The following is a 71,025-nucleotide window of genomic DNA, read 5'->3' on the forward strand; positions in this document are numbered from 1 at the left end:
CAGGATGATGACGTGACCTTAACCTTCCAAGTTTGCTTGATGAACCATGTTGGTCAGATAAGTTAGATGAACTTTGTTGTGTGTTTTATCTAATGGTTTTCTGGATTGTGAACTGTTGGTCATGTTGCCTAGATTTGAACCATGTTGGCATGTAAGTTAGATGCCTGGATTGTAAATTATGTTGGTCATGTAAGTTAGATGCCTGGATTGTGAACCATGTTGGTCATATAAGTTAAATGCCTGCATTGTGAACCATGTTGAATGTTTCAAAATGTTTCTTGACTCCTAGATTTCTTGGAAATATTTGTTAAATAAATTTATTGACTTCTTAAGTGTGAATATTGCTTGACTGCTAGATTGCATGAATGTTTGCTGGCACTCAAGCAACTTTAAAAATACCTACAAAAATAATCAGCGGCACCAAAATTAAAGGCCTGAAAAAGTATTTGGAGGCATTTCTAAATGTACCGGCAAAAAATTTGAACGGCATCTCCAGGTAAGAGCCGGAAAAATGATTCCGTGGCATCTACTGAAAAGTGCCGGCAAAGTGCTAGCAAAACTGTTCAACAACATATTAATAAGTGCATGAAATAGTTATTACTAGCATTTCTGCAAGTGACAGTAATTAGAAATGATAGCATTTTGCTGAAAGTGCAAGTGCCGGCAAAGATGTATCTCGACGGAATCAATTCCAACACTTTTTTTTTCTGTCTCCAATTTTAGTAGAATACCTGACGTAGTGTTGGGCATGAATGAGGAGTTTATTTGGGCACGAAAAATTTCGCAATGTAGCAGGGGATGAGAGCTCTGTTAGAGATGCTCCAAGACATTGATCGACTATATATTATCTCAAGAAGTAGCACAATATTGCAAGAAGAGAGCTCATAGAGTGGATCAGCCAGAAAAGCATCGCGTGCGATCCATCCCAGTCATCTCGCCATCAAAAGAACGTGACACCTGCCACAGACCAAAGAGCTCGACGCGCCTCATGTCCTCCTGCGATCCTTCACCACAGCGAGCTCCGCCCTGGCCCTCTTCAGCTGGTCCTGCAGAGCGGCGACCTCCGCGTCCCGCGCCGCCAGCTTCTCCTCCAGCTCCAGCGCGTATGCTGAGGAGTACAGCGCGTAGTTCACGGCCTGCTCTCAGACAATGCGATCGATGGGACTCTATTAGATGCGCATACCAAAGGAATTTACTACATTTGTTGGCATACCTTGAGAAGCGCTACGTTGCACGACGCGACGACATCAGACGGCTTGCTGGCGGCAAAGACGCGCTCCAGCGGTGGCGCGACGGCGCCTCGCAGCAACCCCCGTGCGGCCTGCCAGTCGGTGCCGTCGACGCTGTGTCCGTCGGGGACGCGCGACGGCTTCCGGGAGAAGCCTGGGGGCGGCGAGCACGCGCCGGCGAGAGCCGAGATGCCATGGGCGGCAGGTCGCCCGCTTGGCAGCAGAGAAGAAGGCAGCCCCTCCTCGCCGAATGCTTCGTCCAGGCTCCTCTTCTTTCCGCACGACGGGGCGTCGATGCCCGGCTCGCTTTGCACCTTGCTTGCGGATGCCGCCGCCTTTTCCGCCCGAATGGATTGCATCATGCCGTAGACCAAGGGATCCATCCCTTCGGGACCGGCGGTAGCACGAACACAAGTAGGCGGCGTCGCTGGCACCGGCGACGCGGGAGATATCGTGGCGGCGACAAGGTTGCTCTCGCACAGATAGGTCCTGAGATCGACGGGGGCGGCGTCGTGGGCCTCCAGCAGCTTCGCCGCCATTTTTTCCTCCTCGCCGTTGAGCACCGGCTCCACGAGCGAGCTCTCGGACGGCTCGCCCCACTCCACGGGGCAAGTCCACGGCTCCGGCGACCAGAGGAAGAAGAATCCGTGCTTCCAATCCGTGTTACGGTGCGGCAAACCCGCGAAGCACAGGGACGCGTCTCTGGCTCGGAAAAAGTACCAGCCTTTGCGCTTGTTTTTCTGGGAGAACAGCGGGAGGCATCCGAAGAAGTAGCGGAACACGGCGAGGGACGGCGGCACGCCGGCGGAGCGGCAGAGCACGAGGAAGCCCGCCATGATGCGCCACCCGTTGGGCGTGAGCTGGGTCGGCGCGATGCCGAAGTGGGCGAGCGCGTCGCGGTAGAACGGGTGGAGCGGGACGCGCATCCCAGCCTCCAGCGCGTGCGCGTACACGCACACGGCGCCCGGCGGCGGGGACGAGCTCGCGCGCAGGTCGCCGGCGGGGCGAGCGGTGTACCGATCCTTGGGGACGCCGTATTGCTGGCACACCGCATCGACCTCGTCCTGCGTGCGCAGGAAGGAGACGACGCCCTCGGCGTCGGCGGGCGTCGGGAGGACGACGTCAGCGGCGTCGTTGTCGTCGTCGGGGGTGGCGGCGTGGTGGTTCTGGTCATCGTCGGACGAGTCGACAAGGTAGTCGGGGTCGTCGTCGTTGCCCGAAGAGGAGGAAGAGGAGCAAGGCATCGCGCGCGTCGGTTCTCGCGCGGCGGCCGCCACGCGAGGTGTCCCACTTTTTTTCCTCAAGGAAGCAGAGGATGAAGATGAAAACGAGAGTTAAGTGGCCGGTAGACAAGCGTAAACTCCTTCTGTTAGGTTCCCGAGGAGCATTGAGTATTGAGCAGTTGAATACTCCGGGTCTCCGGCGACGGGAGAGCACCAGATGCATCAGTACTGTAGAACACATGTGTACTCATTTTAATTTGAACCCATATCAGCCGGTCACATTTTAAATTTCAAGATCAGGTTTAAAATGCGTACCTCACGCATCTCCAGCGGCGCGAACGTATTTGGGACGTCCGAAATATCCGTTTGCGCGCGCGGCGGACGCTCGACAGACCGTTTTGTCCGCGAGTCCGTTTGTTTGCACCTAGAGGTGGCTCCAGCGGGCCGACGCATTTTCGCGTTTGCATCAATTTATGAAGTTTCCAAACAACAAAATAAGAAATTCAACGAAGTCATACTTATTACATTTAAATTTTTAAAAGTCTACATGAAAATAAGATAGTATTTCTCTAGGCATGATCTTCATGGCCAGCCAATGTCCACTGATGCTCAATCAGATCCGTTTGCAGCTGTTTGGAGACGTTCTCGTCAGTGACTTCTACATTCCTATGTAGATAGTCCTGCCAAGATGAAGCTCCAGGAAGTGGCGCAACCAGCTCACCTTGGAAATCCCATTGGTTCTCATTGTGGCCATCAGGACGCTCGTTCTAAACGATCATGTTGTGCATGATCACGCAGCATGTCATGACCTCATGCATGGTCTTCAGCGACCATGTTCTTGCCGGGTGACGGACAATTGCCCACCAAGCTTGGAGCACACCAAATCCGCGCTCCACATCTGACGCCCCGTAGAATGACCAAGAACATGTCCCTTGACATCCTGTATCGGCGCCGAAAATATTTTTCCGGGAAGATCGGATTGGTGAGGTGGAAGTAGTCCTTGTGGAGGCGGGTCTGCCCTTCCACTCTGTTGCGCGGCAGGTTTTTGGAGCGCCCCTTCACAGAGCCCCGGTGCTGCGGCCCCGGGTTAGAGGTGAACTCGTGGATCATGGAGGCCGCAGTAGTTGCCAATGCATGCGTCGACTCATCGGACTCCTCGTCGGAAGAGAAGTCGACGACCTCCGCGCGGAACTTGTCCAACATCTGCCACATGTTCATCTGCGTGGGTACAAACTGCGGATCAATGGCCGCGCACAATAGCGCCGAAAACACGAGTAGAAACCTACCGGCGCAATTGACCGAACAGGTCGTGGGCGGCGCGGAAGGGCGGCGCAACCGGGAGCGTTTCGCCCGAAAACAGCCGGCAGGTACGCGGCGGAGCCAAGCCCGAGTATGCTCCTGCTCTCCCGCGCGGCAAGAACGCAACCGGCAGCGGCTACTGTGGCGCTGCGGCCGGACGGCGGCGGATGGGGTTGGGGTGGTGGCGACGCACTTGGGCAGCAAAGAAGGGGAAAAAGACGCAAATCGAAGCGGTCGATTTCGCTATCCCTGACATGCGGGACCGGGTAAGAAATGGAGGACGCTCCAAGCGACCGCCGAGCGTCCGCGAAGACGCAAACCTGGCGTATATTTGGGCCAGGTTTGCGTCTCCGCGGAAGGCCCGGTCACTTTGCGTCGCCCCGCTGGAACAGACCCCAGACGCATTTTCGGTCACGCCGGACGAAAACGGTCACTCAGCGACCGTTTGCGTCGCGCCGCTGGAGATGCCCTCATTTACAATGAGTTTGACATATTTGAAAAAGAAGTTTGACTCCTAGGATTCTCGAAGGAAAAATGCAATATTATATAGCATCATGTTACGTTGAATCCTATGATGTTAAAAATAAGAGAATTATCCTACGAAGTTGAAAAAAAACAAGAATTCCATCCGAGAGTGTTTGAAAGTGATATAATAAAATTCAAGCTTTGGAAATCTTGTGCAATAAGTATTGGCCTAAAAAGATCTTTTAAGTTCTGTCGAATTCCGTCAAAAGAGCTCTAGGATCGTACATCGGCCACAATAGGAGGGTCATGTCCTCTTCAGTTCTATAATATTAGAGAGCCTGAATTTGTCTTTACCTTTCGAAACAAAGTATTTTTTTTTAGCAGCCGGGAAGAGCCATTAAGCAAGAGGCGAAAACGGTCCACTGTACATATATTGCATGTTTACGTTAAGGTGTAAACATGCGAGAAACCACCATAATTGAACACGCCCAAAAATCTAGTCTAGCTCGGCAGGAAAGTTCTGCACACGACGATAGCAAAGGCAAGATCCATTTGCATGATGTCTTCCCTAACAATGGACGCCACCTCGAGGTAGGTGAGGCGACGACCAGTGAAGATGCGTTGGTTCCTCTCTTTCCAAGCGTTTAAGAGAACGTACAAGAACCGACCACTTATACATCGCATGTTGTTGCGCGGCTTGCCAACAATGATGGCGTCCCACCAGTCTGAGGTGGAGGCGTAACTTTGTCCGTGCATGACGATTCCCTTGTTGTCTTCCCCCTCTAAGAGATGGCCGGCGTGATGGGGCAATCCTTGCAGAGATGGATGGTCGTTTCAAAAGCAAGTAGGCATATGATGTCTACGCACGCTTCTATTCCTGTAGACAGTGTTGGGCCTCCAAGAGCAGAGGTTTGTAGAACAGCAACAAGTTTCCCTTAAGCGAATCGCCCAAGGTTTATCGAACTCAGGGAGGTAGAGGTCAAAGATATCCCTCTCAAGCAACCCTGCAATTAAGATACAAAAGTCTCTTGTGTCCCCAACACACCTAATACACTTGTCAGATGTATATGTGCACTAGTTCGGCGAAGAGATAGTGAAATACAAGTAATATGGATGATTATAAGTACTAATTGCAATCTGAAATAAAAATGGCAGCAAGCGAACATGTAGCAGAACTTGTTGGAAACGGTGTTTCAATGCTTAGAAACAAGGCCTAGGGATCATATTTTCACTAGTGGACACTCTCAACAATGATCACATAATTGAATAAATAAATACTACTCTCAAACACTCTCTTGTTGGATAACAAACACCATTCATTGTGTAGGGCTGCAAAAGCACACCTCAAGCCGGAGTAAACAAGCTCCACAACGTCATAAAGGAATCACACACGATACGCACGCTGTCACCATCTCACCGTGGAGAGTGACTCCGGAGTTCATATTAAAGTAACCTCTAGAGTGCATAATAGACAAGAGTAACATCTACATATTCAACTAGATTACAAAGCTCATGATCACATAAAGATCACACCATGGGAGAGAGAGATGAAGCACATAGCTACCGGTAGAGCCCTCAGCCTCGGGGGAGAACTACTCCCTCCTCATCATAGGAGACAGCAACGGCGATTAAGATGGCGATGGAGTCGATGGAGATGGATTCCGGGGGCACTTCCCCGTCCCGGCGGCGTGCCGGAACAGAGACTTCTGTCCCCCAAACTTGGCTTAGCGATGGCGGCGGCTACGTAACTCTTCGTGGAATATGACTGATCGTCCTAGGGTTTTCGGAGACGAAGGAATATATAGGCGAAGGGGCAGCGTCGGGGGAGCCAGGGGGTGGCCTCCCCATATCTGGGCGCACCAGAAGGGTGGGCCGCCCCCCTATGGTGTGGAGGCCCTGGGCCTCCCCCGGGCTTGCCCTTCTGGCTCCGTGTGTCCCTCGGAAAAATAGAAGATTTGGATTTTGTTTCGCGCAATTCCGAGAATATTTCCTGTGTAGAATTTCTGAAACCCAAAAAAGCAGAAAACAGGAACTGGCACTTCGGCATCTTGTTAATAGGTTAGTCCCGGAAAATGCATAAAAATGATATAAAGTGTATATAAAACATGTAGCAATTGGTATAATATTAGCATGGAAATCAGAAATTATAGATACGTTTGAGACGTATCAGCATAGCGGGCATATGGGGTAATGGGGCCATCCTCTAGTAGGCAACATGTCAGTGATCAGGATCTTGCGATGAAGGCCAAGCCAGACGAAGAGCTTGCATTTGGGTTCCGCGTGTGCCATCCAAATCTTCTTAGCATCGAACTTGGCGAAACCGTCCAAGAACTGAACATGGTATGCAGAACCAGCAAAGTAAGAACCCTCCGCATTGAGAGTCCATGTGATGATGTCCGGCTACTCCAGGGTGAGATGCATGGCCGCTACACCAGCCTAGACTTGCAAATACTGCGCAAGCTGCATATGCGTGGAAAGCCCTGCGATGGAACAGATCCAGTTGTCATCATGCAGATCTTTGGCGACGGAGTGTGCTTTTCTTGTAGCCACCTTGAATAGATCCAGAGCCCATACAAGGACTGGCCCGTGGCCGGACCAAGAGTCGAACCAGAAGGAGGTAGATTCGCCGTTGCCGATTGTGATCTTCGTGGCGGCACGGAAAAGAGCCCACTCCGCATCGTCACAGGGAAGATTGGAGCCCACAAAGTACACCACGGGTAGGCCCATTGAAGCCACGGCCACCTCAGCCGAAGAGCGCGCCCGGAGCGATCCAGGTCAAGAATACCAAGCCCCCCCCCCCCCGAAAGTCGTTAGGTCTACAAACCGTCTTCCAGTTTACTATTGTGTGCCCGTTCGAGGCATGTTCAGCGTCATCACCACCCCACATGAAGTTTCATGCAATTCTGTTGATCTTATCACGTGCCCATTTGGACATCGGGATGGCAGTGGCATGGTATATGGCCTTGGCCATGAGCACCGATTTTGCGAGCGTGATCCTTCTGGGGCACGCTAGATTCCTGTAAATCCATCTAGGGAGCTTGCCGGTGATTTTATCAATGAGCGGCTGCAGGTCAACTTTGCGAAGACGGCGAAAGAGGAGAGTGTAAGGGTATTTCATCCTTATCCATTATTTTGGTAACGATGACACCGTGCTAAAGTATTTGGCCTAATGTGTTTATAAGGATAATCTCAGGTATTAGGCAATGAGGCGTAAATGGTGTATCAAAGGAACAAGAAGGCTAAAGGAGACCCCCCATTTCAACAACAATCAAAAAGGGGTTACAGGAGAAATCCGGTCACCAGCCCGGTCCAACCGGGCCAGCAACCGGCCGGTCCGGCGTGCCGGCCGATCAACCGGCCGGAAATCGGGCTCCAAAAGAGAAGCCGGCAGATCCGGCTTGCGCCGGTCAACCGGGCTCCTGACCGGCGGGTCCGGCGCTCCGTCCGTTCGACCGGTCGGCAACCGGGCAGCAACCGGCCACCAACCGGAGAAGCGCCAGGACGACGCAAAGGAGCCCCGGTCACTGATCCGGTCGGACCGGCTGATACGTCTCCAACGTATCGATAATTTCTTGTGTTCCATGCCACATTATTGATGTTATCTACATGTTTTATGCACACTTTATGTCATATTCGTGCATTTTCTGGAACTAACCTATTAACAAGATGCCGAAGTGCCGCTCTCGTTTTCTCGCTGTTTTTGGTTTCGTAAATCCTAGTAACGAAATATTCTCGAATCGGACGAAATCAACGCCAAAGATCTTAGAATCCCCGGAAGCATCCGGAACACACGAGAGGGACCGCGAGGGGGCACAGGCCCACCACACCATACCCTCGGCGCGGCCTAGGGGGCCCGCGCCCCCTAGGGTTTGGCCAGCCCTTCGACCCCCCGGCGCCGCCTCTTCGCCTATAAGAAGCCCCCGGATCGAAAACCCGATACCAATTGACGAAACCCACGTAAACCTGCCGCAGCCGCCGCCATCGCGAAGCCAAGATCCGGGGGACAGGATCTCCGTTCCGGCACCCTGCCGGAGCGGGGAAGTGCCCCGGAAGGCTTCTCCATCGACACCGCTGCCATCTCCACCGCCATCTCCATCACCGCCGCTCGCTCCCATGAGGAGGGAGTAGTTCTCCATCGAGGCTCGGGGCTGTACCGGTAGCTATGTGGTTCATCTCTCTCCTATGTGTTTCAATACAATAATCTCATGAGCTGCCCTACATGATTGAGATTCATATGATGATGCTTGTAATCTAGATGTCATTATGCTAAGTCAAGTGAGTTTTACTTATGTGATCTCCGGAGACTCCTCGTCCCACGTGTGTAAAGGTGACAGTGTGTGCACCGTGTGGGTCTCTTAGGCTAGATTTCACAGAATACTTACTCATTGAATGGTATAGTGAGGTGCTTATTTATATCTCTTTAAGATTGCAGCATGTTGTATCACAATTTATCCATGTGCTACTCTAGTGATTTGTTATTAAAGTAGTTTATTCCTCCCGCATGTGTGCAAAGGTGACAAGTGCGTGCACCGTGTTAGTACTTGGTTTATGCTATGATCATGATCTCTTGTAGATTATGGAGTTAACTATTGCTATGATAATATTGATGTGATCTATTCCTCCTACATATGCATGAAGGTGACAAGTGTGCATGCTATGCTAGTACTTGGTTTAGTAGCGTTGATCTATCTTACACTAAAGGTTACTAAAATATGAGCATTATTGTGGAGCTTGTTAACTCCGGCATTGAGGGTTCGTGTAATCCTACGCAATGTGTTCATCATCCAACAAAAGTGTTGAGTATGCATTTATCTATTCTCGTTATGTGATCAATGTTGAGAGTGTCCACTAGTGAAAGTCTAATCCCTAGGCCTTGTTCCTAAATATCGCTATCGCTGCTTGTTTACTCGTTCTACCTGCGTTACTATCGCTTGTTTACCGTCCTCGGGCAAAGCACTTTTCCGGTGCCGTTGCTACTACTTATTCATACCACCTGTATTTCACTATCTCTTCGCCGAACTAGTGCACCTATTAGGTGTGTTGGGGACACAAGAGACTTCTTGCTTTGTGGTTGCAGGGTTGCATGAGAGGGATATCTTTGACCTCTTCCTCCCCGAGTTCGATAAACCTTGGGTATCCACTTAAGGGAAACTTGCTCGCTGTTCTACAAACCTCTCGCTCTTGGAGGCCCAACACTGTCTACAGGAAAGGAGGGGGAACGTAGACATCAAGCACTTTTCTGGCGCCGTTGCCGGGGAGGAAAGGTAAAAAGGCTCTCATACTACGGTCTCAGGTAAAGTATTTTTCTGGCGCCGTCGTGTGTGTGCTCGAAGCTATTTCCTTTAGATCCTGCAATTGCATCTTTTTGTTTCTTGTTTACACTAGTTTGGCATAATGTACAAGAGTGAGCTTCTTATTCTATTTCCTGATTTAAAACATGGATTGTTTGATGCGAAAATTAAAAAACCTATGAAATCTTCTTTGCATGCTGGTAGTAATATTAGTATGAACGCTTTGAACACCATTGTTGACAATAATATAGAAAGTTCTAAGCTTGGGGAAGCTGGTTTTCATGATATTTTTAGTCCCCCAAGCATTGAGGAGAAAATTTTCTTTGATGATACTTTGCCTCCTATTTCTGATGATGATAATGATAATGGTCTTTTGGCGCCACCTACTATGGAGAGTAAATTTTGTTGTGATTATACTATGCCTCCTACACTTGATGAGAATAATAATGATAGCTACTTTGTTGAATTTGCTCCCACTACAACTAATAAAATTGATTATGCTTATGTGGAGAGTAATAATTTTATGCATGAGACTCATGATAAGAATGCTTTATGTGATAGTTATATTGTTGAGTTTGCTCATGATGCTACTGAAAGTTATTATGAGAGAGGAAAATATGGTTGTAGAAGTTTTCATGTTACTAAAACACCTCTCTATGTGCTGAAATTTTTGAAGCTATACTTGTTTTATCTTCCTATGCTTGTTACTTTGCTCCTCATGAACTTGTTTATTTACAAGATTCCTATGCATAGGAAGCATGTTAGACTTAAATGTGTTTTGAATTTGCCTCTTGATGCTCTCTTTTGCTTCACATACTATTTCTTGCGAGTGCATCATTAAAAACTGCTGAGCCCATCTTAATGGCTAAAAAGAAAGAACTTCTTGGGAGATAACCCATGTGTTATTTTGCTACAGTACTTTGTTTTATATTTGTGTCTTGGAAGTTGTTTACTACTGTAGCAACCTATCCTTATCTTAGTTTTATGTTTTGTTGTGCCAAGTAAAGTCTTTGATAGAAAAGTAAGTACTAGATTTGGATTACTCGCGCAGAAACAGATTTCTTTGCTGTCACGAATCTGGGTCTAATTCTCCGTAGGTAACTCAGAAAATTATGCCAATTTACGTGAGTGATCCTCAGATATGTACGCAACTTTCATTCAATTTGAGCATTTTCATTTGAGCAAGTCTGGTGGCCTAATAAAATCCATCTTTACGGACTGTTCTGTTTTTGACAGATTCTATCTTTTATTTCGCATTGCCTCTTTTGCTATGTTGGATGAATTTCTTTGATCCATTAATGTCCAAGTAGCTTTATGCAATGTCCAGAAGTGTTAAGAATGATTGTGTCACCGCTGAACATGTTAATTTTTATTGTCCACTAACCCTCTAATGAGTTGTTTCGAGTTTGGTGTGGAGGAAGTTTTCAAGGGTCAAGAGAGGAGGATGATATACTATGATCAAGAAGAGTGAAAGCTCTAAGCTTGGGGATGCACCCGGTGGTTCACCCCTGCATATATCAAGAAGACTCAAGCGTCTAAGCTTGGGGATGCCCAAGGCATCCCCTTCTTCATCGACAAATTATCAGGTTCCTCCCCCGAAACTATATTTTTATTCGGCCACATCTTATGTGCTTTTTCTTGGAGCGTCCGTGTGCTTTTGTTTTTGTTTTTGTTTGAATAAATTGGATTACATCATGCTTGTGTGGGAGAGAGACACGCTCCGTTGGTTCATATGAACACATGTGTTCTTAGCTCATAATATTCATGGCGAAGTTTCCTCTTCGTTAAATTGTTATATGGTTGGAATTGGAAAATGATACATGTAGTAATTGCTATAAATGTTTTGGGTAATGTGATACTTGGCAATTGTTGTGCTCATGTTTAAGCTCTTGCATCATATACTTTGCACCTATTAGTGAAGAAATACATAGAGCATGCTAAAATTTGGTTTGCATATTTGGTCTCTCTAAGGTCTAGATAATTTCTAGTATTGAGTTTTGAACAACAAGGAAGACGGTGTAGAGTCTTATAATGTTTACAATATGTCTTTTATGTGAGTTTTGCTGCACTCGGTTCATCCTTGTGTTTGTTTCAAATAACCTTGCTAGCCTAAACCTTGTATCGAGAGGGAATACTTCTCATGCATCCAAAATACTTGAGCCAACCACTATGCCATTTGTGTCCACCATACCTACCTACTACATGGTATTTTCCCGCCATTCCAAAGTAAATTGCTTGAGTGCTACCTTTAAAATTCCATCATTCACCTTTGCAATATATAGCTCATGGGACAAATAGCTTAAAAACTATTGTGGTATTGAATATGTAATTATGCACTTTATCTCTTATTAAGTTGCTTGTTGTGCGATAACCATGTTTACCGGGGAACGCCATCAACTCATTGTTGAATTTCATGTGAGTTGCTATGCATGTTCGTCTTGTCTGAAGTAAGGGCGATCTACACTGAGTTGAATGGTTTGAGCATGCATATTGTGAGAGGAGAACATTGGGCCGCTAACTAAAGCCATGATTCCTGGTGGAAGTTTCAGTTTTGGACAAATATCCTCAAATCTCTAATGAGAAAAGAATTAATTGTTGACAAATGCTTAAAGCATTAAAAGAGGAGTCCATTATCTGTTGTCTATGTTGTCCCGGTATGGATGTCTAAGTTGAGAATAATCAAAAGCGAGAAATCCAAATGCGAGCTTTCTCCTTAGACCTTTGTACAGGCGGCATAGAGGTACCCCTTTGTGAAACTTGGTTAAAGCATATGTATTTCGGTGATAATCCAGGTAGTCCAAGCTAATTAGGACAAGGTGCGAGCACTATTAGTACACTATGCATGAGGCTTGCAACTTATAAGATATAATTTACATGATGCATATGCTTTATTACTACCGTTGACAAAATTGTTTCATGTTTTCAAAATCAAAGCTCTAGCACAAATATAGCAATCGATGCTTTTCCTCTATGAGGACCATTCTTTTACTTTCAATGTTGAGTCAGTTCACCTATTTCTATCCACCTCAAGAAGCAAACACTTGTGTGAACTGTGCATTGATTCCTACATACTTGCTTATTGCACTTATTATATTACTCTATGTTGACAATATCCATGAGATATATATGTTACAAGTTGAAAGCAACCGCTGAAACTTAATCTTCTTTTGTGTTGCTTCAATACCTTTACTTTGAATTATTGCTTTATGAGTTAACTCTTATGCAAGACTTATTGATGCTTGTCTTGAAGTGCTATTCATGAAAAGTCTTTGCTTTATGATTCACTTGTTTACTCATGTCATACACATTGTTTTGATCGCTGCATTCTCTACATATGCTTTACAAATAGTATGATCAAGTTTATGATGGCATGTCACTCCGTAAATTATCTTTGTTATCGTTTTACCTCGCTCGGGACGAGCAGTAACTAAGCTTGGGGATGCTGATACGTCTCCAACGTATCGATAATTTCTTGTGTTCCATGCCACATTATTGATGTTATCTACATGTTTTATGCACACTTTATGTCATATTCGTGCATTTTCTCGGAACTAACCTATTAACAAGATGCCGAAGTGCCGGTTCTCGTTTTCTGCTGTTTTTGGTTTCAGAAATCCTAGTAACGAAATATTCTCGGAATCGGACGAAATCAACGCCAAAGATCTTAGAATCCCCGGAAGCATCCAGAACACACGAGAGGGACCGGAGGGGGGGCACAGGCCCACCACACCATACCCTGGCGCGGCCTAGGGGGCCCGCGCCCCCTAGGGTTTGGCCAGCCCTTCGACCCCCGGCGCCGCCTCTTCGCCTATAAGAAGCCCCCGGATCAGAAAACCCGATACCAATTGACGAAACCCACGGAAACCTGCCGAGCCGCCGCCATCGCGAAGCCAAGATCCGGGGGACAGGATCTCCGTTCCGGCACCCTGCCGGAGCGGGGAAGTGCCCCGGAAGGCTTCTCCATCGACACCGCTGCCATCTCCACCGCCATCTCCATCACCGCTGCTGCTCCCATGAGGAGGGAGTAGTTCTCCATCGAGGCTCGGGGCTGTACCGGTAGCTATGTGGTTCATCTCTCTCCTATGTGTTTCAATACAATAATCTCATGAGCTGCCCTACATGATTGAGATTCATATGATGATGCTTGTAATCTAGATGTCATTATGCTAAGTCAAGTGAGTTTTACTTATGTGATCTCCGGAGACTCCTCGTCCCACGTGTGTAAAGGTGACAGTGTGTGCACCGTGTGGGTCTCTTAGGCTAGATTTCACTGAATACTTACTCATTGAATGGTATAGTGAGGTGCTTATTTATATCTCTTTAAGATTGCAGCATGTTGTATCACAATTTATCCATGTGCTACTCTAGTGATTTGTTATTAAAGTAGTTTATTCCTCCTCGCATGTGTGCAAAGGTGACAAGTGCGTGCACCGTGTTAGTACTTGGTTTATGCTATGATCATGATCTCTTGTAGATTATGGAGTTAACTATTGCTATGATAATATTGATGTGATCTATTCCTCCTACATATGCATGAAGGTGACGAGTGTGCATGCTATGCTAGTACTTGGTTTAGTAGCGTTGATCTATCTTACACTAAAGGTTACTAAAATATGAGCATTATTGTGGAGCTTGTTAACTCCGGCATTGAGGGTTCGTGTAATCCTACGCAATGTGTTCATCATCCAACAAAAGTGTAGAGTATGCATTTATCTATTCCGTTATGTGATCAATGTTGAGAGTGTCCACTAGTGAAAGTCTAATCCCTAGGCCTTGTTCCTAAATATCGCTATCGCTGCTTGTTTACTCGTTCTACTCGCGTTACTACTGCTTGTTTACTTGTCCCGGGCAAAGCACTTTTCTCGGTGCCGTTGCTACTACTTATTCATACCACCCGTATTTCACTATCTCTTCGCCGAACTAGTGCACCTATTAGGTGTGTTGGGGACACAAGAGACTTCTTGCTTTGTGGTTGCAGGGTTGCATGAGAGGGATATCTTTGACCTCTTCCTCCCTGAGTTCGATAAACCTTGGGTATCCACTTAAGGGAAACTTGCTGCTGTTCTACAAACCTCTGCTCTTGGAGGCCCAACACTGTCTACAGGAAAGGAGGGGGAACGTAGACATCACCGGCCTCACGACCGGGCTGTCCGGTCTGTGGCCCGGTCTGACCGGCCTCACGACCGGGCTGTCCGGTCTGTGGCCCGGTCAACCGGGTTTGTCGAGGAAAAATGCTGAGGTGGCAAGTGGCAACGGCCAGATTTTGAAGAACACTATAAATACCCCTTCTTCTACCTTGGAAGGGTTAGCAACATACTACAAGCTGTTCTTGAGCTCTCTCTCTCTTACTCCATTGCTAGAAACACCAAAAGCCTCAGATCTCCCTCCTCCTCCACCCAAACTCAAATCCCTCCGGGGAATCATTAGAGGAGGACCCGATCTACCGTTCTACCAAGCCAAATCTCATTCCCCCTTGTATTCATTGAGAAGCTTGCTTCCTAGGGTTCCTTGGAAACCCTAGGTGGGCAAGAGGAGTCCGGAAGCATCCGGGCCGTGGATTTGCTCCGGGCAAGATTGTGAAGGTTTGGAGGCTACCTCAAAGTCTACCACAAGTGAGTGAGCTATTCCTTCGTGGGATAGGCTCCGGAGAATAGGGTGAGCCTTCGTGGCGCGGGGAATCCTTCGTGGGACCTCCACTCCTCCAAATGTGACGTACCTTGTTGCAAAGCAAGGGAACACGGGAATACATCCTCGTCTCCGCGTGCTATCGGTTATCTCTAACCGAACTCCTTACTTGTGATTTAATCGCTCGTGAGAGCCTTCGTGCTCGAGTTAGTTGTATCCTCATATAGGTTGCTTCACCTAGTTTGCATTAGGCTCACCTTTATATTCCGCAAAGCCTAATATTGCAAAGAAAGAATTAAAATCTGTAGAAACCTATTCACCCCCCCTCTATGTTTACCATCTCTATACTTTCAATTGGTATCAGAGTCTGGACTCTTATTAAGGGCTTCACCGCCTTAAGAGTGAGATGGATAAACTTTTCGAGGGTCTAGATGACGACTCTAACCTTTCGGTTAAAGAGATGAAATCTAGACTCTTGGCATATGATGCCGAGAAGAAGAAAAAGGAGGATGAGTTACAAAAACAAATGACGAAATGACTCGCCATGCTTAAGAACTTAACCGCCGGTGGAACTTCTAGTGGGGCTTCGGTCTCTAAGGAAACCTACCATGAAGCTAACCATGACTATCCCAAAAACACTTCACCCATGCCTCATATAAACCATAGTGGGACCGTTCCCCATTTTGATGGAACTCACTTTCCACATTGGAAATCTGCTATGGAATCTCATATTCGCAGTCTGCAAGTGTGGAGCTATGGGAGCTCATTGTTCATGGACATCGGGAGCCACAAGATCCTACTCGGTTGACCTCCACCGAGTTCTACAACCGTCAACTCAATGCCTCCGCACGTGACAAGATTAGAAGTGGCATCAACCGCAAGCTCCTTGATCAAGTCGATGACATTATCTCCGCTAAAGAGTTGTGGGATCGGATCGTAGTACTCCAAGAGGGAACCAATTTGATCCAATCAGCTCTTTATGAGACCGCAAAGCAAGAGGCCCACCAGTTCATGATTCGAGATGGAGAATCCGTATCCGATGCCTATGCTAGGCTTGGTGCTCTTAGAGTAAGAGTCAAGGGACTTGGTGCTGAGAAGTACAATGACGGCTTCGAGATGAATGAAGCCTTCATAAAATCCAAGGTCATTTCTATGATTGCCGTCAAACAAGAAGACACCAACCTTGCTCTCAACTTGCAAATCATGACCAAGAGTGCCGATCTCAACTCCGATGATCTAGTCTCCTATGTGGCCGCCAATGAAAGCATGGCCAAAGCCGGAAAGAGGCTCAAGGCAATGAACCGTGTTGATGAAGCCTCACACAACCATGAAGCGTCACACAACCTTGCTCTCAAGGCTAGAGCTGACCATGGAGGAGAAGAAGAATATGAAATTGAAGAAGATGAGGAGATGACTTCAACTAGTGACATCGTCATCGACTTTGCCTTCTTTGCCAAGAAGTACAAGGGAAAGTTGCCTATGCTCCTCAATGACAAGAAGAAGAAGAGAACTTGCTACAATTGTGATGAAGATAGCCACTTTGCAAATGAGTGCCCTTATGAGAAAAGGGTAGACAAGCCAAGATTCATCAAAGGGGTCAAGCCAAGATTGAAGCCAAACCCAATCAACGATCGATTCAAGAAGAACAAGGGAAGAGCTTTTGTTGGAGCCGAGTACTTGTCCGATGATGAAGAAGAAGATGAGGAGAAGGAGGCCGGGGTGGCCGGTTTGGCTTTCTCCAAGCCCGGGTCACTCTTCACATATGACTACTCCAAGGACTACTCCACGGAGAATGATGTTGGTTCCTCCTTCATGGAAAGAATCACTCAAGATGATGACTCCGATGACTCTTCCTCCTCTACAATCGTTGGCTCTTGTCTTATGGCAAGGGAAACCAAGGTAATGGAACCTCCACCTTCCCTATCTAGTGTTCTTGATGATGAAAATGAAAATCAAGATGAAATAATTGTGCTTAAGGAACTTTACAATGTTAGATGCACCCTTCGTGGTGAAGCTCTTGTCAAGTTTGATTTCTTGATGGACTCTCTCAAAGAAAAGGATGAGTCCATTGAGGAATTAGAATATCAATTGGATGAAAAGGAACGGAGATTCAATCTCCTAAGACAAGAGCTAAAAACCGAAAGGTGCATATCTCAAGGCCTTAAGCAACAAATTGAAACCTATGAACTTGATAAAGTTAAGGACCTAGAAACTATTGATAGGGCTCAATCTTTGACTCAAGTGCTCCATACCTCAAAGGAGGAACTTGAAGTTGCTCATGCTTCTCTCACTAGGGATCTTGACCACCTTGAAAGAGCTAACAAGCTTGTAAAGGATGAGCTCAAGAAACTTGGAGAGAACCATGACCTACTCCAAGAAACCTACATGAAAGCACTTGAATCAATGAAGGATCCCATTGGTGTTAAAAAGCATGCTAGTTCCCCTACATCTTTTACTAGTGAGCATGCTAAGCTTGTTGAGGAACATGTTCGTTTACAAGAGGAACTCTCTTTGCATGTTGAGACCAATGCATATCTTGAATCCTTGGTGACTAAATATGGTCTCGACTATCATCCTAATGAATCCTCTTGTGAGCATGCATCTATTCTTGAGGAAAATGTTAGGTTAACAAAGGAACTTGCAAAGTTCACCACCGCCAAGAACAAGATGGGATTGGATGACCTCTTGAGTAAGCAAAGGTCAAACCATCAAAAGTTTGGACTTGGATACGTTCCCAAGTCTCACAAGAAGAAGAACTACAACAAGGAGAAACCCGCTCAAGATAAGAACAAGAAGGTCACTAATAATGGCAAAGCCTCAAGGGGCAAAGCCACTAGTGGTGACCGCACGGGGCCAAACGATCACTATGCATTATTTGTTGATTATTATGGTGATGTTTATGCTAACTATGTTGGCCCTCCTAATGGCTATGCTTATAGAGGGTACTCAATTTGGGTACCAAAAGATATTGTTGCCATTGCAAAGGAACCCATTAATCGATGGGTTCCTAAATCCTCTACTTGATTTTGTAGGGGTATTCCTCCGGTGGTCCCAAATGGGTGTTTGATAGTGGATGCACCAATCATATGACCGGAGGGAAAGGTGTGCTTGATCAATTCATTGAAGATATGTTGACGTCAGAAACCCCCTGGCGGGCAGAGACGGGCAACACCGTAGAGCCGGGAACAACTAGGGCTGCGGCTGGCCCCAGTCCCTCAGAGCGACGGCCCGCAAAGCCTCCTGGTCGCACGCGCCGATGTTTATCACAAGGGCGTGCCACCCGACCTATACCTGGTCGAGAAGGTGTGGATGATGCCTCGCTTAGTTTCCTGCAGGGCACACACGTAAACGTTAAATACGAGCCTCGATCGGCTCTCGGAGTTATCTCGTGAATCGGCTCAAAGAGCCGATCCACCCATGATTCGGACGAGGTGTCCGAATATATGGTGGTCCTGCTTGATCAAGGTAAAGCTAATGAGATCTACGACGATTTAGGGTTTTCACCGCATAATCGGATCGTCCTACTCACAGGTTGGGCCTCGCGGCCACGCACGGTGATCGTAAGCCGATCCTAAACAAGGCCTAAAAACCAACACGAGGTTGATCCCCGGAACATCCTTGCTAGGGCCAACGAACGACACCCTACGTGCCGCCGGATCCTCCACCCTTTGTAAGGCCTAACTATTGCCAGATATTAAACTAATCCTTGTAGAACAAGGAGCAATCGTAACGGATCAGATCTACTAAACTATGATCAAGCGGGGTGCCGCCCCTACACCTAAGATAGGTGTAAGGGCGGCTAGACATGCAAGGGTTGCACTACAAAAGCATGTAATACGAAGAACAATGCTAACCCTGACATATCTAAGATAACTACGTTGCTCGCCATCAAAAAGGCTTCAGTACGAGCAACGCATGAACAACGTGGGCAGGCTTGTGCTGCCTAGATCGCAAGATGCGATCTAGGCAGCATGATGCTTACCGGTAGAAACCCTCGAGACGAAGGAGTTGGCGATGCGCCGAGATTTGTTTGTGGTTGAACGTTGGTTGTTGTTTATTCCATAAACCCTAGATACATATTTATAGTCCAGCGGACTTTCTAATGTGGGGCGTGCACCAAACCGTGCACGAGTAAGATTCTAACTTCTAAACTAAGATGTGATCTAATATGTTACAGATACACGGGCCATTAAGCCCAACTTGGTATAAAAGGCCGATTCACGTATTTCTTCCATGTATATTCTTCAAGTCTATCTTGATCGCGGCCCACCTCTGACTTGGTCAAATTCTGGTGATAACACATGCCCCCCTGGTTTTGGAAATGACATTTCCAAAATCATTATGCTCTTCTTTCGTCGGGTCATGTCGTGGCAGAACCGCTGCAGCATCCGTCATCATGATGCCCTGCCTTCTCAACTTCTCCGCGTGACCTGGCAGTTTTTTTTTTTAGGCACCACTTCCTCGGAAACTGCTGTGGCATTGAATTTCCACTATATCCCCTTTTATTTAACCGCTACGCACGCTTATTCCTGCATCTTCTTCGCATTAGCACCCCAAAAGCCCTCCCGTGCCACCATGTCCTCTTCCTCCTCTCGCTTCATCGGATCTTTCCGCCCGGTCCTCTTCGTCTCGCGAGCCGACGCCGGAGCCGAACCCGGCGGAGGTCCACGCAGCCAACACCCGTCGCGCCATTGCGGCCGGGGAGGAGTCTAGCCATGACTTCTCCCTTTGGTCAGAGGACGACAAGTCCTTGACCGACGGGGAAAGCGACCTCCACTTCCTCGCCGATGAGACAACGTAGGAGGAGAGCGACGACGATCGCTTTTCCTGCGACTTCTCCTCTCCCGAGGAGGAGGAGGAGGAAGAAGAGGAGGAGGAGGAGGACGACACCTCCTCCGACGAGCCCCCGGCCAAGCGGTTCCGCCCTTGGCCGGGAAACCTCAGCGACTTCGACAGTGACGATGACGATGCTGACGAAGAAGACGAGGACAACGAGGGCCCGGTCGGCGGCCATTGGAGCGACGACGAGCCTGCCGGGAGTAGCGCCGACGGCGGTGACGACGGCGACGGCGAGGGCAGCGACGGCCCGTAGATAGGACATCTAGCATAGGACCAGTAGTAGTAGATGGGGCCATGTATCCCCTAGTGCTTCCTTTTGGGAGAAATCAGCTCCTTATGTAAGAAATCTATCAATGAAGAACTTTCCCCAATTTGATTTTGCCGATTCCTTTTAGCTTATCTTAGCCGATTTCCTCTCATACTGATATTGCCGATTCGTCCCCTTTGCCAATGCGTAACGAGCCGATAGCAACGCACCGGTCCCTCGACATTTACCCTTCCATTCTTCAACTGATGATTCTCTTTCCGGTAGATACTGTGGGATTTCCAAGAGAGCCCTTAAATTTCTTCCACCGGTTTCAGCGATCCCTCTTAGCGAGCGCTCATTATTTTGTGAAGAAGGTTGCAACGAAGATCAGCCGATGGTACTTCAATCGGTTCCTCAATAGAGCATCTACCAGGCCTGTTGCCCCCCGAGTCTCAGCCAAGGCAAAACAGAGACGAGGATACGCAAATTAGCTGTATGGACCTGGGCTTGATCATGTCCGAGGGAGCTTCTTATGCAGAGCCAGCCGATTTGAACATAAATCGGCTTCTCAAAGCAGAGAGCCTTCAAGGTGAGCTGCCCCCCGAGCTTCTTCAGTTCTTGCCGGCTAGATCGGCTCCTTTCCTTTGGTGGATCTAATGCAATCCATCCTTGACCTGATCTGCACGTCCAGGCTGCTCTTTGGCCTTGTCCTTGAAGAGAGGATCCGAGCCCTTAAACTACTCCCTTGAGGAGTTCTTTCATTAAAAACCCTCTTCGTGCTCCATTGACCCTCTGATCGTAACAGTTATCCCTCTTGAGTCGATGGCCATGCATCGGCTTTCATATCCTTAAGTCGATGTCTGCTGCATCGGCTGTGCTCGAAAACTTTCGAATTTTCAGATTTTTTTTTCTTTTTTACGGCCGACTTGTGCATCGGCCCCCATACTCCAATACCCATCACCAAAGGATGAGACGCTTCCGTTGCATATCCTCGTGTTTTATCCACTTGGGTGCCCCCCGAGCCGATTCTGTCAAGAGAATTGATGGTATCGGCTCTGTCGGATAACATGTTGAACCCAGGCAAAATGTATGGTGAGGATAACTTTTTGGCCGATTGCTCGGAATCGGCCCGCACGTTGCTTGCTCCGGTGAAGGTTTTGTAATGCCCCTTCATAAATTTTTGGGGCCGATCACAAGGATCAGCCTCGCCACGTTTGCTCATTGACGTGCTCTTGCTACTCGTTCAGTGCCGGTAGATAAAACCAGCCCAATCTCTCGACTTTATCATGTTGGTGCGCTTGCTGTCGTCCACCTTGAGTGCATCGTGAAATCGTGGAGCACTAAGCTTTGTCGGAAGAACGAGCACCATGCTTGTGCCAGCCGATGTTTCATCATCGGCTTCCCTTTGCTTGGGGCGCCACTCCATTTTCCGTGGACGACCCTCTTCATCCAGGGTTCGCCGAACCTTCGCAGCCGGATCAGGCCTTGCCTTCCTCAATGTATGCAAGTATAACCTCTCGGCTTCTTCCAGGCCGCGCAATCGTTGAACCCCGCGTTTCGGGAACGGCTGAGTCCATCGGGGCACCACCTTGGCCGGTGATACCCGTCTTCTTCTTCTCCCTCGTCTTCCGAATCTTCGAGATTTTTCAACCGAGGGGACTCAGCTCGTTTGCTCTGTGGCGGGAGAGGTCCTAAGCGCTCGAACACGGACACGTTGGCTGCCTCCTTCTTCTTCCGGTTGCATTCTCGGGCAATTGCCGATTGTTGGCAATCGGCTCATTCCTCGAATCCCAGCAGTGCTCGAAGAAGGGACAATCCCGCGTGCTCGTCCTCGTCGTCTTGCTCTCTTGCCTTTTCCTTGGCACAACGCTCGTGCTCCTCCTCATCGCGATTATGCCGACGATGTCTTCCGGCTTCTCTAGCCGGACGATCTCTTTCATCATCATCGCCGGACCGTCGGCGTTGGTCGTACCGACTCACATACTTGTTGAGGAGGTGATCGAGAGAGAGGTCGCCGATATCTTATGTTCTTCACTTCTCCCTCTCGTGACGTAGCGCTTTCCGTCTTGGCGGAGCCGATCGCGTGGAGCGGCTTCCTCTCGTATCTTTGCTATGAGAGCAGCTGCCCTCATCTCCATCCTTGCCAGCCGTGGTGTCCAAGATCTACCATGTTGATATTGCACGAGAAACCCGGCTGGCACCCTCCATGGCAAGCATACTCCACCATGTTTACGGCGGGGAAGGGGTGTGTGTCGACCTTCATGGCGTATTGGTTGAAAATCAACCGTCCGTTTTCTATCGCCATTTGGATTCGCCGCCGCCACACCCTGCGGCCGTTGGTGGTGTGGGAGAACGTGTTATGCCATTTGCAGTATGGCTTCCCGTTCAGCTCTTGCACCGTGGGGAATTTGTGGCCTTCGGGTACCTTTATATGCTTCTCCGTGAGCAAGAGATCAAAAATCTGCTCCGTCTTGGTCACGTCGAAGTCGAACCCTTTTGGAGGGCCTTGTGGCTTCACCCATTTGCAGGTCACGGGGCCCGTCGCTCGAGTCCATTCAGCCACTCGCTATCTCCCGACCTCCCGCAAGCACCTTCATCCTCGTCTCGCCTCAACCAGGGTCACCGCACGCTTGAATTTATCCCGGTAAACATCCGGGTGGCGCTGTTCATATGCCGACAGCTTCGCACCATGTGCGCCAACGACGGGTAGTCTGCTTGGGAGGCCACGACCTTGATTGATCATGAGAGACCCACCACCGCCAACTCGATCGCTTCTTTTTCACTTATATGAGCCGAAAAGCATCGGTTCCTAATGGTCCCGAAGCGCTGGACGTATTCTCGCCACCGTCTCCCCGCGCTTCCGTCGTACTTGCGCTAGATCGGCAATGCCAACATCGGAAGCCTCCGAGTGATACTCGCTCATGGAACCGCTCTTCCAATCGCTTCCAAGTCTCGGATGGAGTTCGGTGGTAGCGATGTGTACCACCCGAAAGCCGATCCCGTGAGGGACCGTGCGAAGAACCTCACGCGCAACTCGTCTGACGCTGAGATCGTGCCCAGCTGTGCCAAATACCGGCTCACATGCTCGATGGAGCTGGAACCATCTGATCCACTAAACTTCGTGAAGTCCGGGAGCCGATATTTGGGTGGTAGCGGGATCAGTTCGTAGTTGTTGGGGTACGGCTTGGTGTAGCCGAACGTCTTCCTTTTCGGCATCATGCCGAACCGATCTTTCGGAATTGCACAAATCTGATCCGCCGTGATGGCTGAAGGTGTTGAACCCCGAAGATTCGCCGGGGTGGCATGCTTAACCAGCCATGCTTGCTTTTCCGGTTCTAAGCCAACCGCAGGAGCCGGGCTTTGGAGGTTTGTCGGGGTGGCGTACTTAGCCAGCCACGATTGCTTCTCGTGATCGGCTCTCGACGTTCCTCCCGCCGTTCCAGAGGCTCCCGATATTGCAGCCTGGTTCGAGAGTGTCCAGTGCGTTGCGGTCCGGTACGTATGCGCACGCGTATCCGTGCGGGATCTCCTTGGGTGCCTCGGTAGGAATTGGTAGTCACTAGGATCACCACCAATCTTGTAGACGACGTATGCCGATGAGTTCGGCAGTTCCGGTGCTGCCCATGCGAACGGCCGGGGCCGGAGCGGTATCTCTCCCTTGAAAGTCCCCGCAGCTGGTCCCGATGGAGAATACCGGTGGCTCATGATTTCCTGGACGACGCGCGAGCGACACGCTCCAAAGTGTTCACCAGGCTCTCGGAGTGGCGGTGCAGCCGAATGAGCCACCACGTAGTTGATCTCCCCGCCGCAGCCGACCCGGTGCGTTCTTCTGACGGGGCGGACAGATCCACTCCATCGAGTGCGCCTTCAGGTGTGAAACCCTTCCACCTGACGCCATGGGAGCGGGTTCGGTGGAAAGAGCCGATGAGTTCGGCTTCGAGGACTGCCTTGATTTCGTCATGCTTTTTCTTGAGCTCATCAGGCAGATCCTCGTACTTGACCGGAGTGTCTTCCGCCATCTCGGATGTAGATGGCGATGTGGTGGACGTCGAAGGTTGTCCCACCGGGCGTGCCAGAATGTGTCAGGAAGTCTTCGAGCTATCCTAAAAAGGAGAAGGACTAGCGATTCAGAAGTAATTTTTTCATAGGTCCGCTCGTGGGCCGTGTCTGGGTGAAACAATAAACATCTAACTCTTTTTTGCATTGCTTTGCTAGTGTGCAAGTGCTAATGGGTTGGATTTGGCCAAAATTCTAGGCAAGGCCATGGCCCGCTTAGGCCCCAACGTACCTACGCTAGTCTATAGACAAGTAAGATATCAACTACAATTGTTCTACTATATATTTGCTATAAAAGGAACACTACTACTAGTTTGTTGTCATTTTGGTTATAGCATATAATTTTGCACCCTATGTGTTACAAACTTGTAACATTATATTCCTCCCGAGCTATGTGTTACAACCTAGTAACACAATTTCGATCTTTGAAAATTATGTGTTACTACCTTGTAACACCTTCAATCATGTGTTACAACTTTGTAACACTCTTCGCTTATCCCATAATTTGTGTTACAAATTTATGATGGACACAATTGGTGTGTTACTGGGATTTTATGGAGTAACACAATTTTTCTTGTGTTACTGGTATGTGTTACCTAACCTCTGTCTTGTTGTAGTGGTACGTCTACGTTTGGAGGAGTGTGGTTGCTACGAAAGCCAAACCAACAGCCACGAAGGCTTCACTCAGATCTCCTGTGAGCAACGCCACGAAGGCCTAGCCCACTTCCACTAAGGGATTTCCTCGAGGCGGAAACCGGGCCTTTACAAGGTTCTTGGGGTGCACATCCACAACCGAATTGGAGGCTCCCAAATCTGTTACAACATAACAATCAACAACAATAGATCAACACAAATCAACTAGGGATCCAAAGAGGAACACTAGCAAGAGGGCCCTCAAACAAATGAGGGGGAAATGTAAATTGCTTCGGTGAGGATGTATATCGGTGTCTTCTCCTTCGAATATCCAAAGATCAAGAGCTTTGGTTGGGGGGGAGGAAGGAGATCTTGCAAATCTTGTGTTCTTGAGGTGGCTCTAATGGTGGTGAAGCTTGGAAGATTTTTGTGCAATGATTGAGCAAGGAGCAAGGTAGAAGAAGGGGGGTTATAAATACCCCCCTCCAAATTCCAGCCGTTGGAGCTTTCGGGGGGGGGGGGATAATCCGGCCTAAGGTAGGGCCGGATAATCCGGCCCAAGCAAAAATCCGGCCTCTGGGAAAATCTGGCCAAATATCCGGCTAAATGTCCGGCCCCTGTCCAGAGCCACATTGCCTCAGGTCCTTAGTCGATTTGGGGGGGGGGGGGGCGGATATTTCCATCCGGCCCGGATTATCCGGCCCAAATCCGGGCAAAAGTCCGGGCAAATATCCGGCCCATGTCCAGGGGGGTACTGAGCCACAACACCTCAAGTCCTTAGCCAAAAATTGGGGGCCCGGATATTTTGAAAATATCCGGCCCGGAATGTCCGGCCTGGTGATCCTGTTACAGCTTCTTTTTGACACGACTCACCACATCCATCACACATACATACATGTATCAATATAATCCCTATACCACTTAACCAAACATTAGTGTATCACATACATTGATATTAAACACACAAAACATATTATGAGAGATGTTCTTTCACCCTCTAGGTGTCATACGATCCTTTCAAATGCGCACGTGAGGCTGCCGCCTAGCAAAGCTAAGGTCATGCTCTACATCAAGCAAGAGAGTATCATCGCCAATGCTCCGCCAGCTCTGTAGGCCTCGTTGGTGAGCTTACTAAGTTCAGAGGCAGGGCCTCCGATTTTGTCACCCGTAATGCCTTCCGACGATATGCAGGTCCACACGCCGCCCCGTTTCGCCGCCTCTGGCTTGTTTCATCCCGTGGCTTCCCCCGATATTCACCTAAACCGCACGACTGGCAAGGATTCTGGTCCAGCTCCCTTACGCAAGACTCGAGCGGTGCCGGTGGATAACATGTCAGTGTCCCGCAACCTGAATGAAGAATTGACACTACCCAGCTAGAAGATGGACGAACCGGTACGCTCCTTCTATATCTTGCACTCATGTGTTTTGTGCACCGATATAATCTAGCATCTGGTGATCTATAGGCCTTCTGGGAGAAGCGCCCCGACGCTGAAATTCACGCGGTGATCTACTGTGGCGGCTTTATCGGCGGGTAAGAGACAGAGGATCCCTCCATGAAGACGCAACATCCGTTGATAGAGACGCATCTGTTGTGGACGCATGCAGACATCGAGGGAGCCTCGTTGTTCTATAGCCAAACAATCGGCCGTGTTAACGCCTTCTGCAGCGCGTGGATGTAGTCATGTTCTATAGCATACCTGGGGCATTGACAACATCATCGGAGCAGCAGGTGACGTTTTCCGCTCGGAAGGGCGAAATTCGTATTTTGTGCTGGCGACCTCCTCCAGTTTCCTCTTCTTACGGGACAACTCCGGCGTGCCCCATTCCGGCTCGGCTTTCACCTTCTCGGCTGGAGCCACAGCCTCGTCCACGATTGGATCGGACCCTAGCACACATCACGGCAGTAAACTACTCCGTATCTTTATATTTATGTTTTATATTTTTTTTTTTTTTGAGAAACACAGTACAAACGCAGACGCTCATATACACGCGCATACACTCACCCCTATGAACGCACACACGCACACCCTACCCCTATGAGCACCTCCGGAAGACCGAGCCGGCGGATTGGATCTTGAAATTGACGAAGTCACCACAGGCGCCTCGCTGTCGACGGGAACGTCGCCTCCCACCGAATGAATATTCCGCCTTTATGAGACACACGGATGTCAAACCCGGGTTTGAACTCGCAGTGGCTGGGAGCAACCACCCTCCTAACCACCCAACCTCAGGTTGGTTCTCTTTATGTTTTATATTTATGTCAACCATGGTTTAAACTATGAAATAGTTTGTGGAAAACCATATTCTAAATTATGTCTTTATGTAAACCACGTTCCCAATTATGTATTAATTTATGAAATACTTCTTTTTATTGAAATAAAAATGCAGAAACAATATTTTAATATTTAGGGGCGGTGTTTGAGGAACGTGGCTGGAGAGCGACGTTCCCAAACACGGCACGAATCCAAACGCGGTACAACCCTAAACACGTGCTCTAAATACTCAATTCGGTACCGTTTGGGGACAGCCGCGATTCTTAACTTGGAACATGTTACCCAACACCATAAGAGGAATGGAGAGATGACAAATACATGCTTAGTACTCAGCAAGAAACAGGGAAACGATAACTAGCTACAACCAGCCGATTTACGGGAAAAGGATGCAATGAAACAAAAGCGGTCACACAAAGATCAACAAAAGCGGCTCTCAGTTCCAAGCTAATCGGTGAGCTGGCTAATTAGAGGCTTGCTTCAGTACAATCCCCTTCCTAAACTCAACAAAACCCAACCCGTATTATTTAGGCTCATATCCAAGCCTAAATCCAAAACTCAGTATTCCCACGTATAGGTATACAGTCGCCGCAAGACGGTTCGGCGGGCACCGCAAGACAGTCCGGTGCCGTAAGAATGTCCGGCGTGAACACCACAAGACAGTCTGGCGCCACAAGACAGTCCAAGGCAAGCACCGCAAGACAGTCTGGTTAATATTGTTCCCAACGCGATGGACAGTCCGGCGAATTGCACCGGACTGTCCAGGGCGGACTATCCGGTCGTTCGTCGCGCCGTCACGCCGCCGTCTAGTCTGCACGCCGCCCCAACCATACCAGTACGGACCTACGAGACATTGCCGAGACTCGTGTCATCCAGCTTCGCCTCACGGTACCTCGTGGCTGCCCATCATCACCTTGTTGCTCCTCCCGCCCGACGGCCACGACTGCCACCGCGCTGACAAATCGCCACCAATAATCCACGTATATACATAATTATAGACATACGTATATAGTATATAATTTAGTTGGATCATACGGGTTTTGTACAAGACTACGTATACCCGTTTAATATTAAACGAAGGGGTATCAAACGATCTCAGCCGTCCTTGTATTTAAGTTTGCTTTGAGTTTAGGGGAGGAGGTTGTACCGGAGCAAACGCCAGCTAATTAAGCCGAATGATCAGTCGGGCGGCGTCGAGGCGCGACGAGCTAATCCAGCGGCAACGGCAGGAGCAGCTTGGCGGCGTCTAGACGTGGGTTCAGCCGGAGCGCGACGTTCTTCATGACCTCCGCGCCGCGCTCGTACGCCGCCAGCGCTTGCTCGGCGACCAGCCGCGTGTACTCCTTGGACCCCAGAAACTGCTGCACCGCCGCCGTCTTGGCACTCTCCACCGCCGTCTCTGCCGCCTGCTTCGCCGCGGCCAGCTCGACCTTGGCCTTCTCCCTCTCCGCCTCCATCACCTGCTTCATCTCCTCGAGCTGCTCCCGCAGAGCGGCAGCGTCGCGTTCCGTCGCCGTCTGATTCTCGTCCAGCTCCAGCGCGTAGCCCAGGGGCTTCGCGACCTGCACGCGCCGGCCGTCGCCACCACCACACGCACAAACGATGTGAGCAGACGGTTAACGCCTTCTGCAGCGCGTGGATGTAGTCATGTTCTATAGCATACCTGGGGCATTGACAACATCGTCGGAGCAGCAGGTGACGTGTTCCGCTCGGAAGGGCGAAGTTCGTATTTTGTGCTGGCGACCTCCTCCAGTTTCCTCTTCTTACGGGACAACGCCGGCGTGCCCCATTCCGGCTCGGCTTTCACCTTCTCGGCTGGAGCCACAGCCTCGTCCAGGATTAGATCGGACACTAGCACACATCACGGCAGTAAACTACTCCGTATCTTCTAACTGGACGAAGGGGAATCGGACGGGAGTGCTGAAAGGGAGCGCGATTTATTTACCTTCTGAACCAGTAGAAGGAGGAGGGAGCTGGAGTGGCGGTGGCGGTGACGCGCCGGCGAGGTTGGAGGAGAAGGCCGCCGCAAGATTGTTCTCCGAGAGGAAAGTGCGGAGATCAACCGCGGCGCTGTGTTTGTGGATCAGCTTTGCCACCGATTTTTTATCATTGCTTGATAGCGCCGGGCCTGACGTGGAGATATTGGATGGCGGCTCGCCCCAGCGCACGGGGCATGCCCATGGCTCCGGCGAGGTCAGGAAGAAGAAGCCCCTTTTCCACTCCTTGTCGGATTTGGGACTGGTCAGGCCAGTAAAGAGCGCTCCGGCGCCTTTCCTGCACTTGAAGCCGTACCAGCCGTTCCTGCTGGACAGAGAGAAAAAATGCCTGAACACGGCGAGCGACGGCGGCACGCCGGCGGAGTGGCAGAGCACGAAGAAGCCCACCAGGACGCGCCAACCGTTGGGAGTGAGCTGGCTGGGCGCGAGGCGGAAGTGGGATAGCGCGTCGGAGAAGAAGGCGTGAAGCGGGAAGCGCAGACCGGCCTCGAGCGCGTGCGCGTACACGCAGGTGGCCCCCCGACGCGGCGGCGTGCACGCGCGCCGGTCGACGGCGGGTTGCGCGGTGAACTCCGGAGGGACGCCATGCTTCTTGCAGAGGGCTTCGACCTCGGCCTGTGTGCACAGGGACGAGGTGAAGCGCTCGGAGGCGGACCTTGAGAGGGTGGCGGCGGCGTCGTCGCTGTCGGTGTCGCTGAGGATCAGGACGGGCGACGTGGGGCAAATCTCCATGTTGCTGCCTGCGCTCTCGGTGCTCTCTTTGCGGTGCGCGGTTGTCTCTTCCGTCTTGACAATAGAAACAGAGCAGTCGAAGTCGAAGAGGCTGGGGATCTACTCCGTAATTAAAGACTACCATGGAATTTTTTAAATTATTAGAAATTAGAAGGCCACTTTAATTTATTGTTCTCACTTTTTCAATAGATTTTCACTGTTTTCTCTCTTCTCTCGTGAAAAAGCTCTTGGTGCCTCTGGTTGTGCGAGTTATACAATGGGCAATGCAATGTTTTGGGATGTGCGCACACATTTGATTTCCTCTCCTTCCATTGGAGTATGGATATTCAAGAATCCCTCAATTATTTTAGCACTCCCATTGTCGTAGAATTTGCCCTATCGTCTGAGTAAAAAATTTACTCCCTCCAATATATAATAATTCGATCTAGAATGAGTGTCGTGGTTCTAAACACTTATTACAAACCGAAGAGTAAATTATGACTCCTTTAAAAGTTCTCAAAAATAACATATTTTTTGCCGCTGCGTTGGACGGGAAACCCCCTCTCAAAACCCTCCCATGCCGCTCCCCTCCCGGGCGGCGGCAGACGCCCCCATCCGCGCGACCCTAGCGCCCCCTCATCCCCCGCTCCTCAGGCTGCCGCTATTACCGTCTCCGGTGGCGATGGCGGCGCCCCTCTCGTCGAAGGACGAAGGGGTGGAGAGGGCTCCGCGGCGGCGCCTCATGGGAGGCGGTGGGGCGCTTGCTGAGGACGCCGGGCGGCACGGCTATGGTGGCCGTGGCCTGATGCACTTCGTCGGTCGTCAAGGAGGAGTGGGTAGAGCGTGGCGGCCTTCGCCCCGGCGGTGGCGGTGATCTAGGCCTGATTTGGGCCCTCTTGGCCCCAATCAACGCAAGATCCATGGCTTCGGCCAAGCCATCGTCGGTGCTCTGTGCCACCTTATTGTTCTGTGGTGATCCGGCAGGAGTGACTGGCGGCGTGGGGGTTGCTGGTCTAACTTTTATGGTGGCGGTGCTCGGGTTTCTCTCATGCGAAGATGAAGACCTGCCGGCGGCCTGTCTGTCATCATCTGGCTAGAGTGATGAGTTACGGAAAGCTCCACCGACGAATGGGACAGTGCATCTTTTGCCTGGAGTTTGCTGAATCGAGTGGTATTCGATCACGCGCACCTATGCTTTTATTCCGACCGTTTGGTTCTGCAGGGAGCGGCGTGAAGCTCTGTTATGTGTTGACATCAAGTGACATTTTAGTCCATGGCGAAGTCAAAAGAAGGGAATATCATGAAGGTCGGATTGGACGACTAGCAAAGGGAGGTTCAAGTCTTCGCGATGTTGCGGGACTTGCTTGGTGTTCTGGGCTCCGTAGAAGTGGTATGAAAGTGGGGGCGACAGCAAAGGTGAAGTTCAGAGTCCTATCTTTCAGGGTGAAAATCCAAGGTCTGGTTTTAACTGGTTGTGTCTGGCAATGATCTTATTGGAGGCATTGTTTTGAGAGTGGGGAATATCTTCAGGGTGAAAACCCAAGATCTTTAATCAGACAACAACGGCGCTGGTGCACCGTTCCCTTCTTGCCTTCTTGGAGGCGTCGCTTTTGGAGAATATGTATTTCATGTGTTGTCTTGGTGGTGGATGTATTGTTGTTGCTAGACCTGAGATGATGTAGCGGGACTTTTGTTTCTCAGTATTCTTTTCCATTTTTTGATGTGTGCATCCGTAGGTGTTGCATTGTTGCAGAGATTGTGTGTAATTGGTATTTTTTGATATTAATATATTTCCTTTATCAAAAAAAAGGATGTAGAATTCTAAACGCAATAAGCTATTGGTGTGGTATGGCTAGAGTGGGAGAATGGATCCAAAAAGAGGACATTTCGTTTGAGATATGTGACATCGACCTATGAATATCACGAGCATTTCAGAGATGGTGGAGAAGATTGATGTGTTGTTGATGCTGCCACTTCATCTACAAGGATGAACATATTAAGGTTGGAAGACTACACTACACATGAGGGTGAGGCCTTAATGATGGCTTGTGAGAGCTCACCCTTGATGAAGTCATAGAAGTTGACCAATTCAACTTCAAGTACTATAATCGATTGAGAAGCACTTGCATCACAAATCCAAAGACATGCCCAACAAAAACTCAAATCATAGATACAATATCCGTACCTGGTTTTGGATTTTCTAAACGGCGGGCGGGGCCTACGAGTTCAAGGGGCTGAGCACGGTATGCCAATAGAGGATCGTGTGAGTAATATTATCATAGCTCATATCTTGCAATACCTAGTCATTTGACCATTTACAACCATCTTTGTTAATCAATTGTTTGGTGTCACATGTATACACTATGCTCAACGACGGCACAACAAGATGACCAAGGTCAAAGGTAAGCCATTTGCATTCACCCCTCTTGGGCATTGCTCAAGAGCAATCAAGAGTGGCTCAATATATATTACGAGGCTCCACCAAAGAGACAATAGGGGTGTGCATCCCCATTTCCAGAATTTAGATGATGGAGTAGAGGGCGATGGTGGATATGATAATCAAGGGAGAGCCAGGGGCTCTACTCCAAACTCAAGCAAGGGAAGGCCTGAAGGGAGGAAGAAAGAGAAAGAAAAGATCAAGAAAGAAACATGTGTGGGTTCCATGAGGGAGAATCTTATAGCGATATTCAATAAGAGGGACTCGTTGCCTCGAGTTATTCAAACAAGGTTGAGAATAGAGGAGGAGAATAAGTACAAGAAATTAGTGAGGTGGCACAAGGTCAAGAAAGGAGGCAAAGTTGGAGACAAAGAGTATTATGAGGCACGCAAGGCTGGATTTGAGGAGAGCATGCCTAATCTTGAGAAGTTTTAATCGGCATGGACAGAGAAACCAATTAATAAGTGAAACGACGATGACACAAATATCATGTTCATAGTTCCAAGTAGGATGGACTAGAAGATATGGGCTAGATCACTTGTGCGGACCATGCGCGAACACACTAGGTGGACCGTGGCCGACCCAAAATTTTAGAACTTTTTGTACTATCTGGAAAAGAAGAGTGGCCTTTCCGAGTCTGGTCGTCCTCGTCGGACCGCCACTGGACTCGTTCCTTGCCGGCCTCTGCCTCCCGGTCACCTCTCCTAGCGCCCTCAAGGGCTCGGCGCATCGGCTCCTCCCCTGCCCCTCTAGCCCCCACTGGCCCACCGGACCACCCCCACCCATGATGCCCCGCTGGCCTCACGTTGTGGCTTTGGTGATCTAGCGGACGGCTCCCGGGCTCCGCTAGTCAATTCTCGGCAGCGCAGCCCCTCGTTGCTTCTGCCCGGCCGCTGGCCGCATCCTAGTCGCTACCCTCTGTCTGCCCAGTGCCAAAGTCTCGATCGGCGGTCGTTGCCCATTGCCCTCTGTTTGCTTGCGGAGGAAGCCCGAAACACATGTTTCTCTGTTTGCTCAATTTTGTGTGCTTAGGATTACTGGATCAGAATCAATTGAAACTTTTGTACTACCTCTGTCTATAAATAGATGCCAAAAGTTTGTCTAAATTTGAATGTATCTAGTCACGATTTAGTGTATAGATACATCCAAATTTAGATAAATCTTTGGCATCTATTTATGGACGGAGGGAGTAGTTGTGTGTCGATTGTATTTCCTTGTGGTGGAACCAGCCCACCCAGATTCAAGTCCTAGATTTGACATTGGTGTTACAAAACCGCGCAAACAAAAGTAGATCAAACGAAGAACAAGAACACCGATTTTTACGTGGAAAACCTAAACGGGAAAAAACCACGGAACGCACGGCGGCGTATCACTATAATTGGAGGAGTATTATAATACACGAGAGGACAAGCCCTCTACGTGCTATTGATACGGTGTAACTTTCTCTCATCTATTCTATGACTACCTGAGACTATATATAGGGGCAGACAACTCTCTTTCTTGGGGAACACGAAATAGAGTTGTAGATGTGCTACGTCTAGCACGGTTGGCACGCCGTAGTTCGTTAGGACTCCTTCCATAGTACAACAGGTAAACAGATTTCGGATCACAATACAACAAACTCCACCTTGAGCCGAAATCCCTTGCAAGAGTAATAGATAGCATTCAACTCCTCAACTACAGTCATCACAAGTAAACCTTGTGCCTTGAAACGTCCATAGGACTAATAAACTTCTCATGAAGTCAAATTGAGCAAATCAATCTTGGGTCGTCCAGAAAACAACAAAGCAGACATACGAACCTGGGTATCCTGTAAAACCCCAGCAAAAGTCTGAGTCTGTGCCACTGTCCTCAAATAAAAATAAAACTGCTCAATCATCAAATGACATAAGTCATCATATCTCCTGTGGTGCTTGAACGAGCACATAGCTCATAGTGCAACATCTTCGTGCACATAACATTGTGAAGAACTCATCTCATGGAATCTGAAACGTGCTACAAACTAAAAAGTCCAAACCTAGGCAAACACACTCATGCAAGAGCATCTGGTACGAAAGGCATAACGTACACCAAAAAACTGCTAACTCATAATGGTTAATGAAAAACCATGACATGGTCAAAAAATGTCTCTGTAGAACAACTGTCGGATGATAGAGCCTCAAACATGCAATGGAGCTTTAACTCTGCACTAGACCCCTCTTGAAAGAGCATAGACAACTGAATTGCACTGAAAACTTAACAATAATAAATATTGTAGCATCTAGCAGAAAACAAATCTCCTTCTTGCATCTCAAACAATCCTCATCACAAACTTAAATAACAAAGCAAAACCTTCACATACATAACAGCAAAAACTCTGCGAGCAAAGAGTATAATGCTGGCTACCAACAGGCATAAAAATTACCTCCTCCGTAATTTTTTTCTGATATCTGAATTGTGTTCTTATAATTGCAGCAACATAACATCTAAAATTTGCATCCATAAAATCTTCATGCAGACTACAATTCACCAAACTCCACCTTGAATTGGAAACTATCAAAAAACGATGATCGTACCAGCGGCAAATCATCAATCATAGGTGGCGCGGGAATTCTTTCTTTTCTCCTTGTCAATCCAAACAAAACTATCCAGTGCATCCTTATAATTGGCTTTCGCCAATAACGCTCGCATCTCGACTTACCATAGGGTAAACCTTGTGTCATAATACAACAGCTGAACATCGTACTTCATGATATCCATGAGTCGACAAAACTGTGATCACAAAGTAGTACAAGCCACAGAAAAATTCTATGTAGAACTAAAACTGCAGAGCAAAACATAAACGGATAGCACCTGGTACTGCCTGGTGGACGGAGCAAACAGAGGCAAAGAAAATCTAAACTAGACTTCACGTGCAGTAGCAAGAGTGCAGCAGATTGGTTTTGATACCTTGCCTTGGGACTGATCGATCTACTCCCTCCGTGCAGAAATATAAGACGTTCTGGGATTGTTCCGACCAGGTGAAAAAGCTGTGAAAAGACATCGCTACCCCTGTCTAATGGTTCCCGATCCCATCGTCTTCATCCTCGATCTCGATCCCATCGTCGTCCGCCTCCGCACCCAATGCCCCAGCCAGCACCTCCGGCCCCTGCAGGACCCATCTGCGCGCGCGCCTCAAGCCATGTGCGCCGTCGGAATCCAAATCCACCCGCGTGCGTCGCCGGAATCCAATCCACCGGCGTGCGCCGCCGGAATCCATCTGCATGTGTAGCCCAGCAGAATTCTCACGCGTTGCCGGCAGCTGCACCTTCCGGAGGCCGGCCACAGCCCCAAGCAGTAGCACCATGCCGGCCCCCTGCCAGTAGATCGTCGGCGTCCACGCACGCCCATCACCCACCAAGCAGAGCACCACGAAGGAGGTGACACCGACACCAGCTTGGGGAGCCCACCGTGTTCCCCTTTTCCTTGTGAAGCCTTTCCAGGAAATTGCCAGGCTCGGATTCACCAGGTTTAACTTGGTCACTCTGTCAGCTACTCAGTTTAGCTGCATAAGAGGTGAAGTAATTTATCATGGTCCAGTCAACAAAATCAAACTGAGAAATTAAACAACTCAAGTACTCAACAATGAGAGGTCATATTGAGTTTAAAAGAACATACTCAACAATTAAGACTATGAGGGAAGACTAATTATTACGAATACTCCAAAAATTGACTGAATGTTGACAGAAATATTCAAAAATTGATTGAATGTTGTTTACTAAGTTAATCCTAGTCACAAGCAACCACTGCAAGCAAGGAGTAATTCAATTGTTGTTGCTGCAAGCAAGCAGTACAAGCACTGCAAGCAAGTTGCTGCAAGTAATTCAATTGCACATACACATGACATAAAAGCACCCCAATCTTAATTCAGTTTACAGGAGTATGAGAATATTGACAGCATAACTTCCAATATTTACATGAGTATAAGAATATTATTCCAGTGGCTTCTAAACTTGCAATATTTTCATGGAGAATATTTTAAATGGATGTGAACTTGGTCAAAAACCTTCACTGTCCAGGAAAGTTGTACGGTGAAGACAAGTATGTAAGCTCATGACTATCTAGCACAAGCAGACGATTTGAAGTTTATACTACTGGACACTACAAAATAGAAGTAACTGTACAATGAACGCCACAAGAATTAGCTCAGCAAACACTGTTCACAGTCTGGCTGAGGTTCAGACAAGCAAATGACGATCTAGTAGTATCCAATCCATTAGTAAGAGTTGGAACTCCAAGATCAAGTAACTTGGAGACCCATTCAAGCTTCTTCTTGTCATGTTATGTGGCCCAGGGGACTATTTTAGTTGGCTAATGCCTCTCTAATTTAAGCAGCACATGGACATCATTACTAATTAAAAGAGGAAGAAGAGAAACCAGGTGATGGTGCATCAGGAGTACTTAACATTTCCGTAAGTACTCACAACCAGTTCATCAGGACCATGCAAAGATATTCCAGATGTGAGCTCTCAATTCCTTAATTCATCAGGAACATAACTCATGCGGAGATGCATCGGAGTTTAAGTCAGTATACCTGCTTTCCGGGCTGATTAACCATGCTTGCATCTGAACCTGCTCATGGGGATCACGCCACTGTTGATGTGGCCGGTTAGGATGTTGATGAACTGCTTCTGGTTGTTAGGCACCATGATCTGCAACATCACAGGATTAATCGATCTCAGCATTCACATGTCAAGCAAGTAGCATTGCATTAACAAAGACAGGGGCTTTCACAAAACTAGGGATAGATGACCCACAATTTGAGATAGATGCTATGTTGGGGATATGCATAATTCCTCAAACCTTAATCTATCACTGAGTAGCAAAATACTAGGAAGATAGGCCGAGATGTAGCAACAAGCAGCAGTTCACGTGAAGAGCATAGGCTTAGAAATACAGGAAAGGCCGACAGGTTAACTGAAATGAAAATGGGAAGGAAATACAGGCCGACCTGTAGTGCTCCGAGACCTGGTTCGACCCATCCACTCCTCCGGCTGCTCAAGAAAGAATGCATCTGAATCAAAACAAATATTTGGTTTAATCAATGATGCAACACACTTGAAAAAATATACAGTACTCCAAATGACTAGGAGTCAACATTAAACAGTTAACTGTGTAGTATGTGATGCGTGACAGACAAAATGCATGTATCACCTACGAACTTCTTAAACAAGCATTGCTATCAGCTTTAACGCCTAACCTTACAAATACTCGTGGGAGTAAAATGGAACAAAATATCAACAAAGAATATTTTTGCGGGATGTCCACACATAATGTTCGCTAACTTCTACACCATGTTTGCGAACATTAGGGACCATGCTCATTCAGAATCAGAGACGTGATCTTTGGTATAGTCTTTTTTTTTTGACCTGGACTACGGCGGGCTTACGCCAGCCTGAACAACTTTATACCAATAAAAGGAGCATACAGGGTTTCTTTACAACACTTGAGAGGGAGCAGAGGAGCAGAAAGTAGTAGAGAGGGGGCTCAGGGAGGGTCATAACCATTACACCAGAAATTAAGGAAGGAGGTGGAGGAGGGGGTGGTACATCTATAAGCCCATAGTCTAATATCCTCAATACATCTGCGGGAAACTAAAGGCAACGTCTGAATTCCGATCCATTAGTCTATTACCTCTTCATCTACCATTCATGTGTAATGTTGCAATAACTGACACCTCACATCACTAACTAGCATAGTTGTGTCCTACCACGGTTTTATCATATCTGCAGTTAATTTGGATGAATGTTCCTCATCCATGAATACAAGCAATTTCTCTTTGTGATTTCCTTTTCCCAAGAGAGATTATGAACATGCTGATGAGCATCGGTTACTAAATCATCAACTTCTCTTTGATCTCAACTCTGTTAATTGCACAACTCACTATAGCTTGGCTTCGAGAAGGGAAAGAGGAAAATCGGCATTCAGAGTTTCCCCCCTTGAACACACTCTAGCACATTAGTTTCTACTGTGATATTCAGTAAAATCACTAGGGAGCAAATTCAATATTGGTTTCAATTTTCGGAACAGCCAAAAGGTGCCAAAATAAACTGACGTCCTGCAATTACTGACGGTGCCAAAAGAAGGAACAGATACAGAGGCCCTACTGCTGCAATCATGGAATCCAAGAAGAGCTGCATGTAGGTTTCTCTGTGAAGAGAACGCACCGTGTAGAAAGTCAGATAGCCCAATCGCCGTCACCATCCAAGCGACAGAAGAATGGAATTGAGGAGACGGACGGGCCGGCGCGTGAGACGTGGTATCGGAGGAGGTTGTGGAGGTCCTCGCGGAGCTTGACCTGGCAGTGGGCGGAAGGGGGATCCCGCGAACGGAGGCTCTAGCAACCTCCCTCTCCGCTGTCACCCACCTCTTGCCCTCCGCCGCCATCTCTCCCGGCTTGGTTCTGGGGGAGAAGGGAGATGAAGAGTGTGTTAGAAACTGGGGATCTGCAAGGTTCTACAGGGGACAGTGGTTCGGCGACTCACGCGGGCGAGGCAGACGTCGGAGACGAGAGCGAGGAGCTGCAGCTGCAACAGCGCCGCCTCCACCGCCTTCATCACGCAGGGACGGAGCTACTCCCGCGGCTGGCTATGGCACCCGCCGGATCTGTCCCCGCCTCCTCACCTCGACTCCAGCTGCGGGGCTGGCAAGAGGGGACAGACGCGGGTCAACACGATTTGCACGGCGGTCACGCGCTCCGCCTCCACCCTCGAGCAGCAAGAAAAATGTCACCTTGGCGACACAGGGACGAGAGGAGCGAGGAGGGAGACGGGAAGCGAGCAACGCGTGGAGGGACCACCGACGCGGGGGTAAAACGGGAAACCCGGGATTTTCTGTAGCGTAACGAAATTTGAACTAGGATTCCAAAACGTCTTATATTAAAAAACGGAGGGAGTAGAATACTTCGGATCCAGTAAATACGCCTTGTCTGGGAACTTGATCTGTTGGCTGATGTAGTACCTTGATTGAAGTCATTGAACGATGAAGTAGACTGCTGCTTCGCTGATTCACAGCGTGCCGATGCTTCGGCTCATCGGACTGAAACGGCTCAATTGAGATGGACTTGCTCACAACCGGAACGGCAATGCGATGCTCGCAATCTCGCTGACGAGGTCGCGACGCAATGCGAGGAATCCAACACCAACGAGAATCGCGAGAGGCAGCGCACGGAACGCCACGGATCAGTCTCGATCATGTAGATCCAATCTCATGAACCGGAAGCTTTTTGACGCCGCCACGCTACAGCAGTTGATCCAAACTACGCGGCGTTGCCCGGGGGAGCGCAGCGAAAAGTCTCCTGCACAGCGGATCAATCTTGAAATCTTGTGCTCTGATACCACTTATTAAAAAATCGCGCAAATAAAAGTAGATCAAACGAAGAACAAGAACACAGACTTTTACGTGGAAAACCCAAACGGAAAAAACCACGGAATATCACTATAATTGGAGGAGTATTACAATACACGAGAGGATAAGCCCTCTGCGATGGTGTAACTTTCTCTCATCTATTCTATGACTACCTGGGACTATATATAGGGGCAAGAAAAAGAGTTGTAGATGTGCTACGTCTAGCACGGTTGGCACGCCGTAGTCCGTTAGGACTCCTTCCATAGTACAACAGGTAAACAGATTTCGGATCACAACACAACAATTGGTATTTGCATTTACCTGAATTTATTTTAGGATTTAACCGGCGCTATGCTTTCAGTGGTAGGTGACGTGCCTGTCAACAGCGAGGTGCTAGTGGTGACTTCGTCAACCTCAAGATATGCCGGTTCAGTCCCTCGGATGTGCTCATAGGGGTAGGATGTGCGTGCGTTCATAGGGGTGTTTGTACGTGCGTGTTTGTGAGCGTCTGCGTTGTAATGTGTTCTAAAAAAAGAATCAATTGATTGTGTCTTGCCTATTTTTCTTGCACATTTGATATTGTTAGACTTAAGACTGTCTTAGCAAGAACTATTTATCAGATGTTAGACTACTCATAGTGGAAGTAACATACGTAGTAGGTAGTAACATCACATACTTCAAGATATTTTAGTGACATGACGTGACAATAAATGATGAAAGAGTGGGTGCACGCAAATTCGATGTAGACGTACCGCCCTACCCGTAACTTCTTACCGGACCGCGAGCCGCTTGCCTTGTGGTCGTTCTTCGTCTTTCGGTACGACCAACCCTTCTCAATAGCGTTAGTTTGGGTGGATATGCCTGGCAATGACGTGGTCAAGAAAATAGTTATCGCCAGCATACCTTAATAAGGCTCAAACGCTAGCTCACCTTTAATGACTGCTATTGAAACCGTTACGATCCTGCGCACACGTGCGAAAGTCAGGGCACGCCATTAACACGGCGTTGCAACGCGCCATCCGCCATCCGTAAGTTATGCCACGCTGAAAATAAAGCATACATGTCACTGTCATGCGGACTCGTGCGAAAAGTGTGCGGACGCCCACACTATCCTTGTAGCGTCCACTCAAACATCGCTGAATATTTTTGAACCGCAGTTGCTTCTGCACGAACTAATCGAACACTATACGTGACCAGCTGAGCTGGTACATACGAGTATTTTTCAACCGCGCCGTGGCAAATAAACACGAACCGTCCGTCTGGGTTCGCCCCGTTGGAGACGAAGCAACGAGAAGGCAAGCAAAAAAAATGTGGACTGCGACGCAATGAGAATGGTACGCCTTCCAGTCTGTGCGTAAACAGTAGAGAGCTGATGTGCCAGTGCAGAGGAGCCAGGAAGCAAACTACTTCACGAGGGGTAGCGCAGCTCTGCGACCTCAAGTGCGTGTCAGTCTTGAGAGTTGAGAGGTGCCTTCGAGACGAAGCTCGCAGAGGCTGATAGCCTGATACCCACTGTTTTTATTTCTTCTTTGAACGGCCTGATATCAGTTGTCGACGCCAACGCCAAGTACTACAAAGAAGACTGGACGTTGTCACGTCATTCGGTCGATGTGACGTGATGTGCGTCAGGCCACGAAACCTGCCGGACAGTTTACTGACTTTCCTTTGGACTGCACGTCTCCAGTGCAAAATCAGTACCACTATGTTTGGATATGTATAATTGATTGAAATTGAATTAGACTAGAATTCGAAATTCAAGATGCAAATGAATTCCAAAATCAGTACCATCATGTTTTGATGGTAGAAACCATGGAAAGGAATTTGATGTGTATTTTTGGCCAACCTAATCGAGCTAGGGGTCACGAACTGGCTCGTGAGGGAGCTCGTGGCCGCCGGTGGAGTGCGGGAAGCGACAGCCACCTCCCGCCGCAGCCCACACCGCCGCCGTTCCGCCCTCCAGCCCAGTCACATCTAGGGTTAGGGCAGGCTAACAGGGGGGACGACGACAAGGGCTGCGAGGAGCTTACCATAGCATGGCAGGAGGGCGGGGATGGGAAGAGGAGGTGGGGGGTGGGGTGAGGAAGACAAGGGTGGGAAGGGGCTTACCGTAGCCACCGTCGGGTACCACCAAGAAGAAGGGAGGAGGACTCGTGAGCGATGTGCTCGCTCTCTCGCGGTGAACCGGTACACAGACACGTTTCCGCGCATTTCCGAGCCTTCCACCTCGGAAACTCGGAGAGAACCTCACCATCCACTGAAAAATATTTCGCCTTTTATTAGATACCAAAGTGTCAAATCTGGGATTCAGCCCTCCTAAGCGTTCAACCACAGGTTGGTTCTCACTGTAGGAAATTACTATACATATAAATTGTATAAACTAAATAAGTCAGCCATAATTTTGATTGTAAATAACTATTGTAAATGGATACCGCATATACATATTGTGCAAGTTAATTTGGATCAAATTAGCTTTAGCCATCTAGATATGAAGAAGAGAAGTTAGAGAACAATAGCTTGCCTAACTTATCATCTAGTTGGACCCTCCCCGCGCGGCGGCGCCGCGCCGCGCCTGGGAGGCCGCCATCGGCCCTCTCCCCGTCCCCTCCTCAAGTCCCCTCTCCCGCCGCCCTATGCGCTGCTGGGCAAAGCCCCGGTGGTGTGGCGGCGGCGGCCTTTACCTCAGTCGGCGACGGAGGAATCTGCTGCGGCCTCCACCGGTTCCTTCCACTTCTTCGACGGTGACGGCGGGGCAGCGACTGCCAGGGGCGGCGCGCTGTGGTGGCGGTTCGGCCGGTTCGACGGCGGGTCTCCGATCTAGGCCCAGATGGGCCTAGGCGGGCTCGTGTGTCCGCCCTCGATCCTCCCTGCGGTTGTGGCATTTTCCTGGGCTTCTCCCGCGTCTTGAGGTGGCCTCGGATAGTAGCTCCGGGTATGGCGGTGGTGCTCGTCTTCTTCGTCGGAGGCGGGCGGCTAGATTGGGGCTGTTCGTGGGGATCTTTTGACCTCATGTCCAGTCCCAACAACGAGTTGGGGAGCGCAGCTGCCGGTGAAAACCGTGCTCTAACTTTGATCATGGCAGACGATGGCGACGTCACGCGCCGTTACCTTCTTGAAGGCATCGTCGTCACAGTCTACGGCTTCTTCTCGTGCTGCTCCGGGGGAAATCTTAGATCCAGCCCGGATCGGACGATGACGGCGCTCCCTGCGTCATTCAACCTCTTGGTGCATCGTTTTTGGAGCAGCGGCTAGATGGAGGTGGACCTTGGTGGAGTGGTGTTCATCTATCACGTTGTCGTTGATGATTCTCGGTGGCGTGAAGCTGCGGGGTATCGAAGACGGCGAGGACTGTTGGACGCGTGCAGGATGGTGGAGTTGTCTAGCGTCATGGTGACATCGACGCCAGGCTTGGCATGGTCAATGCGTTGATCTCACTTGGAGATGGGTTCGAGATAGATGGTGGTTGCGAACTCTGCGACGTGTGCAATGGCACATCCCCTGGGTTTTGCTTTTTGGATGATGTGCATTGGTGTAATGTCAGGGAGTATGGTCTTGTTCATGGTCACCCTCTTCATCGTAGGTATAGCGACTTGTCGCTAGGAAGAAGGCTTCAAGTTGATCTTTGTATTCTTTTGTAAAGCATTGCGAATAATTTAATAAGGCAGAAAATTGTGTGCATCCTTTAGATGCAGAGGCTGAGACTATGATCGTTTATCTAAAAAAAAAAACTTGCCTGACTTGATCTGTTTCCACTTAAGCATGAGTTATGTCCCGTCTCAGTTTATAGCCCGCCCACGTCTCTAATCTAACCAATATAATGTAATGTATATGGTAAAAAATAACATTAGAATGTAGAACATATAAACTTTCTAATAATATATATTTATAATACACATCTTGTATTACGTTAGTCAAATTTATGGTATAGAGATATATAGGACCTATAAATAAATCAGGACAAAGGTTTTAAATTAATTATGTATCTGAAGGAGCTGAGATAAATGAAAGAAGTAGAATATAATCCATGATACATTTCTGCCGTGGCAAAGATTAACTAAAAAATCTGTGGTTAAGAAGAAAATAAAGAAATCACAGCTTTATATTTATAAAATTGCTCCCTCCGTCTCAACTTATGTTGCGCATCATTTCAGATGAAAGTTAAATTTCATAAAATTTAACTAATTATATAATATATATATTAATTTCTATAATATAAAATTAATTTTATTAGAACTACGGTAAAATCTATTTTTTATATTATGTAACTTTTATATCATAGATAATAATATATTTCCTAGAATCGATTAAAATTTACAAAATTTAACTTTAACTAAAAAAATATGCGCAACATATTTTAGAATGGAGGGGGTAAGAATGTAAGAGAGTCTCCGTTAAAAAAACAATCCGAGAGGGTCATCTCTCACTCTTGACTTCACGGTAAATCTTCCTTTGCACTTCATCTGCATACAGGGGGCGGAAGACCCACGCAGGCCAGCCGGCAGGAGCTCGGACGCGCGCAATGCCTTCCTCCTCCTCTTCATCCGTCCGTGTCCGGCAGAGGAAGCTCCCGGGGGCCGAGAGCTTGGTCTCTTTGCTGCTCAGTCAGAACGAGGTCGACGCGCTCTGTGAGAAGCACGGCGTCCCCAAGGAGTTCAAGGCGCGCCCTGCCGGCCACCTGCGCCTGAACTCGGTGCCGCCGCCGGGGGCCGTCTGCGTGTACGCGCACGCGCTAATGGCCGGTATGCGCGTCCCGCTGCACGGCTTCTTCTGCCAGGTGCTCGCCCACTTCGGCATTGCGCCGGCCCAGCTCACGCCCAACGGGTGGCGCATCATGGCGGGCTTCCTCGCGCTCTGCCAGTCCGCCGGCGTGCCGCCGTCGCTCGCGGTGTTCCGGCACTTCTTCACGGTGTCCATCGTCAACCACAAGGAAAAAGGCTGGTACTTTTTCCGATCCAAGGACAACTCCGGCTTGCGCTTCGCGGGACTGCCGACTCCCAGATCGGACTGGAGAAAATTCTTCTTCTTCCTCTCGTCGACGGAGCCGTGGCCTTGCCCGGTGGAGTGGGGCGAGCCGTCCAAGACATCTTTCGTGGAGCCATTGCTCACGGAGGAGGAGCGTCTGTGGGCGAGCAAGCTGTTGACTGTTCACGGCGCCGCCGCCATTGATCCCAACACAGATCTTTGCGATAGCAACCTTGCCGCCGCTGCCATGAGCACCACCACACTGCCAGCGCCGTCTTCTACTACCGATACTACTTCCAGCTCCATAGGTAAGTGCACATCGAAATACATGTAATTCCCCTGTTTTGTCGACCCTGCCTGATGTGGTTGTTGTGTGCCAGGCATTGATCCCCAAATCTACGACATGGTGAAGACTATGTATGCCGAGAAGGCAGCCGCGCAGTCCGCAAAGAAGGTGAAAGCCCAGCCGGGCAGTGAAGCGCCGGTGTTGCCCCCTTTGTGCGGGGAGAAGAAGGGTCCGGAGGAAGCCAACGACGGCGAGGAAAGTCCGCCTCTCACTGTGGTGACCGGCGTGTTTTCCCCGCCGCCGGGCTTCTCCGGCAGGCACGACCGTGACAACACGGACTGGGAGGCTGCGCGGGATCTTCTGCACGGTGCCATCACGCCGTCGCAGAAGCGCGCGTTCGCGGCGGCGGAACCTTCCGGCATCGTCGCGTCGAGCTATGTTGCGTTTCTGGAGGTACCACTGCATACCTAGTACCAAACAAAAGGGCAAATGTTGGCGACTGTTAGGAGTGTGATGGATCACATTGTTCGTGTTCAGGCCACGAACTACGCGTCGTCCTCCTCCCGCTCCGCGCTAGCGCTGGAGAAGAAGCTGTTGGAGCGGGACGCGGAGATCGCCGCGCTACGGGAGGAGCTGGAGGAGACGGACCGCGACCTCGCCGCGGCGAAGCGGGCGGAGGAGACGGAGCGGGGGAATGCAGAGGCGACGGAGGCGATCCAGCAGCTCCTGGGGTCAGAGGAGCGCGTGCGGCGGCGCGCGGAGGACGCGCTGGAGGGGTACAAGCGCTGGAAGGATGCACGAGCGGCACCTTGTCGCGCTCTGCCTGGGTCGTGCGGTCGTGCCGATTGATTAGCTCTAGTTGGATGGGTTTCTTCTTTTAACCTGAAACGCTTTCGACGCATTTCAAGTTCTCTTGATGGCTAGATGGCTCGTAGACACGTCGGCGGTCATCACAAACAAAATCTTGGCTTCATCCATTCTGCTATGTTTTCCTACGCAAAAGTCCTCGATGAATTTGTTACGTGTGATGTGTCCGAAGTATATAATGGATTGACTATTCTTTTACTCCCTCCGTTGTATGAATAGATGTCAGAGTTTTGTATACACTAAATAGCATCTAGATACATCTAGATTTAGATAAATTTTAAACATCTATTTATAGATAGATTCCGTTTATTAATAGATGTCGGAAGGTTTATCTAATTTCAGATGTATCTATATACTAAAAGGTGTTCAGATACATTTGAATTTGGACAAAGTTTCGACATCTAAAAATAGGTAGAGGTAGTATAAGTTTGGACTTTGGTTGCATTTGATACTATATGAAGTTTGACATGATGTTAGAACCTAAGATTTTAAATTTCTCTTGACTTTCACACACCGCAATAACCTGGAACTGTTGAAGCCCATTGGTGTCCATGCATAGTCTATTTGAGACATGCCTGTGAATCGCCTGACCACCTGTGAGGCCTCTTGAGCACACTTCTAAGTATGTACTCCCTCCGTTTTATAAAAAAGTATCAAAGATTTGTCTAATTTCGGGTATCTACAGACTAAAGAGCGTCTAGATATATCCAAATTTATTTAAATTTTCGACATCTATTTATGATCAGAGGTAGTACATGTATTGATGTGCCCTACCTTGTCACACGGCAGTGGCGCTGTTGAGGTGTATAAGTGGATTGCATTGAAGCATCTCTAGCATATAATAGAAACATACCAGGACAACAAATATTTGCAGTTTTTCGCGAAAAAAATGGGTCGCCACCCGCCATGACCAATTCCGGCAAATTGTTAGCGAATTCGAGCACCACTCCTCCTGCATTGGTGTCGCCGAACTTCGCGTCGGTTGAAGTCGAAGTTGGTGAAATCATAGTCGTTGAAGCTTTCCGAGTCGGTTTCCAGATCAGAATCTGTGAACGACCTGAAAGTCATGTCACCGAACAGATCGGTGAGCGCCCCACCGTCGGCGGGCTTGGTGAAGTATGGCGGCGAAACTTCCTCGTCGCCTGACTCCACAGATGATGTTGAAGATCCCGAGAAATCAGATCCGATCGCTAACGGTCCCGAAAAAATCGGTGCCGCAAGACGGTGCGATCCTTCCTTCCCAACGAGGAAGCGGAAGCTCCCGAACGTCATCTCCGTCGACTCCTCCAGATTGGCATATGCATACAAACGGGTGAGAGGGTGAGGAAACAAAATCGGCGAGATCAAGTTGGACTCGTTTACCTCCGTTCATCGCGTTGCTCGCAGTTGATGATGATGTTGATGATGCCATCGATATCAGGACCTTACGACCTCCAATTCCCACAGACGGCGTCAATTGACGAGAGATTAACTCGTCAATGCCTACAGATTGTAAACTTAGGGTTTCGTAAGGGCAAGTAGATCTCGAAGGTTTCAGCCGACAAAGGTGCTCGACTAAAGATTACGATGGTTCTGTTTACAAAAGATTCGATCCCACGACTCTCCCTCGGCTCCCCTTTATATAGGAGGTGGAGCCAAGGGTTTTCGTGTTGTATAGTTACAAACTACCCGATACATATTGGGCCTTTCCTAGTTTGATACAACATTCGTACTACAACTCTACTTTTTTTTACCCGAAGATCTTTGGGCTTCTGGGCCTCCAAAGCTTTGGATCCGTGGCAAAGCTTCGGGTCCGTGGGCTTCACGTCCTCTCCATATAACCCGGGTACTTTATTCGGCATATCTTTGTTAGCCAAGATTTAAGTCATCTCTCGGTCGAACATGAGATATCCACATTGAGACAATGGCATTAGTACATCACATTGGCCCCAAAAAATAGCTCCAACAGATAATGTGGATGTAAAAGCAGACCCAAAAAATTACATCGCGATGCAAATTTTGTGCCGCGCACGAGCTCCAACTATCACATTGTTGTTTCCTATTTATCCACCCGTACGAGCTACTCCACCATCACCGGCAGAGCCCCTACCAAGTCCAGCCCGCCACCACTAGGAAATGACCTAGACCGATCCCCACCTTGCCCGACTCGTCCCGCGGCTAGGGATGGCCGGAAACACGAGTCCGCCGTGGTGAAAATCTGTTGCCCGCCGACCCGATTCTGGCTCTCCGCGGCCATGGCCAGCCGTCTGCGGAGCCTTAGAACACCGGGGACCTTTCGGTCTGCCGTCCATGAGCTCTCGCGTGGACGAGTCCGGCAGGAGTCGGTGTTTCACTGACTAGTTGCTCGCCGTCCCCGCCCCTCCTCGTCCGCGTAGCACCAGTGCTATTGAGGCTATCACCGAAGTCTAGCTCCTTTGCCCCTCCGTCGACGCATCCACCTAGCGCTGCCGGCCACGGAGCGCCGCGTTGCAGAACCGTTGTTCAGCTGTTGTGAAAGGTAATATTTTGATCGTTTGCTTTTAATTTTTTTGTAATTTTAGTTGCGGTGTTGCAGTTAACTGATACAACAAAAATGTAGATGAGTTTGAATTCCTATGAATATACGACATCCGACCAAGAGTTTGACATGGAAGAGGAAGAAGACATCGCCATGGTGCTTGCACTTCACGCCCACAAGAACAAGCGACCGAAGCATGACGGTTCAGTCATTGAGATGGAGACAATCAAGAGAGAGAGGGGGCCGATGTCGACCGTCGGCTGATGCACAATTATTTTACCGAGCCACTGATATATCCCTAGGGCCTCTTCCATCGCCGGTTTCGGATGGGGGCGGAGTTATTCAAGTACATTGTGGAGTCAGTGAAGTTGCACGACACCATCTTCGAGCAAAGGAGGAGATCATGCGTCTTACTTGGACATAGCACATTCCAGAATGTGACCTCTGTATTGCGCATGATGGCATATGGAATCCGGGCGGGTCTCGTCGATGTCAACTTGGCAACGGGTGAGAGCCAAGCCATTCTCAGTGTCAATAGCTTTGCTATTGCTATTGGTCGATGTGTTTGGTCCCGAGTACTTGAGAGCTCCCAATGCTCAAGACATGGCCAGACTTCTTGCGATCAACGTCGGTCGTGGTTTTCCTAGCATGCTTGGCTCCATTAATTGCATGCATTAGAAGTGGAAGAACTGTCCTGCAGTTCGGCATGGACAGTTCAAAGGATACAAGGACTCCACAATTATTCTTGAAGCCATTTCCAACTAGGAGACGTGGATTTGGCATGCTTTCTTTGGAATGTCAGGCTCTTGCAATAACACCAATGTTGTTTAGAGGTCACCGCTCTTTGCCAAGCTAGCCTAGAGAGAGACACCACCAGTGCAGTTCGTAGCCAACAGCCTCACCTACGAGAAAGGCTATTACCTTTGTGATGGCATCTATCCGAGGTGGGCTACATTTGTGAGCCTCTCGTCAGCCCCTCATGTAATAAAGAACATGACTTTCACTATGCACATGTGGCTGCTAGGAAGGATGTGGAGAGAACATTTGAGATTTTGCAAACCTAATTTGTTGTTGTGAGAGGTCCGACAAAGTTCTGGGAGCAAGAGATCAATTTGTACATCATGATGGTTTGCGTGATCATGCATAACATAATCATTGAAAACGAGGGTGGTCAAGATGTGGACGGACATTACTATGAGTTGATGAGCCATCCGGTGCCGGTGCAACAAGAGCAACACCGCCCGCTTCATTGAGTGGCACCACGCGGTTCGTGATAAAGATGCCCATGAAAATCTTTAGAAGGGTCTTGTGAAGTAGTGGTGGAGATGGCAGTGACAACAAAGGATTAGTGGACGTCGTTGAATGATGTGATGAACTATGTGTATTTGTGGATGAACTTCGAGTGTTTGTGATAAATATGTGTGTTTGTGAGTTGGTTTATATGCAAATTGATCATGAAATATTCGTGTAATAATGATGAACTATTTGTGACATGTAATATTTAGCAATGTCTAGATTTTATTTGTATTTTCAAATCATTTAGATTAAGTTTCATTCATGTGTTGCAAATCTGAAATATATATCACCTAGGTGGTGATGTAAAATACATCATCTGCTGGAGCACCTTAAGAGCTGATATATTTTACATCATTTGATTTTTAAGAGCAAAAACAGATGACGTAAAAGACTGAAAAAACTTGCAAAACTGGTGATGATATAATGCATGATACAATGTAAGTTATACATTATCGTCTGAAGATGCTCTAAGACATTGAACATTTCGCGTACTGTACAATAAGTATCATCTCAAGAAGTAGCTAACAATATTGGTACTACATGGAATACCCCGGATAGTATCGTTCCGATTGCAAGAAGAGAGGTCATAGAGTGGATCAAGCAGAAAAGCATCGCGTGCGATCCATTCGAGTCATGTTGTAATCAAAAGAAGGTGACACCTGCCAGCGGCCAGAGCTCGACGCGCCTCATGTCCTCCTGCGATCCTTCACCACAGCGAGCTTAGCCTTGGCCCTCTTCAGTTGGTCCTGCAGAGCGGCGACCTCTGTGTCTCGCGCCGCCAGCTTCTCCTCGAGCTCCAGCGCGTATGCTGAGGAGTACAGCGCGTAGTTCACGGCCTGCTCTCAGACAATGCGATCGATGGGACTCCATTAGATGCGAGGAATTTACATTTGTTGGCATACCTTGAGAACCGCTACGTTGCACGACGCGACGACATCAGACGGCTTGCTGGCGGCAAAGACGCGCTCCAGCGGTGGCGCGACGGCGCCTCGCAGCAACTCCCGTGCGGCCTCCCAGTCTGTGCCGTCGTCGCTGTGTCCGTTGGGGACGCGCGTCGGCTTCCGGGAGAAGCCTGGGGGCGGCGAGCACACGCCGGCGAGAGCCGAGATGCCATGGGCGGCAGGTCGCCCGCTTGGCAGCAGAGAAGAAGGCCGCCCCTCCTCGCCGAATGCTTCGTCGAGACTCCTCTTCTTTCCGCACGACGGGGCGTCGCTACCCGCCTCGCTTTTCGCCTTGCTCGCGGATGCCGCCGCCTTTTCCGCCCGAATGGATTGCATCATGCCGTAGACCAGGGGATCCATCCCTTCGGAACCGGCGGTTGTATGAACACAAGTAGGCGGCGTCGCTGCCACCGGCGACGCCGGAGATATCATGGCGGCGACAAGGTTGCTCTCGCAAAGACAGGTCCTGAGATCGACGGGGGCGGCGTCGTGAGCCTCCAGCAGCTTCGCCGCCAATTTTTCCTCCTCCCCGTTGAGCACCGGCTCGACGAGCGAGCTCGTGGGCGGCTCGCCCCACTCCACGGGGCAAGTCCACGGCTCCGGCGACCAGAGGAAGAAGAATCCGTGCTTCCAATCCGTGTTACGGTGCGGCAAACCCGCGAAGCACAGGGACGCGCCTCTGGCTCGGAAAAAATACCAGCCTTTGCGCTTGTTTTTTTGGCAGAACAGCGGGAGGCATCCAAAGAAGTAGCGGAACACGGCGAGCGAGGGCGGCACGCCGGCGGAGCGGCAGAGCACCAGGAAGCCCGCCATGATACGCCACCCGTTGGGCGCGAGCTGGGTCGGCGCGATGCCGAAGTGGGCGAGCGCGTCGCGGTAGAACGGGTGGAGCGGGACGCGCATCCCAGCCTCCAGCGCGCGCGCGTACACGCACACGGTGCCCGGCGGCGGGGACGAGCTCGCGCGTAGGTCGCCGGCAGGGCGAGCGGTGTACTGATCCTCGGGGATGCCATATTGCTCGCACAGAGCGTCGACCTCGCCTTGCGTGCGCAGGAACGAGACGACGCCCTCGGCGTCGGCGGGCGTCGGGTGGACGACGTCAGCGGCGTGGTTGCCGTCGTCGGTGGTGGCGGCGTGGTGGTTCTGGTCATCGTCGTCGGATGAGTCGAGGCGGTAGTCGGGATCGTCGTCGTTGTCCGAAGAGGAGGAAGAGGAGCAAGGCATCGCGCTCGTCGGTTCTCGCGCGGCGGCCGCCACGCGAGTTGTCTCACTTTCTTTTTTCAAGGAGGCGGAGGAGGAAGATGGAAAGGAGAGATAACTGGCCGGTAGACAAGCGTAAATTCCTTCGTCTTAGGTTCCCGAGGAGTATTGAGTATTGACCAGTTGAATACTCGTCGGTATGTCCAGCACTAGATCGCAGAGCACCAGATGAATGGCAATAATCGTCTGTAAAACACATGTAATCATTTTAATTTGGGGCTGTCACATTTTAAATTTCAAGTTCAGGTTTTAAAAAGCATATCTCATGGGAGTGGTGTTTTGGCACATGGGATCATATGATCCCTTTATTTTAAAATGCATCTTAGATACATTTTAAAACATTAAAAAGTTGAAACGAAAAATTCACACGTACATCTTCACGTGCTACACGTCCACAAAATTGTTTCATGAAAATGCGACTTGTTTCGTGACGTGGGTAAAAAAGACAAAATTCAGTGCTTAAAATAAGACATGTCACAACATAAATTTTCTCTTTTTAATATAGACCACAAATATTATCGATTTTTCTTGAAACTTCAACCTCTAGCCTTGGCTAAGTTCTTGAGGAAACCATCCGGAAGTTCATCCCGTCTAATCACAAACCCTCCCCCGAATCCTCTTGCGTCCATTCGGCCCCAACTTAAGCCATCCTATGGCATCCGTCCGTTCACCACGACGACGCTTGGCGCCCACCGTGGGGCATGAAGTGGCGCTTGCTGGAGTACACATTCGGGCGGGCATCCTCGAGGTCGCCGGCGAGCGGACAGTGTCTGCGCTCGTCCAGCGCTTCTACTCCGTCGACTTCATCAACGACAACGCGGGCTGCTTCGCCAACGGCGGCATCTTCCCCAAGAACGGCCGCATCATCGAGTTCGGCAGCCAGCGTGTCTACTTCGGCACCGTCCCCGTGCGCCAGCGCCTCTCGCCGGTGCTGGTGGCACCGGACCCGCCAAGGTGGCTCTGTGCTGGCCGCGCCGTCGGCAGCGTCGAGGTAATGATGGCTGGCGCAGTCGGCGCAGGCAAGGAGGCTGCGGATGAAGGTGTTGGTCGTGCGGCTTCGACCCGTGCGGCCAAGCCACCGCTGGAGCGCGACACCGGCGCACCGGGAGCGTCTTCCGCACCACCGGCAACACCTCTCCAAGCGGCAATGAACGTGCTGGCAACGCCCATCGCGCGAACATCGACCCGGCGAGTGGCTCGGGCGGAGCCGGAGGCGCAACGCCGAAGCTGCTCGCGAACGGCGCCGACATCGTCCGGGCGCAGCGCGAGCTGAACCTAACCCTACGTGAGTACAACGCTGCCCATGGCTTTGCTTCTGTTAGCGCTCATGCTGCTAGGATACTGGAGAACCGGCTTAAGGCTCGCAATCTAGATCAGGATTTGCGTAAGGAAGTTCTTACCGGCAAGAGTACCTCTGCATCTGCTAGCATCATAGAGAAACCTAAATACAGTAGCCCGGATAAAACCATAAAAGCTGCTAAGGCTGCTGTAGAGCTGTGTGATTCGCTTACCGGAGATGCTCTGGCAAAACAGCAAGAGCGTGTTAGAGAGCTGCTAGACACTATCGAGCAGCAGAACGCTGAGCAGCTGGCTAAGCTGAACAAGGCTGTGGCCTCAAAATCCGCGCGTTCAACAAAGAATGCCGGAAGCAAGTCCCATGGGCAGGCCTCGTCCCCCATCCGGACAGAAGAAGAGAAAAAGAGGTGAACGCGCAGCAGATGACTGTGTACGATCCGGTCCTTGCCGGTAAACAACAAGCCGGGCAACACGATGCCGGTAGAAAAAGCCAAGGGGCAGATCGAGGCTACGCCAAGGGAGGCTATGCCGGAAACAATCATGCCGGTAGACACGAAACCGGGCAAAACTATCCGGCTGCAAGGGCAGCGTATGATGATGAGGAGATGCCTCCACCAAGGTACCGGCAGGCGAGGGCCGCGGTACCGGAACGTTATGATGAAGCTGATTCAACAAGACTCACGGCTTACCGGAACCCTTTGGGAGAACGCTTGGGGGAAAGAAACTTGCCGGAACGGGATGCGAGGCACCGTCTGGATAGAGTGTACCTGTCTGAAATGATTGAGGCAGAGGGTCCTCCGGGTCCAAAGTGCTTTGGCCCAAGGATCATGAAAGAGCAACCACCAGTTCGCAACTTTCAGTTGCCCCGTGACACTAAAACATACGATGGCACCACTAAGCCGGAAGACTGGCTCGCGGATTATGTGACCGCGGTATACGTCGCTGGTGGCGGAGGTTGTATAGCCGGAGGAGGAAACCGGCGTTGGGCCGTAAGAATCGTGCCAACGTTCCTGGTAGGACCGGCAAGAATCTGGCTGAACAATTTGCCGGAAGGAAGCATAAATGGCTGGTTGGACTTTGAGGAAGCTTTTGTGAGCAACTTCAGCAGCACCTACAGAAGGCCAGACAGGCCTCAGCAGCTCGCTTTGTGCGTGCAGCGCCCGCAAGAAACAGACCGGGATTACCTGACCCGGTGGAACTCCACTAGAAACTCTTGTGAAGGAGTGATAGAAGCACAGGCCATTGCTTGGTTTAGCCAAGGATGCCGGCGAGGTTCGCCTTTGTGGCAAAGGCTGCAGAGGAACATGCCGACAACGTTGACGGAAATGATGCGTGTGGCGGAAAACTATGCGTTGGGAGACCCAATGCAACCGGCGATACAAGCTGAGCCGGAACAATCAAACCCGCCTCAGCAGCAATACCGGGATAACCGGAACAACAAAAGAAGGGAAGATTTCCCGGATCGAAGGTATGGCTCGCAGCAAGTTGCTGTTGTGCAAGAAAACTCCGATGCCAGCGGTAGCCAGAGGCAGAGAACCGGATCGCAGCCATGGGCAGGTCCTAAGAAACAGTGGGTCGAAAAGAAACCCTGGGGCCAGAAAAAGAACCTGCAAGAACCCGCAAAATACACCATGGAAGCCGCCATGGATCAGCCTTGCCGGTGGCACACGCCGAATCCGGCTCACCCGTCAAACCACTTGACAAAAGATTGTACCTGGACCAAGTACTTGATGCAAAAGGGAGCGGTAAAAGATACCCAAGGACTAGGGGGCAATGCAATGATGCCACCACCACAAGATATGCCGCGTCAACAACAACTACCACCACCACCACCGCTTACCGGGGCAAATTCTTTACCGGTACAGCCTCAGCCAAACAGGCAGCAGCAGTATCAGCAAGTCAATCAGGTGGGAGAGGGCCACGGCCAACCACCTCCACCGGCACCCTTGGGCCGGAATGTTTATGAGGATCCAGATGTGTGCTGTGTCGTGTTCGTCACCGAGCCGACAGACAAGCAAAGCCCGCGCCGTCGTTCCATGGAGGTGAACGCGGTGATGCCGGCAGTGCCAAAATACATGCTGTGGTCAGATCAGGAACTCACGTGGTCATACCGGGACCACCCCAAAATCATGCCGAATCCGGGTGGCTACGCTCTCGTGGTGGACCCAATCATGAAGGGGCCAACGACTCGCGTCAAGTTCAGCAAGGTGCTGATAGACAATGGGAGCAGCATAAACATAATGTACCGGCACACCATGCATACGCTGGGCATAACAGATAACATGCTTCAGCCAACTCATACGACGTTCCACGGGATCGTTCCGGGTTTGTCCTGCGCACCGGTTGGAAAAGTCCGGGTGGATGTGTCGTTTGGAGGACGTGACAATTGCCGGGTTGAAAACGTTGAGTTCGAAGTGGTGGACTTAGATAGTCCGTACCATGCATTGCTGGGGAGGCCGGCATTGGCAGCCTTCATGGCCTCGACCCACACGGCGTATCTCAAGATGAAGATGCCGGCGCCTCGTGGACCCTTGACTGTGGTGGGGAACTACAAAGTCTCACTGGAAACACCATCTGTCGGGTCGAACCTAGCGGAATCGCTGGTGATCGCGGAGGAAAAAAGGAGGATGCAAACTGCAGTTGCGCTGGCTCAGTCTTCACAATTGAGCTTAGCGGCAATGAGTGCAAGTCTGAGCGCTCCAGCGTTCAAGCCGACAAAGGAAACAAAGGACATAGTGCTGGACCCGGCTTTCCCTGAGCGTACCGTTCGTATCGGTGCCGGTCTCAGTGAGGCATAGGAAAGCGCGCTCGTCGCCTTCCTCCGTGAGAATCGGAATATCTTTGCCTCGGTCTACCGATGACTTGGTAGGTGTTCCGAGGGAGCTGGCTGAGCACTCTCTGAACGTCCGGAAGGATGCCAAACCAGTGCGTCAACCACTGCGCCGGTTCGCTGAAGATAGGAGGAAGATTATTGGAGAAGAGGTAACGAAGCTGTTAGTTGCCGGTTTCATTGTGGAAGTCACGCATACCGAGTGGCTGGCCAATCCGGTGATGGTCGAAAAGAAGAAAGATGAGAACCCGGAGGCAAAAGCTCCAAAGGTGTGGCGCATGTGCATCGACTACACCAACCTCAACAAGGCTTGCCCAAGAGATCCTTTTCCTCTACCACGGATCGATCAAGTGATTGATTCCACTCGCTGGGTGTGAGTTGTTGTCTTTCCCGGATGCTTATTCCGGTTTCCACCAAATCCCCTTGAAAAAGGAAGATCAAATAAAAACTGCGTTCATTACCCCGCACGGGGCTTATTGCTATATCACTATGCCTTTTGGTTTGCGCAACGCTGGTGCAACGTACCCGCGCTGTATGCAAAAATGCTTGTTTGATCAAATCGGAAAGTGTGCAGGTGTATGTGGATGACATTGTGGTAAAAACTAAGATAAAAGATACCCTAATTGACGATATCCGGCAAACGTTTGATAATTTAAGAAGGTTCCGGATGAAACTCAATCCGGCAAAATGTACCTTCGGTGTCCCTACCGGCAAGCTGCTGGGTTTCCTCGTCTCAAGCCGGGGCATTGAGGTCAATCCGGTAAAGATCCGGGCAATTGAGAGAATGACGATACCGCAAGATCTTAAGGACGTGCAAAAGTTTACCGGAAGCTTAGCATCGCTAAGCCGGTTCATAAGCAGGTTAGGGGAAAAGGCCTTGCCGCTTTATGCTTTGATGAAAAAATCCGATAAGTTCGTCTGGACCCCTCAGGCAGACGCGGCGTTTAAAGAACTGAAAACAATGCTAGCCACCGCGCCGATATTGGCTTCGCCGTTGGAAAGAGAGCCCATGTTGCTATACATAGCAGCAACCAACCGGGTCGTGAGTGTTGTTGTGGTGGTAGAAAGAGAAGAGGAAGGAAAAACCGTCCAGCAGGCCGGTATACTACCTGAGCGAGGTGCTCTCCCTCTCAAAACAAAACTACCCGCACTTCCAGAAAATGACCTATGGCGTGTTCATGGCTGCCACAAAGCTCAAACACTACTTTGAGGAACATCCTATGAAGGTGGTGAGTGAAGCACCCATCTCCGATATCATGTGTAACAAAGATGCTAGCGGCAGGATTGCAAAATGGGCAATACAGATATCACCGTATGTACCGGTGTATGAAAGAAGAGACGCCATCAAATCGCAAGCTTTAGCTGATTTCTTGGTTGATTGGGCGGAAATGCAAGTACAAGCCCCCGGATCAAAGAATGGAATACTGGAAGATGCACTTTGACGGATCCAAGCTCAAAGAGGGTCTAGGTGCCGGTGTAGTGCTAACCTCACCAAAGGGAGATCATCTCCGGTATGTTTTACAAGTACATTTCAGGGCATCAAACAATGTCGCTGAATACGAGGCTTTGATCCATGGGCTTAAGGTCGCAAAAGAAATCGGTGCACACCGGATCATTTGCTATGGAGACTCAGATCTTGTGGTACAACAGTGTTTCGGAGATTGGGACGCAAAAGATTCCAACATGGCCTCGTACCGGTTTCACGTGCAAAAGATTGCCGGCTTCTTTGAAGGGTGTGAATTTCACCATGTGCCACGTGCAGAAAACGAAGCCGCGGATGCTTTGTCCAAGCTGGGCTCATCCAGGCAAGAAATTCCTCCCGGAATAGCCTTGGCACACTTAAGAGTACCATCAATCAAGCCGAGTCCGGAGTCGGAATCAATTTTTGTACCGGAGTCACACATTGTACCAATGGATATCGATGAAGGAAACCCGGGGACTGTTCCGGTAAGATCGGCCGCTGCTGCGCCGGTACCGGAAGAAACAATGCTGGTGGATAACATGGACATAGACGTACCGGTGTTCCTAGTTCGGGAGACACCATCATGGGTTAAACCTATTAAGGAATTCCTGGTTAACGGCACCTTGTCGGTTGACGAAAATGAATCAAGAAGGATCCAAAGGAGGTCCAAAGCTTACACCATCATTAATGGAGAGATGTACAAGAGAAGTGTTACCGGTGTCCTCCAAAGATGTGTGGAACCGGAAGAAGGAAAGGAAATGCTCGAGGAGATTCACCGAGGAGAGTGTGGGCATCACGCTTCGTCAAGGGCGCTGGTGGCAAAAGTGTTCCGGCATGGGTTCTATTGGCCAACGGCTTTGGAAAACGCGGAAGATCTAGTAAGAAAATGCAATGGGTGCCAGAGGTACGCCAAGCAAAATCATACCCCAGCCTCCGGCTTAAAAACAATACCATTAACTTGGCCGTTTGCCGTTTGGTGCCTAGACATGGTGGGCCCATTCAAAAAAGCAAGGGGAAACATGACCCACATCTTGGTTATGGTGGACAAATTCACCAAGTGGCTAGAAGTGAAACCCATTGCAAAGTGTGATGGGCGCACAGCGGTCAAGTTCTTAAAAGATGTCATTTTGCGGTATGGATACCCACATAGCATTATCACTGACAATGGCACAAACTTTGCTCAAGGTGAGTTCAAAAGATTTTGTGAGGACAACAACATCCGGTTGGATTTGTTCTCAGTCGCACACCCACAAGGCAATGGCCAAGTTGAAAGGACAAACGCTTTGGTACTTTCCGGTATCAAACCAAGACTCATCGATGCGGTGGAAAAATCGCCGGGGTGTTGGCTCGATGAGCTACCATCAGTGCTGTGGAGTATAAGAACAACTCCAAACCGGTCTACCGGATACACTCCATTTTTCATGGTTTATGGAGCAGAAGCGGTCATACCAACCGACATTCTCCATGATTCACCAAGGGTGCAACTCTATACCGAAGAAGAGGTAAAGGAGGCTCGAGAAAACGATGTGGACTTGCTAGAGGAAGCAAGAGAATTAGCCTTGGCAAGAACAACCATTTACCAGCAAAACCTCAGACGCTATCACAGTCGGAAGGTTAACCCGAGAGTGTTCCGGGAAGGAGACCTGGTGCTACGCCTAGTGCAGCGCACTGAAGGCCGGCACAAGCTTTCCCCTCCGTGGGAAGGGCCTTTCATTATGAGCAAGGCTCTCCACAATGATGCCTACTACCTGATTGATGCACAGGAATGGAAGAAAGGAAAGGCGGACAGGTCCGGAGAGGAGACCAAGCATCCATGGAATGTAGCCTTGTTGCGTCCTTTCTACTCTTGAACTGGTGGTGTAAGAAGTTCCTTTTTGTACCTTATTTGCTATGAATAAAAGATGTCGGAACCTCGAATGAATCTCGGGGACTACCCCACTAAGGTTGCATGTAACTTGTCTATTTTTTCAGTTTACCGGTTGCTTATTGACCGTTTTTTCTTTCCGGTTTAGTAGTGTGCTAAACCCTACCGGAGTCTTCGACTCTGCTGCTGTCCGCAACCCGGCTTCATGGCAAGCAATATAAACCGGTAGGGGATAAGCACATGAACTCGCGAAGAGGGAGAGCGGGAAAGAACAATCCGGAAAAGTTTAACTAACCCCGGTTATACCGGTTTTTTGCAAAAATTTCGAGTTATTTCTAAGTTCAAGAAAGTGCTTGCTTGGTGAAAGAACTTTGTGCTCATACGCCAAAAACGCCCAGAGAAGGTAGGCAGAGCCAAAGCAAAAGAGCCAAGTGTGCATCGAATTGGATGCAGAAACAATTTCGGAATCATTGCAGTGCAAGACAAAAATCGAAACAATAAGCAAAGTGCTAAGTAGCAAACCAACATAACTTAATAAGTTACCGGTGTGCAAGACACCGGCATAAATTGTAGCACCACAAACCACAAGCATAAGTTTTATCTTACATCATAGACCCCGGCATACCGGGGTAGAATTTAATTGGCATTGTTTTCGAGTCAAGCAGGATAAGCATATCACAAGTGGCTTTCAAGCAACAGGGGTGTGGGAGGGAGCATCGTTGGCATCAGAACAACCTGGAGGCGCGTCGCCAGCTCCGGCCTCATCAGCATCTTCGTCCTCCTCCTCGTCGCTCAGATAGTCCTTGACGCCTGCAGGAGGGGGGACGAAGGTGCGCATCTCGGCGTACTCCGCGATGCGGTACGCACGATCCTGCCGCTTAGCGGCGAGGACCGGGTCCAGATCGGTTTCAGCCCCTTCGCGCACGCCGGTGAAGACGTCCAGGTCCAGCTCCGGGTACCAGGAGCAGGCAACGCGAAGCGCTGAATCTGCTCCGGCACGGGCAGCAGAGCACTGCCACTCCCGGATCCTTCTACCGGCACCTTTCAGGCGGTCGCTGATGAGGGAGAAGGTGTCGGGCACTTCTTCTCCAGGCCAAAGGGTCCGGAAGAGCTGCGTGGCTACGTCAGGGATGTCAGAGAGGTTCCGGTCTATGGCGCGCATATGGGAAACCCGCGCGTTAAGCGCAACCAAATGGTCATAGGGGTCCCAAGGTGCGTCCAGATTCTTGTATGCCTGGGCAACCCGGCGCTCTCCAACCCTCTTCACGGCGAACGCCTGGGAGTCCGGAAACAGCCCTGTAAAGTGAAGGAAAGAAGTTAAGCAAATGCTGCCGGAAGAGATAAGCTTATAAGCAGAAACTGGAGAATAGAAAAGAAACTTACGAAGGGCAAGCTCGTCAGTCTGCGTAACCAGAAGGTCGTACTCCTTCTGCTCCGCTTCCAGCCGCGCGGCCTTGTCCTCGGCTGCCTTCCGCGCCTTGGCGGCCTCCTCCAGCTCAGCCTGCAACACCACATTGGCATTGCCGGCGTCCTCCAGCGCCTCATGAAGCTTGGCCTCGGCAGCAGACTCAGCAGCTTTCAGTGCGTTAGCATGATCAAGACCAAGCTGGATATACTGACGCTTAAGCTCCCCGTAGCGGGTATCCTGGGCGCTCAGCTCCTCCTTGTGCTGCCGGATAAGTTGGTCCTTTTTCTCTGGAACCCGAGAAGAAAGTGTTAGCAAGTTGTATTGATATAATGTAGAAAAAGCAAGTTAACTGGAAAGCAGGAAGCTGTACCTTCAGCGGCGGCAAGCTGCGTCTTGAGGGCCTCAATAGAAGCCTCCGGGATAGCTGTTGAAACAAAAAATCATGAGTGGTAAGTATTGAGACAAAGAAAGCTTTCCGGTGAAAAGATACCGGAGGCGCAGAAGTTTACCTTGGCACTTGCCGTGTGCCTCAGCGAGGTCCCGGTGCTCCCAAAGGAGCTCCTCAAAGAGGGTCTTCCGGGCGTCAGCCGTGGTCTGTTCAAGGGAATGATGTTAGCTAAAAGCAAAGATCTTAACCCGAAACTCGGGGACTGGCTATGCCGGTTTCGTCTGTTTCTAGTTAAGTTTCGCGCTAAGAGCTACACTCTCAACACGAAACTCGGGGACTGGGAGGATAGACAAGATCCGGAAAGAAAGAAACCGGCATAAACACAAACTTACAACAAAGTTGGCAAAACTTACCATCAGATTGTTCGTGGCATCGAACCACGCGCTGTCCAGCTCCTTGACGGCCCGACGAAGCCGCATGAAGTGCTCCTCCGAGCTCCGCTCACCAACGGGGTCAGGCGCCGGTAGCCGGTCCTTGCCCAGGCCGCGGGTCGCCTTGGACATATCCGCGGCGTTCCACTTTTCAGCATAAGGCAGCAAGTGCCCCAGCTCCCGGCCTTCGCGTTGAAACGAAGTGATCCGGCCAAGAAGGTGTTGCCTGCCAAAACTCACCGGCGAGCAGTGGTTAAGCAACACAAAGAGCCGGGAGGCTCCCAAGGCCGCTTAGTGGACCCTGGCACCTCGCGTCGTCCCGCAAGTTTCCTGGCCACGTCCTGGCGGTTGCAAGGGCGTGCCACCTGACCTAGACCCGATCGGGAAGGTGTTAGATTGCTTCGATTGTTCCTGCATGGTAGACACGTAAACATTAAATACGAGCCCTATCGGCTCTCGGGTTGCCTCGTGGATCGGCTCAAAGAGCCGATCGCCCCATGGTTCACGTTGGATTTGCAATGACATGGGGATCCTGCTTGATCAAAACAAAGCTAAACCAATCTACGATAGTTTAGGGTTTTCATCGCATAACCGGAACGTCCTACGCGTAGTTGGGCCTAGCAGACACGAAAGATGATGCAAACTATCCCTAGAAGAGGCCTAAAAACCAACATTACGTCAATTCCCGGAACATCCCTTATAGGAACGGTAAACAACACCTAGCGCACTACCGGATCCTCCAACCCCAGCGATAAGGCCTAATCATGCAGATATTAAACTAATCCTTGAAGAACAAGGAGCAACTATAACAGATCGGATCTACTAAGTATCGAACAAGCAAGATGCTGCCCTTACACCCAGATAGGTGTAAGGGCAGCTAGGTGTCGAGGGACGGCATTGCCACGCAGATATGCATCAGAAAAGCATCAATGCAAGCCCCAAAACACCTAAGATAGGTAGTGCTACTCGCCATCAACAACGCTTCAGCACAAGTAGCACAAGGTAGACGAATAAACGTGTACTGCCTAGATCGCGAGATGCGATCTAGGCAGCATGATGCTTACCCGGAAGGAAACCCTCGATAGAAGGGGTGGCGATGCGCCTGGTTTGTGTTTGTTGTGAACGTGATTGTTGTTTATTTCATAAACCCTAGATACATATTTATAGTCCGGGGACTTTCTAATTCAGGCGTGCACCGAACCGTGCACGGGCCAAACTCTAACTTTTAATCTAAGATGCAATCTACTATAATACAGATACACGGGCAAACTAGCCCAAATTCTTCGTGTCAGGCCGCTTCAAAGATGCTTCACGTGTAATCTTCTAAGCCCATCTCACTTACGGCCTATCTCCTGATTTGGCCAAAATCTGGTGATAACACATGCCCCCTGGTTTTGGTAATGATAATTTCAAAACCACTCTGTTTTTCCTTCGAAGGGTCATGTCGTGGCAGAGCAGAACCGTCGTAGTATTTTTCATCATGACAACTTGCCTTCCCAACTTCTCTGCACGATTTGACAGTTTTGGCACCACATCCTCGAAAATTGCTCGAACATTAAATCTTCACTCCATCTCCTTTTATTTAACCGCATCGAACAGTTCTCCTCTTCATCCCCTTCGCATTAGCACTCCAAAAGCCCTCCTCTGCCACCATGTCTTCTTCTTCTTCCTCCTCCTCTTCATCGGGTCTTTCCTACGTGTCCTCTCCCCTTCGAGAGTCGACACCCGAGTGGGGCACGCAGGCGGCGTACGACATCCTTGCCCCAACGGCGTGGGACAAAGAAGACCACGACTCCTCCGTCTGGTCCGAGGATGAAAAATCCTTGACCGACGGGGAGAGTGACCTCCGCTTCCTCGCTGACGGGGAATCGGAGGAGGAGAGCGATGACGATCGCTTCTCCTGGGCAGACTTCACCTCCTCCGAGGAGGCGAAGGAGGAGGAGGAGGAGGAGGACAGCTCCTCCGACGAGCCCCCGGCCAAGCGCTTTCGCCCCTGGCCGGGGAACCTCGGCGACTTCGACAGCGACGACGACGCTGACGAGGAGGATGAGGACAACGAAGGCCCTGCCGGCGGCCGCTGGAGCAGCGATGACGAGCCGGCAGGGAGCAGCGCCGACAGCGGCGACGACGGCGACGACGAGGGCAGCAATGGCCCGTAGATAGGATCCTTAGAATAGGATCAGTAGTGGTAGATGGGGCAATGTATCCCCTAGCTCTTCCTTTTGAGAGCAATCAGCTCTTCTATGTAAGAAATCCCAGTATTAATGAAGAATTTCCCTTAACTTGATTTTGCCGATTTCCTTTCGTACTGATTTTGCCGATTGTTAATTTGATCAACGCTCAATGAGCAAATGGCAACGCATCGGTCTCTTACGATAAACTTCGAGATAGACCAATTTAGCCACCTCCTCAAACGGTAACCTGCGAATCTTGCTCAAATTCAGATCCCCAAACTTCCAACCGAACAGGTCCAAACCGCAGTCACTGAGCGTAGTGTTAGATTTAACGGCAAAACTCCTGAAATAATGCCTGGTCTCATCATTAACTTTAGGTTTTCAGACATTCTCCTGCCGAATCCTTCTCTTCCAAATCCCCTTTGCCTTCAGGAGAGCTCTAGGACCGTTGCTGAATCACCCCGGAGACTGGAGCTGATACTTCACGGGACGGGCACCACTTATCCACAAATTTTCTTTCGATAGTCTACAGCGATGTTTGAAATCCTGCTCTGTTTTCTTACAGCAACCATCCCTCAAAAAAGTTGAGATGCAGAGCCAGCCGACTTCAACAAAATCGGCTCCCTATAGCAACGGGTCCTTCAGGGCAAGCTGCCCCCCGAGCCTTAGTCAAGGCGAGAAAAGTAGTGAGCCAGCCAGATGTGCCACCATCGGCTTCCAAGTTATAATGCGGAGCCAGCCGATTTCAACAAAATCGGCTCCCCAGAGCAGAGCACCTTCAGGGTGAGCTGCCCCCCGAGCTTTTCCAGTTCAATTCTTACGTCTTGCTGATCAGATCGGCTCATCATCTTTGGCAGGCTGATGCAACTTCCGGTGAGGATGTTTTGAATTTCTGATGCCCTCCAAAACTCTGGACGTAACAACCTCTGAAAGTGACATCGACCAAGTCGCCACCTTGGTTCACCCCAGGCAAAAAACGTCATAGCCGATTGATTTGTCATCGGCTGTTCTCATGCTCCTAAGATAGGTATGCTCCCTTTGCTGGACTCACCCTTAATCCTGATCTGCACGCTTATACTGGCACTGCTGAACTTGAAGACTTGCAGAAGGAGTTGGAGGCCTTGAGGAGGAGTTCATCCAGTAGAGCCTCTCCTTGTAACTCGACAGCTGCTCCATTGAGCCTCTGCTTATAACAGCTGTACCTCATGAGTCGATGACCATGCATCGGCTTTGCTTAAAAAAATTCTATATTTTACGGCCGATTTATGCATCGGCCCCCATACTTCAATACCCATCATCATCAAAGAATATATCTTGGGCTGCTGGGCATTTGAAAGCCACTTAACTTCATATCCTCGTATCTTATCCATCTAAGTGCCCCCCGAGCCGATTCTTTCAAGTAATTGAGGGTATCGGCTCTTCAGGCATTCCCTGTTAGATCAATGCTGAATCCAGGTCAAAACGTATGTCGAGGATAATTTTGGCCGATTGCTGGAATCGGCCTCCTTCTTCATTTGCAATGCTTAGTGAAGTTTTACCACGTCTTGATTTCTCACTGTAGCTGCGTGACATGCTTGAGATGAGATTTTTGCTTTCCATTTTTTGGGGCCGATCGCTGGGATCGATCTCGCCACGTACGTCCATTGTCTTGGACCTTGCTACTCTGTCAGGATCATGGACACTATGTTTGTATCAGCCGATGCCTCTGCATCGGCTTTTGTCTGTTTAGGGCGCCACACTTTCTTCGGTGGGCGCGCCTCCGTCTCCAATGTTTGCTGAATTTTCACGGCCAGATCGGGCCGTGCTTTCCTCAACGTGTACAGGTACTGTGCCTCGGCTTCCTCCAGGTTTCGTAGCCGCTGCACCCTACGCTTCTGAGAATGGCTGAGTCCATCAGGGCACCACCTTGGCCGGTGATACCTGTCTTCTTCACCTTCTGACTCCTCCAAGTCTTCCTCTTGAGATGACTCAGCTCGTTTGTTCTGAGGTGGGAGAGGCCCTAGACGCTCGAACACTGAAACCTCGCTTGTCCTCTTCCTTTGCTGTCTGCATTCTGGGCAGTTCTCGATTGTTGGCAATCGGCTCATTCCTGAGTCCCAGCAATGTTTAAAGAAAGGACAGTCCCAATGCCTACCCATGTCATCTTGCTCCCTTGACCTCCCTCTAGCGTGACGCTCGTACCCGTTCTTGTTTCTGTCATGCCGACGATACCTCATGTTCTCTGTATCAGACCGACGATATCTCTCATCATCTACGTCGTAGCGCCGATGTCGGTCATACTGCTGTCCATATTTGTTAAGGAGATGCGCGGAGAGTGGACGTTGATACCGCACGCTTCTCACCTCCTCCTCGGTTAGGTACCGTCTATCATCATCATGGGGCCGGTCGCGTGGATCGGCCTCCTCTTTATCCTTGCCATGAGAGTGGCTGCTCTCTGCTTTTTCCTTACCATGGCGATTCACAAGCCCTGCCATGTTGACATCAAAAGAAAACTCTGGCTCGCGCCCTATGGAGTAGCTAAGATCCACCATGTTGACGCCAGGAAACGGACGTGTGTCAACCTTCATGGCAAATTGTCCGAAAGTTAATCGGCCTGATTCTATCGCCATTTGAATCTGTGCGCGCAATACTTTGCAGTCATTGGTGGCGTGAGTGAACGTGTGATGCCATTTGCAGTATGGCCTACCATTCATCTCTTGTGACGTAGGGATCTTGTGGCCTTCGGGTAACTTCAACTGTTTCTCCTTCAGCAGCAAATCAAAAATCTGCTCAGCTTTGCTCAAGTCAAAGTCAAACCCTCTTGGCGGCCCTGGTTGATTCACCCATTTGCAGGACACAGGTACTGCCGTCCGAGCCCATTCAGCCACCGCGACTTCCTGATCTTCCGAGGGATCTTCATCCTCGCCAGCGTCGACCAAGCCTATCGTGCGCTTGTACTTGTCTTGGTACAGTTCTGGGTGGCGCTGTTCATACAAAGTTAGTCTCTGGACCATGTGCGCCAACGAATTGTACTCCACTTGGAACGTCAGATCCTTGAGTGGCGCTGCGAGGCCTGCCACGGCCAGCTCGACTGCTTCTTTCTCAGACAAATGAACCGAATAACATCGGTTCTTGACAGTTCTGAAACGTTGAATGTATTCAGACACTGTCTCCTCGCCTTTGCCGAACCTGGGTCAGATCGGCAATGCCAGCTTCAGTGGCTTCTGAATGATATTGTGTGTGAAACTGCTCTTCCAGCTGCTTCCATGATCGAACTGAATTTGGCTGCAACGAGGTGTACCACCCAAAAGCTGGACCGGTGAGAGATTGCGCGAAAAACCTCACACGCAGCTGATCCGATGCTGAAACCATGCCTAGCTGGGCCAAGTATCGGCTCACGTGCTCGATGGAGCTAGATCCTTCTGATCCACTGAATTTTGTGAAGTCAGGGAGCCGATACTTAGGTGGCAGCGGGATCAGGTCAAACTCGTTGGGCTACGGCTTGGAATAGCCGATTACTTTCTTCTTCGGCAGGATACCGAACTGGTCTCTCAAGACTGCGCTGATCTGATCCACGGTGGAGGCTGTAGCAGTTGAGCTTTCATGACTTGGTGCAGTGGCGTATTTAGCTAGCCACGCCTGTTTCTCAGCGTCTGCTCCCACACTCCCTGCTGCTCCAGCCATCCCTCCTGCCGTAACAATTGCTCCTGCTCCGACAATCCCTCCCGTTGGAGTCTGGATCGCTTGCGTCCAGTTGTTGCAGTCCGGCACGTATGTGCACACGTATCCATGTGGGATCTCCTTGGGCGGCTCATATAAGAATTGATAGTCGCCAGGATCACCTCCAACCTTGTAGACAACGTATGCTGGTGAACCTTGTTGCTGTGGAGCTGCCATCGCGTACGGCAATGGTGGCCTGGTGTGGAGTTGCATCTCTCCCTGGTGAGTCCCTAGCACAGGCCCTGAGGGGGAGTACTGATGCTTCATGACTTCTTGGACCACATGAAGCGCAATGCGCTCCAAAGTATTCACCAGGCTCTCGGAATGCCGATGCAGCGAATGCGCCACAACGTAGTTGATTTCCTGACGCAGGGCTCTGGTACGTTCCTCCGAAGGGAGAGACAGATCCAAACCATCAAGTACGCCTTGGGGAGTGAATCCTTTAAACCTGATGCCGTGCGACCGGGTCTTCTCAAAGGAGCCGATGAGTTCGGCTTCACAGATGGCCTTCAGCTCATCGTATTTCTTCTTGTGCTCTGCAGGGAGATCCTCGTACTTGACCGGTTCGTTCGCCATCTCGGATGCAGGTGTTGACGTGGATGTTGTCGAAGATTGTCCCACCGGGCGTGCCAGAATGTGTTGCCTGCCAAAACTCACCGGCGAGCAGTGGTTAAGCAACACGAAGAGCCGGGAGGCTCCCAAGGCCGCTTAGTGGACCCTGGCACCTCGCGTCGTCCCGCAAGTTTCCTGGCCACGTCCTGGCGGTTGCAAGGGCGTGCCACCTGACCTAGACCCGATCAGGAAGGTGTTAGATTGCTTCGATTGTTCCTGCATGGTAGACACGTAAACATTAAATACGAGCCCTATCGGCTCTCAGGTTGCTCTCGTGGATCGGCTCAAAGAGCCGATCGCCCCATGGTTCACGTTGGATTTGCAATGACATGGGGATCCTGCTTGATCAAAACAAAGCTAAACCAATCTACGACGTTTAGGGTTTTCACCGCATAACCGGAACGTCCTACGCGTAGTTGGGCCTAGCAGACACGAAAGATGATGCAAACTATCCCTAGAAGAGGCCTAAAAACCAACATTACGTCAATTCCCGGAACATCCCTTATAGGAACGGTAAACAACACCTAGCGCACTACCGGATCCTCCAACCCCAGCATAAGGCCTAATCATGCAGATATTAAACTAATCCTTGAAGAACAAGGAGCAACTATAACAGATCGGATCTACTAAGTATCGAACAAGCAAGATGCTGCCCTTACACCCAGATAGGTGTAAGGGCAGCTAGGTGTCGAGGGACGGCATTGCCACGCAGATATGCATCAGAAAAGCATCAATGCAAGACCCAAAACACCTAAGATAGGTAGTGCTACTCGCCATCAACAACACTTCAGCACGAGTAGCACAAGGTAGACGAATAAACGTGTACTGCCTAGATCGCGAGATGCGATCTAGGCAGCATGATGCTTACCCGGAAGGAAACCCTCGATAGAAGGGGTGGCGATGCGCCTGGTTTGTGTTTGTTGTGAACATGATTGTTGTTTATTTCATAAACCCTAGATACATATTTATAGTCCGGGGGACTTTCTAATTCAGGCGTGCACCGAACCGTGCACGGGCCAAACTCTAACTTTTAATCTAAGATGCAATCTACTATAATACAGATACACGGGCAAACTAGCCCAAATTCTTCGTGTCAGGCCGCTTCAAAGATGCTTCACGTGTAATCTTCTAAGCCCATCTCACTTACGGCCTATCTCCTGATTTGGCCAAAATCTGGTGATAACAGAAGGCCGGTGGCCTTTTCGCCGGCTGCGCTAGCGGCGCGGGAAACGTGCAGCACCAAGGGCTGCTGGCCGCCGGAGGAAGCGCTAGGAGCCATTGCCTTTCCCTTGGTGAGCGCCAAGGTGTTGGGCGCTGGCGCCGTGGAAGTGGTGCCGGCTGGCTCGGTGTGCGGAGCTTCCGGCGGTGGCGTTGGCGTTGCCTTTGGAGGAGGAGGAGCGTCAGGTGCGTCGCCCGGCTTGGAGCTTGCCGGCACGGAAGTTTCCGGCGCGGCTTTGGAGGGGGAGGACTTCTTGGTCTTCTTCTTCTTTTTCTTCTCTAGGACGGGAGGAACCAGAGGTTTCGCCCGCCCGGCAGTTTCTTCTCCGGCGCCGATGTTGCTGGCGCCGGTGTCTTGGTTCTCGAGAGGGGAGACAGGATCCTCCTCTGCGCGGTGATCTGGCCTTGTAGGGGCTGCGCGCCCCGAACTTGTTGTGCCTCCCAGAGGGGAGGCAGAGATGTTGCCGGCACCAGATGGTGCCGGGCTGGACTGAGGAGGAGGAGTTGATGTCCTGGCAGGTCCGGCAGAGCCAAGCTTGAGCGCGGGGCTGAAAGAGAAAAAAGAAGGGATTGGAAAAAAGCAACCGGAAACGAACTTGGTAAAAACAAAACAAGTAGAGAAACGAGGCCTTACCCAGAAGAGGTCGGCATCTGCCTGCTCTTGTAGCGCCTCACGCCGGTGATCTTCCCCGCTACCGGTTCAGTCCGGAAGCGTTTGGCAGGAGGGGCTTGGCTTGACCCGGCATCTGTCGCCGGGGTCTTGTTCTTCTTGCCCCCAGCGGTGAGTTTGTCCAGGAACTCCTGGCCAACCTCGGCCTGCAGCGGGGCGGTGTGCTCATGAACCTGTGGGTTGATGTTGGCTGAGGGAAGATCTACATAGGAACAATAGCGGTAAAATATAAGAGATCAAAAAGAAGAGCTACCTCAAGCAAGGTCAGGTCGTCAGACGAACCGGCTGGTTCCGGCGGAGACTTGCCGAGGCGCGAGGCTGGGGTCCTGCCCATCTTCAGATCCCGCCAATGAATGACGGGGTCGGGGTCAAACTTGTCTAAACCGCGTTTCTGGCAAGGGCCTCGCCGGTCAGACTCGATGCCGGGGAAACGGTCCTTGGCCTGAAAGAACAAAAGAGAAAAAAAGGGGTTAATCACAGTGCAAAAGTTACCGGTAAGCCGACCCGAGTTGCGTAACTTCTTACTTCTTGGGTCGGTGGGTTAGTGGAACTGAGAGGCCGAAGGCCCCATTCCCAGTCTTCCGGCATGGCAGTCTGGCAGATCTGCCTAGCCTTGAGGACAACGTCCTTCTTGCTAAGAGGGATTCCGGTGATCTTCGTAGGATCACCGGGACCGTACATCTCGCTCATCTTGTGCATGCGGCGCTTGAGCGGAAGCACCCGGCGCGAGATAAAGGCGCGGATAATATCGTCTGAGCAGATGTCGGTATCCTTCATCAGCTGTTTCATGAAGCGTATGATCCGGTTGGTCTCGATGTGAGATTCCTTCGGATTGTAGCTCCAGTTGACCATCGTGGGTGGCGCCGGATTGAAAGGCGGTAGGCCGATAAGGTCTGCGGCGCCCGTGTTTTTCACATAGAAGAAGGTCCCTTGCCATAGCCGGCATGACTCGAGACCGGAGAACTTGAAAAAAGGGCTCCCTTGACGGGAGCCGATGATGCAAGACCCGCATTGTACGGGGGGTTTGGGTTTAGGAATATCCTTGCCGTGAGCGGAATTGTTCCGAAGAGCAAAGAAGCGGGCAAACGTCTCGCGAGTGGGACGAATGCCGATATAAGCCTCCATGAAGGTGGCGTAGCAAGAGAGGTAGAAAACGGCATTGCCGGGAAGATGGTGAGGC

At 50.0% G+C, this 71,025-nt stretch overlaps 4 protein-coding genes and 1 long non-coding RNA gene across 5 annotated transcripts; 1 reads left to right on the top strand and 4 right to left on the bottom strand.

The window, feature by feature from the left end:
• Positions 1 to 986: 986 nt before the first annotated feature.
• Positions 987 to 2,473, bottom strand: LOC124706120. Its single transcript, XM_047237785.1, has 2 exons — positions 1,214 to 2,473; positions 987 to 1,136 (listed from the first exon to the last, which is right to left on the bottom strand). Exons 1-2 carry the CDS (start codon positions 2,471 to 2,473, stop codon positions 987 to 989), a joined length of 1,410 nt encoding a protein of 469 aa, XP_047093741.1.
• Positions 2,474 to 28,345: 25,872 nt separating this feature from the next.
• On the bottom strand, positions 28,346 to 29,906 carry LOC124706131. The gene is made up of 3 exons (XM_047237794.1): positions 29,123 to 29,906; positions 28,841 to 29,028; positions 28,346 to 28,739 (listed from the first exon to the last, which is right to left on the bottom strand). Exons 1-3 carry the CDS (start codon positions 29,904 to 29,906, stop codon positions 28,386 to 28,388), a joined length of 1,326 nt encoding a protein of 441 aa, XP_047093750.1. The 3' UTR covers positions 28,346 to 28,385.
• Positions 29,907 to 35,473: 5,567 nt separating this feature from the next.
• LOC124670251 lies at positions 35,474 to 37,881 on the bottom strand. The gene is made up of 3 exons (XR_006992460.1): positions 37,292 to 37,881; positions 36,875 to 36,992; positions 35,474 to 35,845 (listed from the first exon to the last, which is right to left on the bottom strand). It is a non-coding gene; the product is annotated as an uncharacterized LOC124670251 (long non-coding RNA).
• A 6,322-nt stretch (positions 37,882 to 44,203) lies between these two features.
• Positions 44,204 to 45,781, top strand: LOC124706143. The gene is given in 4 exon segments (XM_047237802.1): positions 44,204 to 44,827; positions 44,955 to 44,985; positions 44,988 to 45,385; positions 45,470 to 45,781. Coding segments are annotated over 4 exon segments (1,365 nt in total).
• Positions 45,782 to 50,278: 4,497 nt separating this feature from the next.
• Positions 50,279 to 51,757, bottom strand: LOC124706151. The gene is made up of 2 exons (XM_047237808.1): positions 50,495 to 51,757; positions 50,279 to 50,428 (listed from the first exon to the last, which is right to left on the bottom strand). The coding sequence occupies exons 1-2, from the start codon at positions 51,755 to 51,757 to the stop codon at positions 50,279 to 50,281; spliced, it is 1,413 nt and encodes a 470-aa protein (XP_047093764.1).
• Positions 51,758 to 71,025: the final 19,268 nt, after the last annotated feature.

This window comes from Lolium rigidum, chromosome 1 (genome assembly GCF_022539505.1).
Source record: "Lolium rigidum isolate FL_2022 chromosome 1, APGP_CSIRO_Lrig_0.1, whole genome shotgun sequence".
Taxonomy (NCBI): domain Eukaryota; kingdom Viridiplantae; phylum Streptophyta; class Magnoliopsida; order Poales; family Poaceae; genus Lolium; species Lolium rigidum.

Coding starts and splice junctions, on each gene's coding strand:
- LOC124706120 (XM_047237785.1), bottom strand. CDS start 2,473: ATGCCTTGCTCCTCTTCCTCCTCTTCGGGCAACGACGACGACCCCGAC. Junction 1,137..1,213: donor GCAACGTAGCGCTTCTCAAG/GTATGCCAACAA, acceptor GTCTGAGAGCAG/GCCGTGAACTACGCGCTGTA.
- LOC124706131 (XM_047237794.1), bottom strand. CDS start 29,906: ATGGAGATTTGCCCCACGTCGCCCGTCCTGATCCTCAGCGACACCGAC. Junction 29,029..29,122: donor TCCTTCTACTGGTTCAGAAG/GTAAATAAATCG, acceptor GATGTGTGCTAG/TGTCCGATCTAATCCTGGAC. Junction 28,740..28,840: donor CGATGTTGTCAATGCCCCAG/GTATGCTATAGA, acceptor CGGCGCGTGCAG/GTCGCGAAGCCCCTGGGCTA.
- LOC124706151 (XM_047237808.1), bottom strand. CDS start 51,757: ATGCCTTGCTCCTCTTCCTCCTCTTCGGACAACGACGACGATCCCGAC. Junction 50,429..50,494: donor GCAACGTAGCGGTTCTCAAG/GTATGCCAACAA, acceptor GTCTGAGAGCAG/GCCGTGAACTACGCGCTGTA.